Source organism: Benincasa hispida, chromosome 5 (genome assembly GCF_027475165.1).
Source record: "Benincasa hispida cultivar pf3 chromosome 5, pf3_genome.v1.1, whole genome shotgun sequence".
Taxonomy (NCBI): Eukaryota; Viridiplantae; Streptophyta; class Magnoliopsida; order Cucurbitales; family Cucurbitaceae; genus Benincasa; species Benincasa hispida.
Window position 1 is genome coordinate 18,381,276 of NC_143482.1, and position 72,089 is coordinate 18,453,364.

General features: G+C 38.4%; 1 long non-coding RNA gene across 1 annotated transcript; it reads left to right on the forward strand.

The window, feature by feature from the left end:
- Nucleotides 1–28,525: 28,525 nt before the first annotated feature.
- Nucleotides 28,526–31,015, forward strand: LOC120078651 (uncharacterized). Its single transcript, XR_005482064.2, has 2 exons — nt 28,526–28,612; nt 28,718–31,015. It is a non-coding gene; the product is annotated as an uncharacterized LOC120078651 (long non-coding RNA).
- Nucleotides 31,016–72,089: the final 41,074 nt, after the last annotated feature.

Consider the following 72,089-nt stretch of genomic DNA (forward strand, 5'->3'; position numbering starts at 1 on the left):
TGAGGCCTAACTTAGATAGAAGTAGATTTGAAATGAAACTGGTGATGCTGCAGATGATCCAGGCTGCAGGTCAATTTGGAGGAAGGCGTGGCGAGGATCCGTGCCAACATAGAATTTATCTTATGTCACAAACGCATGGATGATTATAACGCAAGTTTATGATCCCTGGGAACAGCGCCATAAACTTGTAAACATAAAATGCGATGAATCTAAATAAGCATGTGGACAAATATGGATGATGATGAATGTGAATCATGCAAGCTCATGCTGCCATAAACTTGTTGACTTGGAATGGAAATGGACTGTGGATGATGTGTTATGCTTATTCATACTTTATGCGATACTAATTCTTGATGTATGCATTATTAATTAAATGCTTCTAGTATGCTATGCGTTGTCACAAGTTTCAGTGCACTGAAACCAAGTATAATTCCAATGCCAGTTTCTCGGAGTGATCCGAGGTCGAACACAGGGATTGCTTAGTTAATGCGTTACGTTAGTGATATATGCGACTAAGGGTTTTTCAATTAATAAAAGTTGTGTTTATACAGGTATTTAAAGTTGTGGTAAGGTAAAATTATGCGGTAAAGTAAAGTTGCGGTAATAAAATAAAGTGCGATAAAAGTAAACCTAAGCTATTATGATACAAGATATAGGATACATGATACATGATACTGAGTTTGAGACTTACTGTGAAGATTATACAAAGGGTCGTGTTATGTGGTGGCAAGTCTTTATATATGAAACAAAAATAGAAAAGATAACTAGTATAAACATCACAAGTTATTAATTGCATTAAAGACATAACTACGGTTCCGCTTTCCCTTGGCGTACACCTCTCGGTGATCGACCGTATTCCCACATCTCTATTGTGAAACAGGGATGAATGTAATGAACGCAAGGTGTAATGAACGCAAGGTTGCTTCCATCTCTGGAAGTACTTCTTGCTTTAGTTAACATATTCTTCCAACCTTCTCTTGACAGGAGGAATGGTATCTTCACTTCTGCTTTCACAGATGAAGATGCCGTCTAGCATGCTTTAGCTAAACATATTTATTTCTTTCACACAGATTAATTTACTTGTTAGATTCATGCTAATTACCAAGGGATTAAGAAAACATCGTGGAGAAACCGAATTACGAATGAACAAAAATAGACAGAAAGATGGAGATGGAAATGATCATGACATTCAATATTAATATTTAGCGTCTGATACATGGTTTGAATGATAAACTAAGAAGATGAATACAATTGATGATAAAAAGATAGAATCAAATACAGAAGAGTGCCAACGTCTTGACACAGATCTGGACGGTGGATTTGCTTGCCGGCATATGGAATGGATGAAGAGAAGAGCTTCCCTCTCGGGTTGCTCATCCGGTAGAAGTGACCTTGGTACAGAGCTTCAACGACGGGGATTGAAAGGATTTACCCTGAGACTAACCTCTCGACCTTGTCTCTTAAATATTCCCGGATCTTCTCCGATCAGGTTCTTCAGACCAGTCTCTCTCTCTCAATATACAAATATCAAAATATTCCCGTATCAAGTATATTTTCTCAGTGGAATTTCAGAGGCTATTTATAAGCTTAGCTTTGACTCTCTGACTTGTGGACCCCACTTTATTGTTATGGCAATTCCAGAAATGGTGGAGTGAATATTCCTTCTATTACGTAATCAATCCCGTCAGAAATGCACATCGGTCAGCTGTACACGTGTCTGGATCCTCCACAATTGTGTTGCTCTTTTGCATCTTCGATCGTTTGCCCGCATGCAGTGTTATTTTTTATTACCGCATTTGGTTGAGATTGCGGTAATCGCTTAGCTCTCGACCGATTGTCACATGCGCCATCATTGCGTTGATCGTCTATTCATTTCTGAATGATTGCCGCAATGCGACGTACATGCGTTGTTCTTTTATCTTGAGCCATGAACGCATACGGTGACTTGATTTCCTGCAAAACAGACTTGAAATATTCTTTTCTACGATTGCAATGGTGTTAGTGGGTGTATTGACGAAAATTTATAATTCTCACATTTCTTAGCTAATTTCTCTACAATTGACGCAACTTTCCTTTCTTTTGCCTGCAATATCTAAATAAAGCAGTATAAATAACTTGTATTTCTACAAGTTATCACACCCCCAAATTTAGATATATGCTTTTCCTCAAGCATATCTTCTACTAAGGTAATATTGCTCAATTCCTATCCTAAATTTTGCGTCAATTGGTTGCTCCAAATGCTCCACCTAGGCACATTACTTAACATCGCAATTTTCTTTCTATCCTTGAAAATTCCTAACGAAGCCCTACTTTATTCTTCTATACTACAAATTTCTGCTAAAAAATGCTTTTCAAGTTTTAAAAGGAATGTTTACCTCTTCTTGTCAAAACAACTTGATGCTTCTAGACGCGATGGTAAAATTTTGCATCATTTATTAGAGACTATTGATCATGGTTACACTATTCGTTTTGGCTTGTTCCCACATGTGTAATGCGAACATCCAACTACGGTTGTGTGCCAATCTCAGCTTTAACTCACGATTTTCAGAGGAGTTATCTCTTGCTTCTTTTATTTTTCTTTCTCATTTTTTTTTCTCTTTTCATATTGCGTTGTTCTTGGAAACCTACCTTCGTTTTGGCTTGCTCCCACGAGTGTCATGCGAAGATCCAACTACGAGCAGACTCCTTTCACAACTTAACTCTTATCAGTTTAGGATTGTTTTTTAGATTTCCCTTGCACTGACATTGGAGTTTATATGAAAAATTTTAATTTTAATTTTTTTTTTTTAAATGATGACCACATTTTTCTTAATGACTGCATCATTTGATCTCATCTGCTCAGACCTTCCCCACCCCCAAATTTAGAGATGTGCAAGTTTCTCATTGCGTTGTTTGGGCAGAATAGATAAATACTTAGACAAAATTTCAAAAAGAAGGTTTGAGCAGAATTTTGAAGGATAAAAGGTAAAGCATTGCTAAACTACGAATTAACTAAGTGTTAGTTAGAAAATACAATTTGTGAGAAATGTTACTGAGTGTATGCATATTATACATCATGGCGGCGCAATGAATAACGCAAAGTAAAGATCGAGAATATCGCAAAGTTGACAAAGGATGATAAAGAAGAGGCATAGGCATATAGAGAGAATTGCTACTCAGTTGCATTGAAAATTAACTAAGTATACAAGTAATTATAGATATCGCAATACAGAAAGTTTTGCCTGTACAAAGAATAAAAGAATTTAATTAAACAATAAATGAAATAAAGATAACAGAATGGCCGCAATAAAAATTAAATTGTAAAAACTATTGAGGAGCAGGAGGTTCTGGAGGAGGGAGAAAGGTTGGGTATGCAAAGACGATTTTAGGGTTTCTTTTTTTTTTTCTTTTTTTTTTTCAAATGAGATCGAATAAATGATCTGAGACGAAGAGACCCACTTTTATAGGTTTGGCCTTGATGGGCCCAACGCGGATTCTGCGGTGCAGGCCTCGAACTATTCAAAAAGCCTATTGTTTGCTCTCCTCACATTTATGAAGTTGCAGAGTCGTACATCCTTTCAATTGCAAATTCATCATGTCCTTAGAAGCTGAAGCGATTAGACTTCTCAGTTTGCTAAAAGAATTTTCTTTGGAGTTTTATTCGAATGGGTGCAAGGTAAGAATTAATGCAATAAATTTATCAATACAAATGCATCTTTGCAGAGGACGGGCAACAACGCATGTATCCCCGCAACACACCCCTTAACTCAACGCATTTCTGGAGGACTGACGCACGGTATTTCTACCAGTGCATCACTACCCCAGCATAGTACATTTTTGCTAAGGACGGGAAAAGAACACATACGAGTGCAACATACCCCTCGACGCAATGTATTTGAGTTGGATGAATGCAAAGTGTATCATGTTGGCATAAGATGCACCGATTATTGTAATGCATACCGGGTGTTGATTGTTTTATTATTATTTTTTTTTTAATTTTCTTTTTCATCAACACAAGTCACAAGGAAATTGCAGTAATAATTTTCTTCTTAATCAATCATTCACCAAGTTTAAGAATAAAAAATTTATGAAAGAAAAGTTAAAGAAATTAAAGAGAGTACATAAATAAATGAAAGGAAATTCAATGAATCATAAATTCATAAAGCATTGAAAGACAAATTGAATGAAGCAATAAATGAAAAAGTTCATAAAACAATAAAGACGGGAATGTAAAAGAAAACATGTAAACATAGAATTTAGATATGGACCGGAAGATAGTTTTCTTTGATAGACGCAATCCACACCACCGCAAGCAGTCCAACTTGCCTGCCCAATGTCTTCAAAGACATTGTTCTCCTCCTGGTCTCATCCCGCAATGTATACGGGGAGAGATATGATCTACTTCCTTTGGGAACTACACCAAGTATGGAAAATGCGTTACACATTTCTCAACCCTCGCATTCTCTGCAACCGTAGGTTTTGAAATTCTTGCGCTGAATCTGGTCTTGACATGCTCCTGCGCGAAAAATATACCTGATCTCTGGGTCAACTTAGAATTTATGGATCACTCCAGTACTCATAAGCCGTCAGATTGCTCTCCACGATAAACAACTGGTACAAAGAAATCTGTCCTGAACATACTACAAAAGTACTCAACACTAACCGTTACCAATCCCCGACAACGGCACCATAAACTTGACAGGCATAGACTTTATCTTATTTCACACAATGAATGGATGATTATAACGCATGTTTATGATCCTCGGCAATGGCGCCATAAACTTGTAAACATAAAATGCGATGATTCTAAATAAGCATGTGGACAAATATGGATGATGATGAATGTGAATCATGCAAGCTCATACTGCCATAAACTTGTTGACTTGGAATGGAAATGAATGTGGATGATGTGTTATGCTTATTCATACTTTATACGATACTACTTCTAGATGTATGCATTATTAACTAAAGTCTTGTAGTATGCTATGCGTTGTCACAAGTTTCCTTGCACTGAAACCAAGTATAATTCCAATGCCAGTTTCTCGGAGTGATCTGAGTTCGAACACAGGGATTGCTTAGTTAATGCATTACGTTAGTGATATATGCGACCAAGGGTTTTTCAATTAATAAAAGTTGTGTTTATACAGGTATTTAAAGTTGTGGTAAGGTAAAGATATATGGTAAAGTAAAGTTGCGGTAATAAAATAAAGTGTGATAAAAATAAATCTAAGCTATTATGATACAAGATATAGGATACATGATACATGATACTGAGTTTGAGACTGACTGTGAAGATTATACAAAGGGTCGTGTTATGTGGTGGCAAATCTTTATGTATGAAACAGAAATAGAAAAGATAACTAGTATAAACATCGCAAGTTATTAATTGTGTTAAAGACATAACTATGGTTCCACTTTCCCTTGGCGTACACCTCTTGGTGATCGGCCATATTCCCACATCTCTGTGGTGAAACAGGGATGAATGTAATGAACGCAAGGTTGCTTCCATCTCTGGAAGTACTTCTCGCTTTAGTTAACATATTTTTCCAACCTTCTCTCAATAGGAGGAGTGGTATCTTCACTTCTGCTCTCACAGGTGAAGATGCCGTCTAGCATGCTTTAACTAAACATATTTATTTCTTTAACACAGATTAATTTACTTGTTAGATTCATGCTAATTACCAAGGGATTAAGAAAACATCATGGAGAAAGAAAATTACAAATGAACAAAAATAGACAGAAAGATGGAGATGGAAATGATCATGACATTCAATATTAATATTTAGTGTCTGATACATGGTGTGAATGATAGACTAAGAAGATGATTACAATTGATGATAAAGAGATAGAAACAAATACAAAAGAGTGCCAATGTCTTGACACAGATCTGGACGGTGGATTTGCTTACTGACGTATGGAATGGATGAAGAGAAGAGCTTCCCTCTCGGGCTTGCTTGTCCGGTAGAAGTGACCTTGGTACAGAGCTTAAACGGTGGGGATTGAAAGGATTTTCCCTAAGACTCACCTTTCGTCCTTGTCTCTTAAATATTCCCGGATCTTCTCCGATTAGGCTCTTCAAACAAGTCTCTCTCTCAATATACAAATATCAAAATATGCCCGTATCAAGTATATTTTCTCATTTGAAGTTCAAAGGCTATTTATAAGCTCAGCTTTGACTCTCTGACTTGTGGACCCCACTTTATTGTTATGGCAATTCTGATAACGGTGGAGTGAATATTCCTTCTGTTACGTAATCAATCCCATCAGAAATGTACAACAGTTAGCTGTACACGTGTCTGGATCCTCCGCAGTTGCGTTGCTCTTTTGTATCTTCGATCGTTTGCCCGCATGCGGTGTTGTTTTTTTATTACCGATTGCAATTGAGATTGTGGTAATCGTTTAGCTCTCGATCGATTGTCGCACGCGCTGTCATTGCATTGATCGTCTATTCATTTCTGAATGATTGGCGCAATGCGATGTAGATGCGTTGTTCTTTTATTTTGAGCCATGAACGCATACGGTGACTTGATTTCCTGCAAAACAGACTTGAAATATTCTTTTCTACCATCGCAATGGTGTTAGTGGGTGTATTGACGACAATTTATAATTCTCGCATTTCTTAGCTAATTTCTCTACAATTGATGCAACTTTCCTTTCTTTTGCGCATAATATCTAAATAAAGCAGTATAAATAACTTGTATTTCTACAAGTTATCACACCCCCAAATTTAGATATATGCTTTTCCTCAAGCATATCTTCTACTAAGGAAATATTGCTCAATTCCTATCATAAATTTTGCGTCGATTGGTTGCTCCGAATGCTCCACCTAGGCACATTAACATCACAGTTTTCTTTCTATCCTTGAAAATTCCTAACAAAGCCCTACTTTATTCTTCTATACTACAAATTTCTGCTAAAAAATGCTTTTCTAGTTTTTAAAAGAATGTTTACCTCTTCTTGTCAAAACAACTTGATGTTTCTGGATGCGGTGGTCAAATTTTGCGTCATTTATTAGAGACTGTTGATCATGGTTACACTCTTCGTTTTGACTTTATTTTTGCGTTGGTGACAGAGGGTATAGTGTTGATCATGATAGATGGTATATTTTGCGTCATTTATTAGAGACTGTTGATCATGACTTCATGGTGACAGAGGGTATAGTGTTGGGACACAAGGTCTCTCGAGAAGGATAAGGTCTCTCGAGAAGGATTGGAGGTGGACAAAGCAAAGTTTGACGCAATTGAAAAGCTTCCACCTCCAACCAACGTGAAAGCAGTACGAAGCTTCCTGGGCATGCTGGATTCTATAGACGATTTGTTAAAGACTTATCTAAGATAGCAAGACCATTGAGTGCGTTACTAGAGGCAGACAAAAAGTTTGAATTTGACAACAATTGCCTCTACGCATTTCAAATTTTAAAGGATGCGTTGATTATCGCACCCATCTTAATTGGGTCAGATTGGACACTGCCGTTCGAAATCATATGCGACGCAAGCGGGTATGCGATGGGAGCCGCACTAGTTCAAAAGAAGAAAACAATTTTTGCACCCCATCGCATATGCGAGTAAAACTCTGAACCCTGCTCAAATTAATTATACCACCACTGAAAAAGAGCTCTTGGTTGTGATTTTTGTGTTGGAAAAATTCCAGGCATACTTGTTGGGAACCAAGGTACTCATTCATACTGATCACTCGACAATCAAATATTTGATGACAAAGAGGGACACAAAGTTGAGATTGATCAGATGGGTTCTCCTCCTTCAAGAATTTGATGTCGAGATAATTGATCGAAAGGGGACAGAAAATCAAGTTGTGGATCACTTGTCCAGACTGAAAAATCCTGAGGTTGACCGCAATGAATAAGAAGTGTTCTCGGACATGCAGCTGTTTCGCATAGAAGAACTACCCTGGTATGTAGACATCACTATTATTTGGTCTGTGAACAATTTCCTGAAGATTACACCAATCATCAACAGAAGAAGCTCAATAATGAATGTAGACACTATTATTGGGATGAGTTGAATCTGTATAAAAGAGGTGCAGACCAAATCATTCGATTATGCGTCCCAGATGCTGCTTAAGAATGCATATTGTCACAGTGCCACGATTCGCCATATGGAGGGCACTTTGGAGGACAACGTACTGCAGCCAAAGTTTTGCAAAGTGGATTCTTTTGGACTTCATTATTCCTATGCAATGAAATGTGATCGGTGTCAACACACTGGCAACGTTTCATGGAAGAACGCAATGCCGATGAATACTATCCTGGAGCTGGAACTATTCGACATATGGGGGGTTGATTTCTTGGGACCATTCCCTCCTTCAAATGGTAAGCACTATATTCAATTAGCCGTTGACTATGTCTCCAAGTGGGTAGAGGCAATTGCATGTGCCGCAAGTGATACGGCAGTAGTCTCCCAGTTCCTAAAGAAAAATATTTTCATGCGTTTTGGCACTCCCCGTGCCATCATAAGTGATGAAGGATCACACTTTGTCAACCACAATATAAAGAAGCTACTGCACAAGTACAATATCCTCCACAAAGTGGGCCCGCATACCATCCGCAAACAAATGACCAAGTTGAAGTGTCCAATCGAGAAATTAAATTGATACTTGAGAAGGTAGTCAAACCTTCCCGAAAGGATTGGGCAATGAAGCTTGATGAATTGTTATCCGCAAACAAATGACCAAGTTGAAGTGTCCTATCGGTATGTCCCCTTATGCGTTGGTATTCGACAAAGCGTGTCACTTGTCGTTGGAGATGGAATATAAAGCATTGTGGGTGGTCAAGAAACTAAATTTCGATCTAAAGAAAGTAGAAGAAGCACGGAAACTACAGCTGGTCGAGCTTGAAGAATGGAGGATCAACGCATATGAGAATGCGGAGATTTATAAACAGCGCATCAAGTGTTGGCATGATAAATGCATATGCGCTAGAAACCTCCGAATCGGGCAGAAGGTCTTACTCTTCAACTCAAGATTGCGACTCTTCCTAGGAAAATTAAAATCACGCTGGTCCAGTCCCTTCATCATCAAAGAGGTATTTCCACATGATGCGGTGGAAATAATCACTGAGGATGGCAATCGAACATTAAAAGTTAATGGACAACGGATCAAAGCATATTGCGGAGGAGAATTTTAGTCAGAAACAACCTGTGCAAAGTTGAAAAACCCAGACTATCCCTTACTCAACTCTTGAACATTTAAATCTTCGTCACGTGACTACTATCTGTATTTTACTTATCTTTCTCTAAAAAAAAAAATGTTGTTTTGTTTTGAAATCATTTGACCCTCTCTTTGTCTGTTTACAAGGATTAAGGCATAGGATTGCAAAGATACAACAAGAAGAAGCAAATATTCTAATTCCATCACCGCAATTGACAGAAGCAAAGATCGCCGCAGGGATGGATGCATCAATACTCAATGCGGGCGAAAACATAGAATATGGGGGTGTACTCTTCCTTATCTTTATTTCAAATTTTGCGCTATCACATTGCATTTTAATTTTTAGAGTTTTATCACCGCATCCTCCATGATTGCCGCAATCATTTGCCGAGTAGATAAATTTAGTAGTTTACCGCATGTTGTTTCTTCACCAAGTATGATTTCAATGATGAAAACTATGCTTCTATCTCTTTCGTCTATACTAAAGTCAACTTAAATTTTAAGATAGTCACCTCCTGAAATATTTCTAGAAGTTAGGAGTTTGCTAGCTTTCTTTCAAACTCTATTTACAATGCATTCTCTGACCATTGCATGACTTATTTTAACTTTTGGCAATGAGGACATTGTCGTATTTTAAATTTGGGGGTGAGGCATTTACGGTATTTATTTTCAACCTTGCTCTAAAAATAAAAAATTATAACAACTCCACTGTCAACGCAATGGGAAACACATGTTGATACGAGTTAAGTTGTGAAAGGCACTTACCCGTGGTTGGATGTTCGCATGACACACATGAGGGCAAGCCAAAACGAAAGTAAGTCGCCAAGATCAACGCATAAATAAATGATCGCAAGTCCACTACTAAGTTGGTATGAGTTTAGTATGAGAAAAAATGCATTGGTCGTAGTTGGATGTCCGCATGACACCCGTGGGGGCAAGCCAAAACGAAGGCAAGGCACTCGGACCGGCGCAAGGTCAGAAAAAAATAGCAATGAATAAAATTTTTGTGCAAGGATAAATCATTCGACACCCAGGTGAAAATTTTTCTTTTTGAAATAAATCATGCGATGTTTCGGAATTCAGTAAAGTCTTTTGAAAGATAAACTTGCAATTCCTAAATCTTAGAAGTATTTTAGGAAGAGATTTGAATAAGACTTAAGGAAATTCTAGCATATAGGATTTGAACGAAGTATCCTTGAGAAATCTAGAGAAAGAACTTTGCGGCTAACTTGCTAAAGGAATCCTTAGTCTATGCTTGAGGACAAGCATTGTTTAAATTTGGGGGTGTGATAACGGGCAGAAATGCATGTTATCATAGTGCTAAATCCTTAAACAATGTTGGATTGCGTTGCTGAAATATGTTAAATTGCATCCAATAAGCATAAATTCTATAATATTGCGGTCGCATTTGTCCAATGCATTAGAGTAGTTGATCTTTATATTTTTGTGTAGAATTATGCGTTAACGCAATGCAAAGAATGCGATCATAAGAATACATTGGTCGAACGCAACTTCACTGTAAGACTTTACGTTGATCGTGCTCGCAAACATTCACCCAAGAAGAATCACCGCAACAAGGTGGACGCATCCAGACGAAAGGAAAATTAAGATCGATGGGACAGAAAGCTGACGACAATTGGATCCAAATTAAGTTCAGCCGATCATGGTCACAAAGTACATCCAGCTTTATCGGTGACAATTATCCGGTGCATCAGTCAGGAATTAAAGCTGTCCCATCTGTACAACCAGGAGAGAGAAACCACCTTTCACATTTGATGCCCTATAAATACTAAGTCATTCTTCAGAGGAGGGGTTAGGCAATCGATTATTTTCATTATTTACAAGTTCGCGTCTCTATCAGTAAGACCCTAACACCAAAATTAAAGTTAAATAGAGAAAGAAAAATACCAAGTAGGAAGAAACCACTCCAATTTCCCAAGGAAGAATAACCAAGGGACCAAACACTTAAGAAAGGCTTAAGGTATGGTGAACGCAAGAAGGAATAAGGGATGGAAGCAAGAATGCTTGGGAAAATTTGTCTAAGGGTTACATATCACCAAGCAAATGCATGTAAGAGCCATAAGGGCAAAATAAGCTAGCATGCGCCGAGGCCAAGCGCGCAAGTCGTGTGCCAAGCGCACAGGCCATGCGTCAAGGCCCAACGCACAGGCCATGCGGCAAGGACGCGTGCAGGCCGTGGGTCAAGCGTGCCTATCCGCCTATGCGATCGGGAGTGCACGCCTATGCGTCGACAGGGGACGCACAACCTACGTGTTGATGAGCGTCAGTCCATGCGTCAAGCGAGTGAGCCACCCTAAGTGCTGCCAAGTGACCATGCGTCCATGTACTAGTCCAAACGCACGCCCACAAAGCGGAGAGGGCCTATGCAGCCAAACCTACCATGGGATCAACCGTGCAAACGCACCATGCATTAATGGTCTAGCACATGCGTTCACTAGGTCAGGCAAGCCTATACGTTGAAAAGCCACCTTATGTGTTGGTGGAGATCACTTCATGCGTTGGCCAAGGAGGAATTGATGGGGAATTTTAAGAGAGAAAGCCAAGAATTTTGAATAAAATACTTAAACATTTGGGTAGAAAAATAAGTGAAGTATTTAAAGAAGTGATGTGGCAAAAGGAAAATCACATAAAAACTAAGTAGGAGGCGGCTAAGGGAGATTTCATGCAACTTAAGCAAGCATGAGGTGGGTGAAGGAGATTTCATGCAGCTAAGGGGCTTTTGGCTGGCAAGCTAAGAGGAAAACAACACAAGGCTAGCCTAGGGGTAGACTTAGTAGACTTCATGTTGGCAGCCTTAGAGTTAGACAAATAGTAGATGTGTTGTCAACTTGGGGTGAATTTGAGATGGCTATAAATAGGGAACTTGGGCAAGGGAATTCATTTATACCAGCCTCAAAGTCGTAAATTGAGAGCATTTTATGGAGCGAAATTAAGTTATTAGGTGAAATTGAGAGAAAAAGGGGTTGCATTGGTGAGTGAGGGCAGTAGGACGCCCAGCCTTGTACGCACGCAGCACTGCATCCATCGCCCATTCTGTGCGTCAGCCTACAGCACCGCGTGCATCACCCAGCCCCAACGCACAGCGTCCGCACGCATCGCCCAGCCCTAGCATACACCCAGCACGCACGACCAACGCGCAAGCGCACGTCTGTGCGACGCCCTATGCCCATTGTGCCACTGCCCAACGCCAGCTGCCTATTCTTAGGCCAAAATAACCTCTAAAGGACAAACCTTGATATTTTGGCAGTTTCTAAGTGGGGTAAGCTGGTATTTTCGATAAATGGTGATATTCTAGCTAAAGTTCAACCTTTTGACTTACATAGCAAGTATTAACTAAGGAATTTCCATGTATATTGACAAATTCACATAGGCCTAGTCAAAAGGGTGATTTTAGTGGAACAGTGCAAACCGTGAGTGTTTACGTACCTTTATGCTTTGATATGTGAATAAATTCATACGTAAATGCAAAATACATGTTTATGATGATATGATGATTGCCATGATATTGTTTGTAGAATTGCTATGGAAACTGAGATTATACCCTGATTACATAGTTAGCATGTTTAACAAAAGGTGCTTAGCGGGAAAATATAGTCGGCCTCGGTCGACAGGAAATAATAGTCGGTGATGACCGGTGGGAAATATAGTCAAGTACCTAAGCATGAGTAGGGGGATAAAGAATTTTCGGTGTGCACATTGGCAGGAAGTGGGTCATAAGAGGTTTCCATAGGTGATTGTGATGACTGATAATGGTATATGCATGCCACGTATAGCATGGGACTAAAGGTTATTGATTGCATGAATATATCCATGATCATGCATAAGTTATACTGACATTATTATCATATGATTGATTTCCCATAAATGTTGATTTGCAAAGTGATTTCTGTCTTAAAAGAACCACTCACTGGGTTTAGTAGCTCACACTTTTCAAAATGTTTTCTTATCTCCCCCCCCCCCCCCCCCCGGTAGCAAAGTGGAGCATTCAAAGAGGAGTCCACTACCCACCACCACCTCAGGATTTGGGGGAATACTGTAAACCTATTAAAGTCTGTAAGAAATATGGAGGAATATTGAATATGAGTGTTGTCTTGAGATACTACTGGTTACCCTCATGCTCCCTTTCCGGTCTTGGGGATTAAGGCATGGGAAGGGGTGTGACACTGTCCATAATCTACTTTCATTTCAAGGCAGACGCGAGGAAGAAGGTGTGCCGGTAGATCGTTCCGGTGAGATTGGAAAAGCACCAGAAGCTCCAAGACAGAGAGAGGGTCGACTCTTGCGGAAGCGGGAATATCTTTAGTTTAGAATAGAGATCTCTGTGTAAAAAGCCTTAGTCAGCAAGGAATTGCTACCAGGCTCTCTACCTTAACTTCCATTAACATTTTGTATTTAACTTATTTATAAGAATGGAATTTCTTTCTCTATATCTGTTCACTCTCTGTGATTCACGCATGAGTAGCTAAATTAGTTGAATGGGTTGAGAAGCATTTAGCTAGCACAACGGGAGAATCTTCATTCTTTGTGATTATCTTGTTTATGTATGCTTCATTCGTCTATTAGAGATACTCGGAGGGGTAGTCTAAGGACAAGATCTAGACTTGGGAAGGTCAAGTTAGAATATAGGTTTGGGAAAACCAGATTAGAACGCATAAACGAGGGATAGGCGCTTAGGGATGAGCACTATTTGTTATCAACGTTTTGCATCCATCTTAGCAATAAGATATGATTGTATGCGGTCACCTTGCTTTCATGCATTTTGCATCAATGCATAGGACAAGAGTAGAGACTTAGGAATAAGCTCTATGGACATTTTGCATGCAACACTTGCGTCTTAGATTTAGGAGCATTGCATTTACATTGGAAAATGACTTGCTGTTCATGGTAGTAACATGATCGCATAGTCTGACGCATTTCCAAGTAACGCTAGCAAAAGATCTTCTCAACCTGTTCATCACATACTCATTGCATCTATCAACGCAACTTTCGTTTCTCAAATCCGCCGCATTTATTTCATTTATTTCAATCAACGCAACAAACAAACCAACCACCTTATTTATTTTACCGGTTACTGCAAAGTTTTCATAAGAAAGTTATCAACGCAAACTATTTTCACAAGTCCCTGTGATCAATTGTGGACTTACCAGAAAACTCAGAGAAATTTACACTTGAATTCCGCTGGGGAAACTTGAGTGCACAATGTAATTCCATCAACGTATATGATCCATATTCCACACTTAATAAAACAACGCATCACTCAACAACGCATATTATCGCAATGCCATGACTCACAATATGGTGGGCACTTTGGAGGACAGCGCACCATAGCTAAGGGTTTACGTAGTGGATTCTTTTGGCCAACATTGATTAAAGATGATGCAAACTACGACATGATTGGTGCCAGCATACAGGCAACATTTCATGGAAACATGCAATGCCGATGAACATCATCTTGGAGCTTGAGTTGTTTGACGTATGGGGTATCGACTTCATGGGACCATTCCCTCCTTCGAATGGTAAACATTATATCTTATTAGCCATCGATTATGTATCCAAGTGGGTAGAGGCAGTGGCATGTGACGCAAGTGATGCGGCGGTAGTCTCTCAATTCTTGAAGAAAAACATTTTCACTCGTTTTGGCACTCCACGTGCCATAATCAGAGATGAAGGATCCCATTTTATCAATCATACTGTCAAGGAGCTGCTGCCCAAATAGAATATTCTCCACAAAGTGGCCACCGCATACAATCCACAGACGAATGGTCAAGCCAAGGTGTCCAATCGAGAAATCAAGCTAATACTTGAAAAGGTGGTAAGGCCTTAGCGAAAATATTGTGCAACAAAGCTCAATGATGGCTGCATTTAAAACACCCATAGGTATGTCCCCGTATGCGTTGGTATTTGGTAAGGCGTGTCATTTGCCTCTAGAGCTGGAATACAAGGCACTATGGGCACTAAAGAAGCTAAACTTTGATTTGAAGAAAGCAGAAGAAGCGCGAAAAATGCAACTAGTCGAGCTAGAAGAATGGAGGATTAACGCATATGAGAACGCAAAGATTTACAAGGAGTGCACCAAGCGCTGGCACGACAAACACATATGCGGTATGAACCTCCAAGTCGGGCAGAGGGTCTTACTATTCAACTCACGACTACGGCTCTTCTCGAGAAATTTAAAGTCACGTTGGTCCAGACCATTCATAGTTAGACAGATATTCCCGCATGGCATGGTTGAATTATCAAATAATGACGGAACCAACATATTCAAAGTTAATGGGCAGCGAATAAAGGCGTATCATGGAGGAGGCTGGCATCGCCAAGTCGACTCCGTGGAACTAAGGAACTTTTAATAAAGAAGGAAGTAGGTGGTCCCTGCGTTATCAGACGATCGAAATCCATCAGGGACGCAAGTTTTGGGGATCATGGAATCTTCAATTCTTCTCTACTACTCAGAATTTTCAATTCACTATATCTTTTCAGTCTTTATCTATTCTTACTCTAATTATTATAATAAAAAAAAAATTGCAGTAAAAGAATGTTGTTTTGTTTAAACTTATTTGACCCTCTCTCTATTTTTCTTGCAACGATTGAGACGCTGGATTGCGGAGGTGTTACACGAAGAAGCAACTTATCTCATTCCATCACCGCAATCCAAAGAAGATAGATCGCCACAAAGAAGGATGCATCAATACACAATACGGGCGACAACGCAAATTTGGGGGTTGTATTCCTCCTTCACTTTTTTTCAAATTTCACACTATTGCATTGCATTTTAGTTTTAAAAGTTTTATCACCGCATCCTTTTTTATTACCACAATAATTTAATATTGATAAATTAGTGAGTCGTCGGATGCTGTCCCTTTGCCAGTTATGATTTCAATGATGAAAAATATGCTTTTATTCCTTTCATATATACTGGAGTCAACTTAATTTTAAGATAGTCACCTCATGAAATATTTCTAGAAGTTCAAGGTCTGCTAGCTTTCTTTCAAACTCTCTTTACGAAGCCTTCTAAGAACATCTCATGACTTCTTTCAATCTTTTAGCAATGAGGACATTGTCACATTTTAAATTTGGGGGTGAGGTATTTATTTTCGACCTTGCTATTTTGAAAAAAAAAAAGAGACAAGAAGAAAAGAGGAAAATTTTGAATAACAACTCCACTGTCAACGTAATGGGGAAACCCATGTTGACAAGAGTTAAGTGTGAAGGGCACTTACCCGTAGTTAGATGTCCGCATGACACACGTGGTGGCATGCCAAAATGAAGGCAAGACACTTGGATCAACGCAAGGTCAGAGAAAAAAAAAATAATGTTAAGAAATATGCAAGGATAAAAATCAATTGACACCCTGGTGGGAAAATTTTCTTTTTGAAATAAATCATGCGATGTTCCGAAATTTAGTAAATTCCTTTTGAAGGTTAAGCAGGCGATCCCTAAGTCTTAGAAATATTTTAAGAAGAAACTTGAATAATACTTAAGGAAATTTTGGTGTATAGGAGTTGAATGAAGTATCCTTGAGAAATCTAGGGAAAGAACATTGCGGTTGACTAGCTAAAGGAAATCTTTAGCTTATGCTTGAGGACAAGCATTGTTTAAATCTGGGGGTGTGATGATGGGCAGAAATGCACATTATCATAGAGCTAAGTTCTTAAACAATGATGGCTTGTGTTTATAAAATGTATTAGATTGCGTCCAAAAAGCATTAAGTTTATTACATTGCGGTCGCACGCGTTCATCACATAGGAACAATTGAATTTTGTATTATGCAGAATATGCGTTGATGCAAGGCGGAAATTACGATCATAGGAAATCATTGGTCGAGCACAGCATTACCGCAAGGGTTTGCGGTGTTTGTGTTCGCAAACATTTTCTCAAGAAGGATTACCGCAACTTGGTGGGCGCATCTGGGTGAAAGACATAATTAATCGCGATGGAACAGAAAGCTGATTACGGTCCAATCCAAATTAAGTTGACAGCCGCTAACGATAACAAGTACATTTAGCTTTTCGGTGACAAATATTAAGCGCATCAGTCAGGGAATTAAAGCCATCCCATCTGTGCAATCATAAGAGAGAAGCCGTCTTGCATCTCAGAAGCTCTATAAATACTGAATCAACCTTCAGAAATGGGGTTCAAAAATTCATAAGTTTGGATCAGTTAGCTCAACACGTCTTTGTCCATAGTTTTCCTTTTTATTTTAAGGCAGTGCAAGAGAAGAGTAGAGAAGCCGGAGATTGCTCAGGGCAACTTGAGAGAGAACCCTGAGGCGTAGAAGCAGAGAGCGGGCCGACTCTCACGAGAGCGAGATTATCTTTTGAACACGAGTAGAAAGACAGTGTAAAAGCCTGGGAAATAAGAGATTGCTAACCGACTCTTCATTCTATTCTTGCATTGGTGTTTTGTACTTCATCTCTATATTTATACAATGGAAGTTTTTATTCTACATCTGTTCACTCTCTTAGTACGCATGAGTAGCTAAACTAGTCAAATGGGTTGAGAAGAACTAGGCTAACATGACCTAGGAAGTTCATTGCTTGCGATTATCTTGTGTTATGTTGTGCCAAATATGCCTTTAGAGCTACTTGAAAGAGAGTCTAAAGAAAGAACCTAAGACTCAAGAAAGCTAGGTTAGAATCTATACTCGAGTGAGCAAGATTAGAACTGCATAAACAAAAGATAGGGACTTAGAGATAAGCTCTGTTTGCCAACCTGCATCGTATGCACTCTAGAGATAGGTATGATATTATGTGGTCGCATTATTTGTGTGTATGTCATTTTGTCATCGCATAAATAAGAATAGAGGCTTATGTGTAGGTCCTATAGACTTATCGCATATATCGCATGTGTTCTAGCCTTAGAAGACGTGGCATTCGCACCAAGAGGTGGTTTATTGTTGTATGCATGTTGCATGATCGCATAGCATGAACACATCCTAGGAAGTGTTAGCCGAAACTTTTCTTAACCCGTTCACCGTATACTCATCGCATCTTTCATTTATTCAACTATTTTCAAACTCTGCCACATTTGTTTATTTTTCATTACCGCAAACAACAACCTCAACAACTATTGATTTATTTGGTTACCGCAAAGTTTTCCTAAAAATTACCACCGAAATCTGTTTTCCCAAGTCCATGAGTTCGACCCTGGACTTACCAGGAAACTCAGTGGGGTTTATACTTGGATTCCGCTGAGAAAACTTGAGTGCTCAACGCATTTTTATCATCGCATTTCATCCACAATTCCACATCATAAAACCATGCATCAATTTGCAGCTGCTTTCGTGGATGAGATGTGTTTCGCTCCTTGTGGGTGCATTAATAATTCTGCTTGGTGTGACGGTTTGAAAGAAGAATCTTCTCCATCATTTAACGCATGGCTATTTCTCTGCACGAGTTCTAAATATTGAAGAAACTGATATTCTGCTCATAGGTCTTTTCTTGTTATCTTTTATGCGTTATCCTTCTGAAATTCTCCTTTGTCTGCTTTCTTTCTTATGCGTTGATAAACCAGCATCCATGATACTTATAAGTCACCACATCCACTAACTAATAGTTGCACATTTCACCCCACTTTAGTAGCTTCGTCAAAGTTTGACAGTCTAAGTTTTATTATGTGTAAACCTCTACTCAAACATCTTTTACCACATTCTTGAATGAGTTTGTTTTTAGCTTTTCGGCAAAGATTCCTGCTACTCTGTAAGTTTGGGGGAGGCAGTGGTTCGGGAAAATGCATCCAGTCTAAGCATTACCATGTTTATTTCAATTCAAAAAAGAAAAAAAAAACTCCACTATCAGCGCAAAGGGGAGACCTAAGTTGATAAGAGTTAAAGTTGAGAAAGACAGTTACCCGTAGTTCGATACTTCGCATGACACCCGTGCAGGTAAGCCAAAACGAAAGTAGGTGACCAGAATCAATGTATAATAACAACTTCTCTATTTGGTACAACCCAAATAAGCTAAGGCAAGAGTTGAGTTGAATATGGTACGCAACCGAAGTTTGATGTTCGCATGACACCCGTGGGGGCAAGCCAAAACGAAGAGCGTAACCAGGTTCAACGCCTCAATCTAATAATGTATCGCAAAGCTTTGAATTGTTTTAAATGAACGCATTGTAAAAAGTTAAACGCAAAGTTGTCAGAAATGGGTAGAAAGGTTAGTGGCAAGACCTGGTCGTCTCCACAGAGAGTCTCAGTATTTTTGCTAATCGATTTTTTTTTTATGTTTTTTATTTAATTTGAATGAATTTGAATAGTCACATGAGGGGTTTTATGATTTTTACGATTTTTAGTTGCAAGGAATTTAAATGGCATAGATATAAAAGTGTAATTTTAAAGGAATTAAGTTCAATTAAAGGAACCTAGATGAGGGAACACAGATTTCGCTCATGCTCTTGGTTGTTCATTTAACTCTAAAGTTTAATTGCATGCATGATTTTATTCTTGGTTCGTCAGCATGGAAGACCATAATTATCACCTCAATGCACTAATAAATTAGCTAATTAGTCTAGGTGTTCAATTAACCAGTTTCGATAGCGGCCTAATCAATTAAACACACGTTAAGTCTAGGAAAATAAATCAATTCATTAGCAATTTGGATAGCGTACATTATCTTGATTAGACTCTTGATTGATGACTTTGAATGCCACAAAAAAAATTTCCTAAGAAAATTTGGAACTTAATTACAAGCAAGCCACAAATTGAAGCCCTAATTGAAAGTAGCATGCATAGATATATATCTCTCTCTAACAAAGCAAAGAAAATATCATAGTTGGTCAAGCCAAATATTATTTTAAGCATAGAAAATTAAATTATCTCAAGAATCAATAAAATCCAATATGAATTTAGAATTAATAAAGTCTCTCAACCAAGATATATAAGTTTAATCTAAGCTTTAAGTTATAACTCACTTACCTTAGCCACTCATGTGCCAAGATGAAGTCCGAGTTTTTTTTTTTAAAAAATGAATAACTAAAAGAGATTAAGGCTGGGAAGGGAAAAATATAGAGACAATGAATTTGGAATCACCAAAATCGAGCCTATAATGACCTAAATTGGGCAAAAAATCATTTTATAAAAGTGTTAAGTGTCGCTATGTCGAGGGGCAGTGTGGCTACGCTAGCTTTTGATCGTCGCAACGTTAGGGAGAATGTTGCGATGCTTTAACCTTACGCTCTTGTGCGAGTAGCATCCCTGTCCATCAAACTTCGAAGCATTGCAACGCTCCAAGACAGCGTCGCAACGCTCCCTGAGCTGGTGCTCTCATCCTTCAAGTGTAAAGCATAACGTAAGGGGGAGAGTTCCTAAGTTTTATAGGGGCAATTTCGTCATTTTTCTTCCTTTCGTCACTATTGATGCTACGGAGCTCCCTTTTGGTTTATTTTCGTCTTGTTTTGACTCTGATGGCCTGTTCTGCCTCATAGTTACTCAATATCTACTAGATAGCTTAATAAACACGTAAAATACACGAACAAACTGAAATTAAGCTAGGAAAAATAACACTTTTATGGTTGTATCAATTAGATAATTGAAAACGTAATTCTTTTACCTCTTGTGAGTTGGATGGGATGATTCCATTGGCTCTGATCCCAAATTGATCTGCCATCCTAGAGATCGGCTACTTGGCTTTAGAAGGGGTTTAATCAGCAAGGGCTCCACCAGCTACTGAATCTATCAAACTCTGCTCATTTTAGAGAAACCCTGAACAAAAATATTGGATCAAAAGCTGATCCGATATCTGATAATGTGGGAAGCGTGTACAGAGCTACTTGTATCTCTCCCAGTACTTAAATAATGTCTCCTTAACACCTTGAGTTATGTCAGAGATCTCTTTATGATGTTTCTTTCCTTCAATATAGGGAAATAATTCTCCAAACATAGCTTCTTTAGTCATTCCATGTAGTGATCGAACCAAAGGCTGGTAGTATAACCAATATTTGGCATCCTCTTTTAGAGAAAAACATAATACTCTAAGATTCAGCTACTCTTCGATGACTAGTGAGGTTCTCATTCCTTCACAAACAACATGAAAGTCCTTCGAGTGTTTGTGAGGGTTTCCAAAATAGTGCCATGAAACTGAGGCAACAAATTGATCAGGCCAGTCTTAAGCTCAAATGGAATTGTGGTGGCATGGTAAATTATGCAAAGAGGTTGTTGTGTCATGCCAGCCTCAAACAACTACCTAACATGTGCTCAGGGACCTCCCCTAGGACTATTATCGGTTGTAAGTTCTCCAACTCTTCCTCTTTTTCAGATTATTCACCTTGATGAAATTGATCAGTCTCTTGCTCACTTTTTCTTTGTCTCTTCCTTTCTTGTCAAAGTTGCCACTCTTTCCTATCAATATCTACAAAATTTGAAGTCCAAGACCCCAGAAGAATGGGTTGTACACAACAAGAAACATGCAACGGTGCCAATTTGATAGCGAGAATATTTATTGTCGCCCACAAATCCTCACTAATCAAATTAATTTATAACTCCTATCTATACTACCTACACTACAACGAGTATATGTGGTTACTATCTCCATAAGGAATGTTGAGATGTTTAAGCTAATTGGTAAATTCGAGTGGTAATGGAGGAGTTGGGGTTTGTTGTTTTTTTTTCCTAATTGCAATTGAATTCAAAGACATTAATAAAAAATCATAAATGAAACGATATTAATTTGATTAAAAAGCCTAGACTAAGGATTCGGAGTCTGCCCATTCACTTTGTTGATCATAGAACTTCAAATTTATGCAATGGTTACTTGTTTTGATCTTAGCTCACTGTTGGAGCATAGTTTTAGTCTTTAACAATGCGATGAATAAGATGTACAATGACTAATCTTACGCCATACAATGCGTGAATGAATGATGACTTTGTATGCGATTCTACAAGTTATAAACTTGTAACGGCATAAGGTATACAATACGATGATGCCATACAACGCATGGATGAATCATGGCGCATGGATGAATCATGGTTTATGTGATACTACTTCTAGACATGCATTAATAATGAATGTTCTTGTAGTATGCTATGCGTTTTCACAAGTTTCCTTGCGTTGGAACCAAGTTTCTCGGTATGATCCAAGGTCGAACACAGGGACTGTTTGAGGTTATTGTGTTATCTTTGTGATATATGTGACCAGGGGTATTTTTCAATTTATTAAAGAGTTGTGTTTACAAGTATTTAAGCATGCGATAAAGTAAAGTAAAGTGATAAAAATGGGATAAGAAAGTAAATTACGGTAGAGTGAATCTAAGTTATGATGATACAAAATACAGGTTTCATGATACAAGATACTGAGGTTGAGACTGACTGCGAAGAACATACAAAGATCGTGTTATGCGGTGGCAAGTCTTATGTATGAAGCAGAAAGAGAAAGGTCAATTAATACAAACATCACAAGTTCCTTAATTGCGTTGAAGATATAAATACGGTTCCGCTTTTCCCTTGGCGTATACTTCTTGGTGATCGTCCGCGTTCCCATATCTCTGTGGTGAAACAGGGATAACATGGTGAACGCAAGGTTGCTTTCATCTCTGGAAGTACTACTCGCTTTATTTAACGCATTCTTCTAACCTTCTCTCGACAGATCAGAATGACATTTTCACTTCTGCTCTCACATGTGAAGATGCCGTCTAGAATGCCTTAGTTAAACATATTCATCCCTTTAGTACAAATTAAGTTACTCGTTTAATTCATATTAATCACCAAGGGATTAAGAAAACTTCATGGAGAATACGGCCAATGGAAGAACGAAAATAGACAGAAAAGTGGAAATGAAAATGATCAAGACATTCAATAATACAATTTAGCTTCCGATACATGATTGTGAATGAAGAGATTAAGACAATGAAATGCAATTAATGAAATAGAGTTAGAAACAAATACAAATAAGTGTCAACGTCTTGGCACAGATCTGGAATGGAAAATTGCTTGCCAGTGTTGATGGAATGAATGGATGGATGAGCTTCCCTCTCAGGCTTGCTCAACCGGTAGATGGGATCTAAGCACAGAGCTTCTCGACGGGGATTTGGTAGAATTGCACTAAGACTCACCTCTCGGTCTTGTCTCTTCTCTTCTCGGATCTACTCCGATCAGTACTCAGATCAACTCTCTCTCAATAGCCTCGTATCAATTACCCCGTATCAAGTATATCAATTTTGGTAATAAAACAATAATAAACATTCAATTTAAAAAGATATAATTAAAATGTTAAATTCTCATGAGTTTTATAAATTAAAATTCAACAATTACAATATCACATCTTATATATTACAACATCTAAGGAATTGAGGTAATAAAGTCTTAAACTTAAATAATTAAAACCTCCATAATTATCCTAATAAAGTCTACAATATTAATATTAATATATCTATATTATAAATTTATAATTTATATACAAAAGTCAGGGCGGGGCGGGGAATATATTCCCCGTCCCCAACCCCGAATTGCAAACGGGGAAAAAATTCCCCACTCTCTCCCCCATTGCTCGTGTATTTGAGGATTCCCCGCCCTGTTCAGGGTGGGAACCCACGAGGCCCCACCTCATGAGTTTTTTGGGTATCTCTACTCTAAACAACCTAATTCACACCCAACCATGCTTTAACCCTTGTCCTTTGAGACGAAAAACACATTAGAGCATTCCTAATCTCTAACAATCAAAGAATAAATGAGAGTTTGCCAAAAGTCCAAAAATTAAATGCATAGAACTTACAATATCATTAAAAAAAAAAAAAAAAACAGAGAATTAAGCAAGCATACATCATAGAAATTAAAATACAAATCTCCCAACAAAGATATAATGGATTTCAATTCTACGCTAAGCTAGAAATACTAATTTAGCCACACATAATATGCCAAGATGAAGTCCAAAATATAAATGAATTAAGATCAACAAGAAGTTAAAGTTGGGAAGAAGAAAATACAAAGTATTTAAGACTGGAATCACCAAAATTGGGCAAAAACCCTTTTATAAAAGGGGCCAAGCCTCGTTGCGCTAACCTCAGATACCGTAGCATAGCCCATCATCGACGCTTCCCTCCACACCGTGCTCTAGTGCACGCACATGCTTTCCGTGTCCGTCAGAGTTCACAGCACCGTGGTGCTCTCCATTTTCATGGTCTCGGCCTTCAAGCATTACGCACAACGTAAGCAAAAGCATAGCTATGCTCCATAGGGGCAATTTGGCCATTTTCCTTCCTTTCTTCGTGTTAATGTTACAAAGCTACGTTTTGGTTCGTTTTTGTCCTGTTTCGACTTCGATGGTTCATTCTACATCTTAAGTGTTCAATATCTACAAAATAGCATAATAAGCATGTAAAATCCACAAATGAGCCCGAATTAAGCTAGGAAAAATAGTATTTTTATTGTGCTATCAGCTGAGAAAGTTTTGTTTGGACTTTTGACTCAAACTATTCTCTTATCAAGTCTAAAAACACTAAATTCACTAAACGAAAAGGGTCGACTGCAATCTCATCCTTGGACAGGGTCGAGACCAACCGAGCTACTTTCGCTCAAAGCCAAATTAGCCCTGTTCCTTAAGCTCATCTCATCTTCTCGGCTCGATTACTTGTATATTTACTATCATTTTCTTATCTCATTAGCTTCCTCTTTTTCCATGTCACTTCTTCAGATTAGCTCAAAAATCACTCATAACACGACATATTCAAAATGCATCTAATTATTTTTCTTTAACGACAAACTAAATAAATGACCATTGTTTAATTAATCATTTTGAAATGTGGCCATTTTTCTTTTTCGAAAATAGATAAATTCTAATTTTAAACCTAATCTAGAATCATAATACCGTGCATCCTAACCTTTTCCTTTTTGTCATTTAAACTTCATTTTCTTCTCTAACGGATGTTCAAGGTTCTTTAGTTCTTTTCTTCCTTTTGAACTTCACTTCCAATCTATCTTTTATGATTTTGTACTTTGTCTATGTTATCCACCAAATACAATTTACTTTGTGTGGCCAATGTTGAGAATGATCTAGCAAACCAACATCACGATTGTTTGGTTTTTTTCTATTGTTTGAACATTATTACACGTTTATGTTCTTTTTATGATTTGTACTTTGTTTATGTTTATTAAACAAATCCAATGTATTTCTGTGGCTAATGTTGAGAATTCCAACAAACCAACAATATTACAGTACAAATTCAAAATCTTTGCATCTATGCATTTTCATTTACACATCACAAAAGAAAAAAAGACATATAAAACAAACAAACAGATACATAGTTTTTTTTTTTTTTTCCCAAAGGTATTGTAACTAATGTGTAGAGTGAGGGAATCAAACATCTGATCTCAAAGTCAATAGTACAAACACGAACTACACTCATGTTGACGATACATACATAATATATTTAGAGTACAAACTTCTGATCACTCATTTATATGAAAGAGATTTTCTAACTAATCAATCGCTAACTTAAATCAAAAGCAAGATATAACTAGAAATTAGTAAAAAATCATATGTTCGTATATGTTCAAAACATAGATATACAATATTTGTTACTCGTCATCTAAATGAATAATAAATACGTAATGTTTTTCCCTATAATTCTAAATATACTCCCCTTTTTTGTTCTAGCTAATGTAAAATGGTGTTGACGATGACTTCTTGTTAGATAATTTTATTAAGGTCTAGTTGTATAAATAGAATTCAAGCCCAAAATAATAGAATATGTAGTACAATGATAAAATAATTGCATATTTAGATCAAAAAATGATAAAAGACTAAAAAACCCATGCCTAGCCACTATTTTGTTCCCTTCTTCCCGGTTTTCTCAAATTAAAAGCTATCACTAATAGCAGCTATCAGTGATAATCACTAATAGTTGCTATCAGCTACTATCGCTGATAGCTTCTATCAATTGCTATCCATGATAGTTGCTATCAGTGATAACTTTCAATTTCAGAAAAATTAATACAATCTTGAAATATTAGCTTTTAATTTGCTATCAATTATTAGTAGTTATCATTGATTCACTTTCATCAATTGGAATCAACGTTAAATATTACTACTTAAGGCTATCAGTGGTTATCAATTATAGATTTATAAATAGTGATCAACTTTGAAAGAAGACCAACAACTTTGATTCCCATAGTAGTTATCACTAATAATCTTTTATCATGGCTATCACTGATAGTGGCTATCAGTCGTTATCACTGATAGACTGTCATCAATTAGAATCAACCTTGAAATATTAACACTTAAGACTATCAATGATAGACTTCTATAATTGGTTATCACCTTTGAAAGAAACTCGATATATAGATATCATCTAAGTTTTTTCACCAATATCACTAACATCACTCATATTGTGGTTATTAGTGATAGCTTCTTTCACTGATAACATCACTAATAAGATGCTATCAATGATCTCATTGATATCATGTTATCAGTGATGTTTCTTTATCACCGATAAGTGCTATCAGTGGTAGCTTCTATCACTGATAACGTGCTATCGGGTAGCTTCTATCATCGATAACATGCTATTAATATTAGCTTCTATCACTGGTAACATGCTATTAGTAGTAGCTTCTATCAAACATAGCCAATAAATACTTTTTTGCCCCTTTCTTATCCTTCCAAAACATTTATAAGTCCATTTTCTTTTCGATGATAGCTTCTACCACTAATAAAACATGCTATTAATGATAACTTCTAGGCATTCTACTTACATTTTAGTTCGAGATTCAACTTTATTAATTAAATTCACTAAGTTAGCTATCAATGATACATTTCTATAAGTGACTATTAACTACAAAAAAATCAAAGATTTAGCTGTCAATGATAGAAAATAATAGTGGCTATCACTGATAGACTTTCATTTGCTATTTATAATTATTATTTGTTATAATAATCAAACTTGATGATTGGCTTGTTAGTGTTATGTCACTTATGAATTGAGTACTTTGAAGTCCTGCGTACGGAACTCAACCTCATAGTTCTTGTGAAAAAAAAAAGGGAAGAAGAAAAAATTCAAATAAAAGAAAGAAAAATTTTAAAAATAAGAGAAAGAGAAAAAACAGAAACTGAAAAATGAAAGAAAATTAAATAGAAAAAAATGAAGTAAAAAATGGGACAAATGAAAGAAAAACTAAAAAAAGAAAAAGAAAGGGAAGAAGCAAAAAATCGAAAAAAAAAAGAAAAGAAAAGAAAAGAAAATAATAAAAAAGGATTAGGGAAGAAACAAAAATCAGAGAAAGTGAAGAAAATAAAAATAAAAAAGGAATAAGTAAGAACTGAAGAAAGAAAATAAAAATAAAAAAATGAATAAGCAAAAACCAAAGAAAGAAAAAAAATTAAAAGAAAAAAAAAGAAAGGAAAAATGAAAGAAAATAAGCAAAAATCGGATAAAGAAAATAATAAAATAAAAAAAATGGAAGAAACAAAAACTGAGAAAGAAAATAAAATTAAAAAAATTAAAAAATGGAGGGAAGAAGCAAAAATCAAAGAAGAGAAAGAAAATAAAAAGACTAAAAAAAAGTGTACAACAAGATAAGACAAGGGAAGGCGAAGATGGAAATTAAAAAAAATTCAAAGATTGACTAGTCAACTCATCCATATTTACAAATATTTTAAAGATGTAATATATTTTTAGATTTTTTCTCTTATTCTACTATGCATTACAAATATCTTTTATTTAACTTTGGTCAAACTGAGAAACATTAAAATCTATCATTAAAAAAAGGGAAATCCAAATGTTTTTCTAAAATCTAGAATAATCTTTTAAGATTTGGAGATAAACATAACAATATTTCATTTTAAAAAGGAAAAATGTAAATATGCTTTTAAAAATAAAATACATATTCATCCTTAAAATTTGGAAAGATAAACATAAAAATTTGAAAATTTTTTAAGGGCGGTTACAAATATAAGAATCAAACTAAAAGTATTTTCAGATATAGCACAATAAATCTATTAGTGATATGACAAAATCTTTTAAATTATGTCAGTGATAGACCATATCACTAATAAAAGTCTATTAGTGATAAACCATACTATTAGTAGAAGTCTATTAGCGATAGACCATATCAATGGCAAAAGTCTGACAATAGAGTATATGACTGATAGATTGTGCTATATTTACAATTCTTTTAAAATATTGATATACACTAAACGATTATTCCTAAAATTACTCTCCAATGCAATTACCTTTTTTTACTTTAAAAAAAAAAAAAAAAATCTTCCTTTAATACAGATTATACTTTACAAATTTGACACATAGAAACTAATCCTTTTAGAAAATAAGGCATATATATGGTTATTCCTTTCTATTTACATATATTTACTAATTTTGGGAATCAAACCTAACACAATTTATTTATTTTACTTGATAGAGAACACACGACCAATTTAGCTATAAATATTGCTACCCAATTAACAATAAACCACATCTCACTCAACTTGTAACAAATAGACAGATAACAGGTCGAAGATGACATATCAGTGTAAGTATACCTTTTGGTAATATTTTGTTGAGTTCATCTTCCTTTTTAAATATACTTTTAATCTTAATTACTAAATAAATTATTTTTTAATATTTTTAAAAATAGTCAAATCATGGCCCGCACTGAACCTCATAGATGCAAATACTGCAGCAAATATCATCAAGAAAGAACATCCTGACTTCAGACCAGTTATACTGTTGGCAGGAACTCCAGTAACACGAGATCTTCAACAAAGTCGAGTTCGATTAATTGTTAATACAGAGGAAAGAGTAGTTCAAATTCCTCATGAGGGCTAAATTGGAAACATATATGTTTCATATTAGGAAGTTTTAAATAAAGTAGAATCTATTTCTACTACTTAATACATCAATAATTTTGGCCTTTTCTTTTTTCTTTATTCTTTCTCTTTTTTTTTTTTAAGTTTTATTTAGTATGTCATAAAGATTTGAGCCTCTTATCTCGAATAATGGTAAATATCAATTATTTTTTAACTATCTAATTTTTTTTTTTTTAAAAAAAATGTAGTAAATTTTAAAAAAGAAAACAGATATCAAGTACCTCTTAACCTCTAACCTAAAAGGAAATTACATATTCATTACCATTGAGCTATCCAACTTCGAAATTTGTTGCTTGAGCTTTGTTCACATCTAGATAGTTCATGTCATTATTTCACACGTTACAAGTTCTATTTATTAACCTCTAATATTTATCTTCATTCAGAGAAAATAAAACACATTAACATAAATAAATAAATTTACAATGTTCGTATTCATATCAAGATTTCAACTTTACTGTATTGATAGATATATTAATATCAATAGATATTTTTGTATGTATAGAAATTTAAAAATTTTGTGTCTAACAAGTATTGTCTCTAAATTTTCAAAGTATTTGTGTCTAATAAGTCTCTAAATTTTTAATTTTGTATCTAACAAGTCTTGCCACTTAATTTTTTTCTAAATTTTTGTTCAATAAGTCTCTAAATTTTTAATTTTGTGTCTAATAAGTCTTGTCTCTAAATTTTTTCTAAATTTTGTATCTAATAAGTCTCAACTTTAAATTTTGTGACTAACAAGTACTATCTCTAAATTTCTCAAAGTGTTTGTGTCTAATAAGTCTCTAGATTTTTAATTTTGTATGTAACAAGACATATCTCTATATTTTCGAAATTATGTGTCGAATAAGTCTTTAAGCTTGTGAATGTATCAATATATTTAGTTGTGTAGTTAGAGATAGTTTAGATTTATTGAGGTGGTTTTTTTTTTTTTTTTTTTTTTTTTTTTTTTTTATCTATTTTTGATCTCTTAGTAGTGTATTCATGCCTTGTATTCTTCTCTAAAAGACATCTTCATGTAAATATATTTGGAACATGGTATTAGAGCCAAAGAATCACTACCCTTTGTTTTCCATCCACAAGCGTCGGTGACATGTACCTCTGATCAGCATGTCGTTGCAATTGCCTTTGATCTGTCTCCAATTTCACATGGAAGCTCCATTGTTGCCGTGCCTATGTCGCCTGTGGACCCAAATCAATCGTTGTGCCTCTACGTTCCATCTACAACCAACCACACGCACGCCTCGCCCAGATTGGCTCACCATTGTGACTTGCCCAAATCTGCCACATCTGAGATCAAAACCCTCATCATCGAGCCTTGCCCATCAGTCGCGTGATCTTCACCAGTCGAGGTCCTCATCGTCGTGCCTCTGTCGACGAAAAACACCATTCAATTGATTCAGACGTCCATGCTGCGCTACCGAATGGAGATCCAAGAACATCAAATCTCTGCATTCAGGTGGACCATGACAATCTATGAACACGAACACCAAGATCTGAGCTAGTCCAGGTCGCGCCGCCATGTTCACTCCACCAAGCCATGATCTGTAAGCTGCGTCGTGCCAACCTCACTAAGTTGAGCCGAGATTTCTGAGCTGAGTCAATCCTCCTGATTCGAGCGAGCTGACATCACTAGGTCGAGCCGGGCCAACATAACTGAGCCAAGCTTAGCCAATCCTGCTGAGTCGAGTAGATTTCTCCAAGGCTAATCGAGCTTTCTGAGCCATTTTCTTTACCCTATTTTGAGTCGATCTGTGAAAGCCCTTGAGCTGAGCAAATTTCTCCAAACCAACCATGCCACATGGAGAAAGATCATGTCTTTCACTTTATTACTACGATTCTTGATGGGACGAATTATCTTACATGGACTCATCAAATGAAGAGTTTTCTAATTGGACAACCAGTCAGGTTATCCACCAAGGACGATAATAAATTTGTTAAATGATTAGAGGATTGGGACAATAAAAATCATCAGATCATTACTTTGCTCGGGAATAAATCTATACCTGCCATCCATGTTCCGTTTGATGCGTTTAATGACGCCAAAAGTTTGTGGGATTTTCTGTCTACATGTTTGTAGTCTATTTTTTTAACCCATTATTATCAACTGCACAACACTCTTGTTAGTGTTACTCAAGAGAGTGATCAATCCGTTAAAGACTATTTGGCCATACTTTAGCCCATTTGGACACAACTAGATCAAGTTAAAATCAGTCTTGATCATCTCCATCTTATTAAGATTCTTATGAGGCTTTATTCAAAATACAAGTCTGTTCGTGCTGCTTTGCTACACCACAATCCTCTTTCATCACTGGACTCGACGATTCAAGAAATCTTGTTTCAAGAAAAATGCCTTGACATTGCTTCTTCCAAGAAAACTCAGGTTTTCCTCGCAAACACTCATATACCTGGTACTTCTGGAGCTCCCTTCTATAAAAACAGTAAGCTCATTGGGTACAAATTTGATGACTATCCAAAAGTCGAGTGTAGATACTATCACAAACGTAGCCATATTTTGCACAATTGTCCCACATGACCACCTCAACCTCTGGGATAGCCTTCGAAGTCTAGACACATTAAATCTGTTCTGCCTCTGTTGTGGCTACTGTTGGGGTTGATACCCTAAATCTCGTAGGGTTCTATAGTTTGTAAACATACATCCTATAGTTTATAAACATTGTATGAACAAACTCTTTATGTGATTAATAAAATATATGATATTTTATTCACTTTTTCTGTAACATATGTGATATTTTAGTTGCATTAACCAAAAACAAATAAACTAACTCTAAGGTTATCTTTGTAACTTAAACATGTATGTGGAGACATACGAGTGGATCATGTTTAACTGATAACCTAAATGGTCTGTAGTATATGGATAAGATTGAGTACATTATCATGGTGACACTACGAATATGGCCCACTTTGTAGGTGTTACAAATGTTGTCAAGTGCTACAAGTGAATTGATCCTGATCATTCATGTATTAAACATGTGAGTGGGGATATTCTATACAAAGGACTTTGTATAAGACCAGACCACAAACTATTTAGTCTCATTATATAACACCGTTCATAATAGAGACTTGCATTTCACCAGGATGACCATAAGTAACATAACCCGAATTCTGAGTGAGTTGTGAACTCTAACCTATGAGGGAGGTCCTTTGTATAAGACCGGACCACGAAATATTTAGTCTCGTTATATAATGTCGTTCATGATAGAGACTTTAATTTCACTAGGATGACCATAATCCTGAGTGAGTTGGGAACTTCTGTCTATGAGGGCGGTCCTTTGATTTGCATGGGTGCGTGTGGCCAAATCATCGACTCAAACCTACAACTTTTGGGAGTCGTCTAATTGGGCAATTGGGAACTGAGCTACATAAGATGGAATTCAAACCCTCCCCAAAGCAGGGGTAAGTAGATAAATTTCTCCCTTAAGGGCTGATTCCGGGACTTGAAAAATGTGGCGCCACACCTTTTCTTGGCCCGAGAAGTGATTACTCATAGTGGCACTATGATGTATTGTTCCTCAGTGGAATTAGTGGTACTTAAGGAGTTAGATATAACTACAGGGGTGTTAGGAAAATGATTCTTAAAGTTCTTTAGTAACGTAACAGATGAATATAATCTCCAAGAAAGCGGATAAATTATGAACATCTTCTTTATTAAACGAATGGAGTCAACACGACCGACGATCGCTTAAAAATGATCACTCGTTCGCTAATCAAACACTAAACAATCGTTTACAATCTATTACCCAATCGCTCAGTAAAACTAAACGATCGCTTACTAAATCCTCCGCGATTGCTCACAAACTCCTACACAATCACTGACCTATTAATATTACACGATCGCCTTCTCAGTTACTATACGATCATCTACCAATTACTATACGATTGTTTACCCAATGCTACATGATCGCTGAGTTTTACTACATGAACGCCTAATGGACATAGAAAATGGGAATTACACTGCGATGGCTTCTCCACGATAGCATCTTCCGAACTCCACTCTCGAGAGCTCCTCTTCCTCACTCCTCAATACACCGAATCCCCCTCTTCTATTTGCTTCCTTCTCTTTTTAACATCTCTCTCCTAACAACCTTAACAACAACTCTCAACCGATTCAACCACCAATTTCCCCTTTTCTCTTTTATTCTTTTTTTTTTCTCTTTTGATATTGCCATATAATTGGAGTCCTGTCATTACCCCCACCCTCCACTTTTACTTGTCCTCAAGGTAAAGCTCTGTTTGTTCAGCTACCTCTTTGTCAATCTTCTTCATTTTCTCTTGAGTCATCCTTCAACACTTTTGAAGTACTCGCAGAGCCCCATTCCATATCCTCATCGTACATTTTGGACTAACTTCGGCCTCCGTTCGACTTAGATTCTCCTGTAGAGTAATCTTTCGCCCCTCACGAACAAATGATATTCTCAGATTCTGCCAATTGACCTCTGTTTTCCCCAAAGAGTGTAACCTTTGCATCTGTTAGGCATAAAATTTATCTTCTTATGTCATACAACGCATGGATGATTATAATGCAAGATACAAGTCCAAGTCCCCAATACCAGATTCCCAGCAACGACGCCATAAACTTGTAACGCATAATACGATGATGTGATGATATGCGATACTACTTCTAGATGTATGTGTTATTAACGAAATGCTTATAGTATGCTATGCGTTGTCACAAGTTTCCTTGCGTTGAAACCAAGTATAATTCCACCACAAGTTTCTCGGAGTGATCCGAGGTCGAACACAAGGATTGTTTTAGGTTAATTCTGTTACATTTGTGATAAATGCGACCGGGGTTTTTCAATTTAATAAAAGTGAGGTTTGTACATGCGATAAAGTAAAATCATGCGGTAAACTAAAAATTGCGATAAAATAAAGTTGTGCAGTAAAATAAAGTGCAATAAAAGTAAACTTAAGCTATGATGATATAAGATATAGGTTACACGATACATAATACCAAGTTTGAGACTGACTGTGAAGATTATACAAACAATCGTGTTATGCAGTGGCAAGGCTTTATGTATGAAGCAGAAAGAGAAAAGATAATTAGTACAAACATCGCAAGTTCATTAATTGCGTTAAAGATATAACTACGATTCCGCTTTCCCTTGGCGTACACCTCTCGGTGATCGACCATGTTCCCACATCTCTGTGGTGAAACAGGAATGAACGTAAAGAACGCAAGGTTGCTTCCATCTCTGGAAGTACTTCACGCTTTAGTTAACACACTCTTCTAACCTTCTCTCGACAGATCAGAATGGCATCTTCACTTCTGCTCTCACAGATGAAGATGTTGTCTAGCATGCTTTAGCTGAATATATTTATTTCTTTAACATAAATTAATTTAATTGTTTAATTCATTCTAATTACCAAGGGATTAAGAAAACATCATGGAGAAAGCGATTAATGGAGGAATGGAAATAGACAGAAATATGGAGATCAAAATGATCATGACATTTAATTATAAAATCAAGGGTCTGATACATGGTGTGAATGATTTAGACTAAGAAGATGAGATACAATTGATGATAGAGATAGAAACAAATACAGAAGAGTGCCAACATCTTGACACAAATCTGGATGGAGAAATCGCTTGTCGATGTATAGAGTTAATGGAAGGATGAGCGTCCCTCTCAAGCTTGCTCAACTGGTAGAGTTGATCTAGGTACAGAGCTTCATGGCGAGGATTTGGAATGATTTTCCCTGAGACTCACCTCTCGGCCTTGCCTCTTTTCTTCTCGGATCTTTTCCGATCAGCATTCAGATCAGCCTCTCTCTCAATATACAAATATCAAAATAGCCTCGTATCAAGTATATTTTTTCAGTGAATTCTCTGAGGATATTTATAGATGAATGCTCTGACTCTCTTCCATGTAGACCCCACTTTATTGTTATGGAAATTCCGAAAATGGTGGAATAAATATTCCTTCTGTTATGCAATCAATCCGTAAAAAATGCACAACGGTTAGTTGTACACGTGTCAAAATCCTCCGTGATTGAATTGCTCATTTGCATCTTTCGATCGTGTGCTCACCTGCAGTGTTGTTTTTATTACCGCATGCGGTTGAAGTTCAGCTCTGGATCGACTGTCGCATGCGCCGTCATTGCGTTGATCGTCTATTCATCACTGAATGATGGGCGCAATGCGACGTAGATGCGTTAATCTTTTTATCTTGAGCCATGAACGCATATGATGACTTGATTTCCTGCAAACAGATTTGAAATATTCTTTTCTACCATCGCAATGGTGTCAGTGGATGTATTGACGAAAATTTATAATTTTTGTATTCCTTAGCCCATTTCCATACAATTAACGCAACTTTCCTCTCTTTTAACCGCAATATCTAAATAAAGCAACTTGTATTTCTACAAGTTATCATACCTCCAAATTTAGATATATGCTTGTCCTCAAGCATATCTTCTACTAAGGCAATAATGCTCAATTTCTATCCTAAATTTTGCGTCGATTGGTTGCTCCGAATGATCCATTTAGGCAACATTACTTGACAACGCAATTTCCTTCTATCATTGCTAATTCATATCAAAGCACTACTTTATTCTTCTATACTATAAATTTCTGCTAAAAAATGCTTTTCTAGTTTTAAAAAGAATGTTTACCTCTTCTTTATCAAAACAACTTGATGCGTCTGGATGCGGTGGTCAAACTTTGCGTCATTTATTAGAGACTGTTGGTCATGGTTACACTCTTTTTTTTGGCTTATTCCCACGGGTGTCATGCGAACATCTAACTTCGGTTGTGTGCCAATCTTAACTTTAACTCATGAATTTCAGAGGAGTTGTCTCTTGCATTCTTTTTTCTTCTTATGTATTTTTCTCTTTTCATAATGCGTTGTTCTTGGAAACCCACCTTCGTTTTGGCTTGCTCCCACGGGTGTCATGCGAACATCCAACTACGAGCAGACTTCTTTCATAACTTAACTCTTATCAGGTTGGGAATGTTTTGAAGTTTTCCCTTGCGCTAACATTGGAGTTGATATGAAAACTTTTTTTTTTTTGGATAAAAAATGAATGCATTTTTCTTAATAACTGCATAATCTTGATCTCATCTGCTCATATCTTCCCCACCCCCAAATTTAGAGATGTGCAAGGTTCTCATTGCGTTGTTTAGACAGATTAGACAAACACTTAGACAAAATTTCAAAAAGAAGTTTTGAGCATAACTTTGAAGGGTAAAAGGTAAAGCATTGCTAAGCTACGAATTAACTAAGTGTTAGTTAGAAATTACAAAGTGTGGGAAATGTTTCTAAGTGAATGCATATTATACATCATGGCAGCGCAATGAATAATGCAAAAAGAAAGATTAAGAATATCGCATAGTTGACAAAGGATGATAAAGAAGAGGCATAGGCACATAAAGAGAATTGCTACTTAGTTGTATTGAAAATTAACTAAGTATACAAATAATTACAATTAACGCAATACAAAAATTTCTGCCTGTACAAAGAATCAAATAATTTAATTAAACAATGAATGAAATAAAGATAAAAGAATGGCCGCATAAAACAAATAAGTTCCAAGAATTCTTGTTGAGGAGCAGGAGGTTCCGGTAGAGGGTTTTAAGGTGGTATGGGAGGAGCTTCTTCAAAGATCAGAGGCTACTGCAGATGCGGAGGCACCATGGGACCATGAAGGTACACTGTCAGATAATTAAAGTACTCATGGTTGCGCCCCGATTTTTGCTTTTGGTGTAGGTGGATCTTATAAGTGTTGTGTTGGGTGTTGATCAACGCCTGCCTTGCCATAGCAGCACTGCACTATAAATCGTCGATTTGCTCCATTACCTCCTCAATTATTTGGCCGAAGAAGGCTTGTCGTTTGGAGAAGAGTTCCTGTTGTTGGGCGAAGAGTTGCTGTTGTTGGGCAAAAAGAGTCTGCATATCTGCTAACTCAGCAGCTAGGGAGACGACAGTGGGTTGTGCCTGCGATGTCTCGCCAGCAACGTTTTGGGGTTGGGCAGAGGTGCCTTCACCCAAATCGTGTGGGTCATCAACATGTGGCGGTGGAAGAGGAAGTTGCGGTGATGATGCTGAAGGTGGTGATGGGGCTATTAGATATGCGGTTCGAGAATCAGGAGGAGGGAAAAGGTTGGTGAAGTGCTCTTGAAGTGGAGAAAAAGGTTGTGTGGGTGAGCTTGGAGGGCGGATTATTAAAGGTAAAGGGTCCAAAGGTTCTGGATCATACGTTGGTGAGTCTTGGACCTTTTCCTTTCCCTTATCATCTCTGTGCTATCTCTTCGGCTTGGGCTCTTGCTGCACATTCAAATCAATATTGGGCCTTTTCAAAGGGAGCTCTGGGCAATTTCAAAATCTTTATGTTTATTAGACCGTGAACTTCTGCCATTGGCTCTTCATCAATGCATACACCCAGTGATAGGCCTAAACTTGAAACCGTCCATGGGAAAAAGTACTACCCTCTGATGTTCCCCACCAAGGCTCTAAGCTGCCTTGCGATCAACTGTCCTACATTGATTTGAATGCTGCGTGCAATACAATATGCGGCCATGACGCGATCCCTCAAAACTGTCTTGTCATGCATTGTTGGGATCAACCATCGTTTGACCAAATAAACCCAAAGTCGTGCCTAAGGAAGAAGAGGCTTAGACGTCAGGGTCCTAATGCCTTTTAATGAAACCGTTCACTTAGTACCCGGTTGCGTTAATACTCGCAGTGTATCTTCCATCATCTCTTCAATGGGATCATCAATGATTTTGTTGCCCGGTTCATCCGGGTTATCCTTCATCTAGTATAGTTCATTGATGTCCCTTGCACTGAAAAACACCATTTGCCCTTTTATGGTCACCACATCCTTGGTGCCATGTAGCCGTCCGTGGTAGAAGTCGCGCACTACCTTTGGAATAACAATGGCTGGGCACTGGCAAAATGTGTCTTATCCATGTTCTACAATCACGCTTGTGATCAGATCTGGTAGTAGCATTGGCGCAAGGAAAAAGCCCATCTCCATCAACAAGTCATCATTCTCCTTCTTTCTTGATGGACGCACCTTTGCCAACGCGAGCTTGCTGCTCTCTACGACCGCTTCGCCCTTTCCCGTGGCCAACGCAAGGCAGGATTGTTGCCTTTGTTTTCTTTCCCATTCCTTGCATTGTTCCTCTTTCTCTCATTCGGCAAGTTCCTTGCCCTTATTCTTACTTAAGCGCTGCCTATTGGCTTCACACTTCCTCTCCTTCTCATCTCTCATTCTTCTTTCTTCTTCTACCTTCTTTTTCTTTTCTTCTTCTTCCTCTTCTCTCTCTTCACTTTCAAACTCTTCTACAAACTGCTCAGAGGCCAACAAAAGGCGTTGTTCCTCTTCGAGCCGCCTTATTTCTTCGAGTCTCGAGATCTCATTATTGCGGCACATCTTCGCATCTTGCAGTCTTCTTTTTCGATTACCTTTTGTGATGATGAGTTTCGCCCGCTCCATTTTCTCCTGCCTCTCTTCCTCTTCCTTTCTCTTCTTTTCCTCTTCTTCTAATGCATTGATCAAAATAGAAGGGTCAACAGTAGACCCTTGCAGCACATTCTCCTTATTACCTACATCAGGGGGGTATCATCTCCTTCTTCGCCTTCGTCGATCACAACCAATTGCATTGTTTCAGGTTGCGCCGGCTCCCTAAGTTTTGTTGGTTCCCCCCTGTCCTCTGTCACGGAGGGAGATTCACCATCCATCTCTGGGTTTGCAACCCTCTTCTTCTTTTCTTCTTCCTTCTTCAGGCACCTTTCCTCACGCCTGCGCTCGTTTCTTTCTTCATTCTCTTTCCTCTTCCTTAGCTTGGCCTCCTCATCTTCTTCATCCTCCTTCTTTTTGATTGTCTTCTCTGCTTTGCGATGATGGGATGGCTTACCTTCTCCAACCTTCTTTCCTTTGCTATTCTTTTTCTTCTTTTTCTTCTCTTCCACCTCTGGTTGCTTCTCTGTCGTGACTACCTCTAACGCGACTCTGATGGGTCCTTCATAGGATTCTACTTACGTAGTTTCCGCAGGATCCTTTATGGCCAGAGTGCTTCTCCTTGTCTCCTCTTCTAGCACTTTCTCTGTCTCTTGCACTGTCACCTCCTCCGTAAGCAGTGGCTGGTTCACAACCCCAACCTCAAGCAGTCCTCCTCCTTTCTCCAGGTTACTCATAATGCTCCAAAATACCTCTTTGTCATCTCGTCTCTTCTTTTCGCTTTCGGTGGAGACTGCTGTTGTTGGGAGTGGGGTGCTTTCAGTACTTTGCCCCTCTTGAATTGAAGTTGTCTGATGGCTAATGGGTTTCGCCGGGGTCTTCCGGCGATTCTAGGAACAGTGTGAGGTTGAGCAGCAAGACGGCGACTAGCAGTAAGGAATGTTGCATCTCGCATGGAGAGTTGGTCTGTCGAAGGTGTTGAGGGTGAAGCAGAAGTTTGGGAAGTTTGGTCGGCCATGGATGTTGAGGTGAAAGAAAGCTGGAAAACGTTTGGGTTTCAGGGAAGAAGAAAGCTCAGTATGCAGGGGCACTAGGGTTTCATATTGCAAATGGAGCAAGTGTGCTCATAGACGGGGGAAGTGCCCATTTATAGGTTGGGCCTTAGTGGGCCCAACGCTATTTTTGTGGTGGTAGGGCTCGAGACACTCAAAAGGCCCGCCGTTTAAACTTCCCTCATTTATGAGGTTTCAGAGTAAATATCCTTTCGTCTGCAGACTCATCATTTCTTTGGAATACGGAACGATTGGACTTCTCAATTTTGCAAAAAGAATTATATTTAATTTTTTATTCGAATGGACGCAAGTTAAATATTTAACGCACCGAGTTCACCAACGTAAATGCATCTTTGCAGAGGACGGGCAACAACGCATGCATCCCACAACACACCCCTTAATTAAATGCATTTCTGGAGGATCGGGCGCACGGTATTGCTACCAGCGCAACACTACCTCAACATAGTGCATTTTCACTAAGGACGGGCAAAGGACACACACGCGTGCAACACACCCTTCAGCACAATGCATTAGGGTTGGGTGAACGCAAAGTGTATCTTGTTGGTTCAAGATGCGTCCATTATCGCCATGCATACTGAATGTGTTTTATTTTATTATATAAATTTTTTTTCCATCAACGCAAGTTGCTATGACTTGCGGTAATCATTTTCTTCTCATTACTCAATCATTCACCAAATTAACGAATAACGCATTAAATACAGAAAAGTTAAAGGAACTAAAGAAAACATAGAAATAAATGCAAGAGAGTTAATTGAAGAATAAATGCATAAAGTCATGAAACAAATTAAATGAAGTAGTAAAAGACAAAGTTAAGAAATCCATAAAGACAGAAATTAAAGAAAGCATTTAAACATAGATGTGAGATATGGACCGAAAGATGACTTTCTTTGAATGAGCATAATCCACAACTCTGCAGGCGATCCAGCTTACCTGCCTAATGTCCTTAGGGACATTGCTTCTTTCCATGAGATCCTGGGGCTTCGGAGTTGCTGGGCAACGTTCAAGATGCTCGATTTCTAAGCTCAGAAGCCAGCTAGCCCACTTGAATCTCCAAATTTCAAATTGAAGACACCTACGCCTGTATCACTGCGTCATTTTTATCCATGTACTGTTTGAGTAGGGCCTCCAATGAGCTTCCAGAGTTGTTTGAAGATAAGGGTTGCTAATTGTGCGATTGCCTTTGTTTCCCTTGATTAGAATTATGGTGAAAGTGAGGAGGGTTTCTTCGATTCCATGAATTACCACCTTGATGGTTGCTTGGCCCTCCTTGGTTAGGATTACCTCCGCAATCGAAGTTAGGATGATTCCTCCAACCAGGATTATACATGTTGCTGAAGGGGTTGTTCTGGATGGCGCATATTTGTTGCATGTTCGATGGGCACACTTCTGCTACATGAGCCCCTCCATAATTAACGCAATTGATTGCGGCCACTTGAGCTGGCGCAGCGGATTCCGCTGATTGTTGGGGATGGCTCTTTGATTGATTTCCATCTATTGGAGGATTGAGGTTACTGCGGCCATCTGAGCAGCCAGAGTCGTCATTGTCTCCGCAAGGACAATGGCAGTTTCATTTCTTCTTCTTTCAGAGCCTCTGCCTCCATAACCATCATCAATCCAGTCATCCATGTTCCGCGAGATGCAGTCAAGGATGACCTTGGCCTCGGTATACGTCTTATCCATAAAACCTTCTATCGCGGAGGTGTCAGCAACAGCCTGCGTTGATCTGTTCAGGCCATTATAGAATGTCTCCATCAAAACGCAATCTGTATCTCGATATGTGGGCAGTTCTTCACCAATCTCCTAAATCGCACCCAAGCGGTACTCAGAGTCTCATTGTTCATTCGTTCAAAGTTCAGCACATCTTTCCATCGCCTTGCATTGACAGCCGGTGGGAAGAACTTCTTCATGAACCGCTCAACCAACGGATCCCATGAAGTAATCTCATTTGGCTCCAGTGAGTAAGCCCACCTCTTGGCTTCATCCCTCAAGGTGTAAGGGAATAAATATAATCTAATACCCTCAGGGGTAACACCAGGTATTGAGAAATTGCCGCACATCTTGACAAAGCTGGTCAGGTGGGCATGTGGGTCTTCATCTTGCAGACCCCAAATTGCCCTGCATTCTGGATCATTTGGAGCATGACCGGCTAGATCTCGAATCTTGCACAGATTGGGCGCCGCGTAGTTCTTCATAGGAATGTTGCGGTCAGCAGCAAGGAACAGTGGGTCCTGCGCTGGCCATACCGCCCCTTGATTTCCTGCGGGAGCCACATTGTCATTATTATCTGCCATATTAGCCGCTTTCTTTCACCTTGCTCGATTCTGGCGTGCCCGTGCGCGAAATGTACGCTTGATCTCTAGGTCAGATTCGAATTCTTGTTGAGTCCCAGTACTCATAAACTGTCAGACTACTCTCCGCGTTGAACAACTAGTACAAAGATATCTGTCCTGCAAAATACCACAAACATTCTCAAACAATAACCGTTATCCAATCCCTGGCAACGACGCCAGAAACTTGTAAGGCATAAAATTTATCTTCTTATGTCATACAACGCATGGATGATTATAATGCAAGATACAAGTCCAAGTCCCCGTTACTAGATCCCCGGCAACGGCGCCATAAATTTGTAACACATAATACGATGATGCGATGATATGCGATACTACTTCTAGATGCATGCGTTATTAACAAAATGCTTGTAGTATGCTATGCGTTCACATAAGTTTCCCTACGTTGAAACCAAGTATAATTCCACCACTTCGAGGTCAAACATAGGGATTGTTTTAGGTTAATTGTGTTACATTCGTGATATATGCGACTGGGGTTTTTCAATTTAATAAAAGTGAGGTTTGTACATGCGATAAAGTAAAATCATGCGGTAAACTAAAAATTGCGATAAAATAAAGTTGTGCAGTAAAATAAAGTGCAATAAAAGTAAACTTAAGCTATGATGATATAAGATATAGGTTACACGATACATAATACCAAGTTTGAGACTGACTGTGAAGATTATACAAACAATCGTGTTATGCAGTGGCAAGGCTTTATGTATGAAGCAGAAAGAGAAAAGATAATTAGTACAAACATCGCAAGTTCATTAATTGCGTTAAAGATATAACTACGATTCCGCTTTCCCTTGGCGTACACCTCTCGGTGATCGACCATGTTCCCACATCTCTGTGGTGAAACAGGAATGAACGTAAAGAACGCAAGGTTGCTTCCATCTCTGGAAGTACTTCACGCTTTAGTTAACACACTCTTCTAACCTTCTCTCGACAGATCAGAATGGCATCTTCACTTCTGCTCTCACAGATGAAGATGTTGTCTAGCATGCTTTAGCTGAATATATTTATTTCTTTAACATAAATTAATTTAATTGTTTAATTCATTCTAATTACCAAGGGATTAAGAAAACATCATGGAGAAAGCGATTAATGGAGGAATGGAAATAGACAGAAATATGGAGATCAAAATGATCATGACATTTAATTATAAAATCAAGGGTCTGATACATGGTGTGAATGATTTAGACTAAGAAGATGAGATACAATTGATGATAGAGATAGAAACAAATACAGAAGAGTGCCAACATCTTGACATAGATCTGGATAAAGAGATCACTTGCCGGCGTATGGAGTGAATGGAAGGATGAACGTCCCTCTCAAGCTTGATCAACCGGTAGAGTTGATTTAGGTACAGAGCTTCACGACGGAGATTTGGAATGATCCGCCCTGAGACTCACCTCTCGGCCTTGCCTCTTTTCTTCTTGAAACTTTTCCGATCAGCACTTAGATTAGCCTCTCTCTCAATATACAAATATCAAAATAGCCTCATATCAAGTATATTTTTTCAGTGAATTCTCTAAGGGTATTTATAGATGAATGTTCTGACTCTCTACCGTGTGGACCCCACATTATTGTTATGGAAATTCTAAAAATTGTGGAATAAATATTCCTTCTGTTATGCAATCAATCCATCGAAAATGCACAACAGTTAGTTGTACACATGTCAAAATCCTCTGCAATTGCGTTGCTCATTTGAATCTTTCGATCGTGTGATTGCATGCGTGTTGTTTTTATCACCGCATGCGGTTGAAGTTCAGCTCTGGATCGACTGTCGCATGTGCTGTCATTGCGTTGATCGTTTATTCATTACTGAATGATGGGCGCAATGCGAGCCATGAACGCATACGGTGACTTGATTTCCTGCAAAACAGACTTGAAATATTTTTTTTCTACCATCACAATGGTGTCAGTGGGTGTATTGACAACAATTTATAATTCTTGCATTTCTCAGCCCATTTCCATACAATTGACGCAAATTTCCTCTCTTTTAACCGCAATATCTAAATAAAGCAGTATAAATAACTTGTATTTCTACAAGTTATCAGCATCCCTAAAATCACGTCAACATCTTCCAATTCCAGCAGGACGAAACTTTCACATATTCTCCAATCCCCAAGCCTAATTTCCACATTTTTTCATACTCCCTTGCCTCGCAACGTAGGTCTCGATCCTAAAACTATTCCGTAGCTGGGTGGTTGTGACGTTCAAGTGCAATCGATTCGCCAAACTCTCTGATATGAAATTATATGTTGATCCATAGTCTATCAATACCACTACCGATTCTCCTTTAATATCCCCCCGCAATCTTCATTGTTCGTCGGTTCATCAACCTCACAACTGAGTTCACTACAAGTTCACTAACATATGAAATTTCCTTACTTAGCGTCAGCATACGCAATTCTGACGTCGTTTCTCTCGCTTCATCTTCCTCATACAGCTCCCACTCCTCCCCTAATTCCTGTACCACCATCAATCTCAATTCTCTCAACTCTCGCCCTTTGCACTGATGTCCAACAGTGTATTTTTAATTGCACTGGAAACAGAGCCCTTTTTCTCTCTTCGATTGGAATTCAGCATCTGTTAATCTTCTCGCCGAAATTTCTCTCAGATTATCATTACTTGATGTTGCTCGCAATGTAATGGTCCTCATTCGAAACAACTCTCCGGTTTTCTCCCCTTCTTTCAAATCATTCCCTCTTACTGATTTATTTACATTGTCAATATTAGATCTGGAAGTATTCGAATTGTGGAACATACCCCCATATATTCGCGCTCGTCCAGCTTCAGCTCGTGCATTTTCTTTATCTTCGACTCATTGTGCCAGCGACATCATTTGTGCTAATCCGATGGGTTCCCATCATTTAACTTCCGTCTTTATCCATGGTGCCAAACCATTCATGAATGTATCCTCAAGGACCTCGTTCGATAGATGCGGCAACGGTGCCACTAACTTATCGAATAAATTTTGATATGCTTCCATCATTGTTTCTTGTTTAATAGCCAGAAATCTTCCACAGATGAACCCCTCTCTTAAAGATCCAAATCGCACCTACATTCTTTTCTTCAAGTCCTTCCAATCCTTGAACGGTTCTTTGCCCTCTTTCGACTGGTACCAATCTATTATGGCACCGTCGAAACTCACAACTGCCACTATCATCTTAGTTTTCGTCAACTTATGAATTTGAAAATAGTGGTCTGCTATGAATAACAACGCATCTGGATCGCTTCCGCTAAATACTGGCATTTCGACTTTTTTGAATTTGCTTCGGTCGCCAATCATATCTTCTCTGGATGCTTTCCCCGAACTATTTACTTCACACACATTACGGGTATTCAATCTTTCTCCCTCTCCCGTCACTTTTTCCTTTCCCTTGGCCAATTCTGTAACATGAGAGGAGAGTATCTGTTGAGGCTTCTCTGCTTGTAACCCCTGATTCTCTACGTTCTTCACCAAGAATGCCAAGTTCTCCTCTATGGTCGGCAGTTTCTAGTATTTCAACTTCAAAGCATTTCTAAACCATGCTTGCCCAGGTATTTTACTCTGATACCAATTTGTTAGGAAACTAATTCTTAAAGTTCTTTATGTCACACCCCCTCCCAAGCCTTAAACCCCAAGACCGGGAAGGAAACGTGAGGGTAACTAATAGCATCCTAAGACAATACTTATATTCAATATTTTCCCCATATTTATTACAGACTTTAATAAGTTTACAGTATTCCCCCTATTCATTTATACATATAATTAAATTTTCTCTACACTTTGTTACATGGCCTGAGCTGTGCCCTGAGAGTTTACCAAATTCTGAGATGGTGATGGTGGGTGGTGGACCCCTCTTCGAACGCTCCGCTTTGCTACCTAGAGGGGGGGGGGGGGGGGGAGGGGGGGGGGGGGGGGGGGGAGGATATAAGAAAACATTTGGAAAACATGAGCTAATAAGCCCAGTGAGTGGTATATATATTTTTTATAAACGAAACCTTGGCTTATCAAAAATAAACTTTTGGGCAAAACAGCATGCAATCAACAACACATTAATACCATTTCAAATTCATTTCCTCAGCCAAGCCACTGTTTCATTTCCTGTTGATAGTCAACTACTGTCAACCCAACAACACAACAATAATTTTATGGAAACTTTCCCTATACTCCATTTTCCCGCAAATGTGCACATCGACCATTTCTTTCCCGCTTGTTATGCTTAGGTAACTTGGCCATATTTTCCCGCCGGTCGTCATCGACTATCATTTCCCGTCGACCGAAGCCGACCATATTTCCCTGCCAAGCACTCTTTTCAAGCATTTTAACCATATCCCGGGTATAATTCTAGTTTCCACCGTACATACACATGCAACATCACGGTATTCACAACAATATTAAAAACCATGCACCCCTTTTCATACATATTTGACATTATCTCAACATATACGCATCATACATATATGTATACATGCATAAATCAAAACATATAGTAACCACCGTCAGTAAATCCTCCTAATGCAATTTACTTGCAAACATCCCTACTCAAACAGAATATGAATCTGTGCAGCACCTCCTTCGAATTCCTTGCCTCCACCACCAACGACAGCTTTCCCACTAAATGTTCACCTTCTACTTAGGATGTTCACTTCTGAAATTGTTTAGAATGAGTTTAATCTTCATGCTGAGGCCTCCTATTTAAAGTCGTTCCCATCCTCTTTCCTCACGAAAACTCACCATACAAATGGCTCTTCCTTAGGCTACCCACGCTAACTCTGGCTAACCGAGCTTTGAGTTGTCTAATTCTGGGTTTGCCAATCAAAATTATCTTAGTTTGCATGTAATCTCAACCGTACACCCCCTACTTAAGTTGATAAAAATCTTCCTGCATGTAATCTCCTTTTGCCACTTCATCTGCTTAATTTCTGATTTATTTATCTTTATTACTAATGAACACACCCAATTCTCGTCCAATGTGTCCATCAGTCCCAATCTCGCTGGATTCGCTCTCGTGATTCTCTCTCTCTCCAACTTTCTCGCTGGTTTTGCTCTCGTGGCTCCTACTCTCTCCCACTTTCTCGCTCAAACTCTCGCTCTCTCCCATTCTCTCGCTTTCTCCACTCTCTCTCTCTCTCATTCTCTCGCTCTCTCCACTCTTGCTCTCTCCCATTCTCTCGCTCTCTCCACTCTCGCTCTCTCCCATTCTCTCGCTCTCTCCACTCTCGTTGATTCTGCTCTCAATGCTCTCGTTCTTCAGTGCTCTCGCTGATTTTGCTCTCAGATACCCTCACATTTGTATGCCCTTTTGCACCCACCAACATATAGATAACACTTGAATCATTTTTATCTAAATTTTCTCGAATTTTATTTGTTCTATCCTATTTCCTTATTTAACCTCATTCCCTTCAGATTAAGAGTTAGGGTATTACACTTTAGTAACATAACAGATGAATATAACCTCCAAGAAAGTAGTTAAACTATGAACAACTTCTTTATTAAACGAATGGAGTCCACAAGACCAACGGTCGCTTACAAATGATCACTCGTTCGCTTCCTGATGCGCGTATTTTATTAAGTGGAAATATGGATGATATACATTGATTGAATTGCGTTGTGCACTCAAATTTCCCCAGTGGAATTCAAATGTAAATTCCTCTAAGTTTCCTAGTAAGTCCAGGGTCAAACACAGGGACTTGTGAAAATAGATTGTGTTGGTAATTTTGATGAAAACTTTGTGGTAACCGGGTAAATAAATAAAGTGTTTGGTTTTTGTTTGCGTTGATGAAAAAGAAATAAATAAAAGCGGCAGATTTGAGAAAAGACAGTTGCATTGATAGATGCAATGAGTATGCGATGAACGGGTTGAGAAGATCTTTAGCTAGCGTTAGTCGAGAATGCGTCAAACTATGAGATCATGTTACTACCATGCATAGCAAGTCATTTTCCAATGTAAATGCGATGCTCAGAAATCGAGGACGCATGTGTTGAATGCAAAGTGTCCATAGAGCTTATTCCTAAGTCTCTACTCTTGTCCTATGCGATGACGCAAAATGCATGAAAGCAAGGTGATCCCATACAATCGTATTCTATCTCTAAGATGCATGCGATGCGTTGATAACAAACAGTGCTCATTCCTAAGCGCCTATCTCTTGTAATATGTGTTCTAATCTGACTCTCCCGAGCTTAGATTCTGACCTGACCTTCCCAAGTCTAGATCCTATCCTTAGACTATCCTCCCGAGTATCCCTAATGGACGAATGAAGCATACATAAATAAGATAATTGCAAAGAATGAAGATTCCCTAGTTTTGGTAGCTAAATGCTTCTCAACCCATTCAACTGATTTAGCTACTCATGCGTGAATCACAGAGAGTGAACAGATATAGAGATAGAAATTCCATTCTTATAAATGAGTTGAGTAAGAAATGCCAATGGAAGTTAAAGGTTGAGAGCTTGGTAGCAATTCCTTGCTGACCAAGGCTTTTTACACTGAAATCTCTATTCTGGTCTAAAGATATTCCCGCTTCTACAGGCGTCGGCCCTCTCTCTGTCTTTGTAGCTTTCAGCGCTCTCCCAAGCATACTGGAACAATCTACTGGCATAACTTTCTCCCTCGCGTCCGCCTTAAAATGAAAGAATACTAAGAACAAAGACGTGCGAACTGAACAACTGGTTGTAAAAAAATGGTGAACCCCTTTTCTGAAGAATGCACTTGGTATTTATAGAGCATCAATGGTGAAAGGCAGCTTCTCTCTCTCGGTTGTACAGATGGGACAACTTTAATTGTTGATCGACACGCCGATTAATTATCACGGATAAAGCTGAATGTACTTTGTGACCATTATCGGCTATCATCTTAATTTGGATTGGAATGTGATCAGCTTTCTGTCCCATCGCTCTTAATTGGCCTTTCACCCAAATGCGCCCACCATGTTGCGCTGAACAAGTTGCGACGATCCTTCTTGGGTGAATGTTTGCAAGCATGATCAACGCAAAGCCTTGCGGTGAAGTTGCACTCGACCATTGAATTCTTATGATCGCAATCTTTGCATTGCGTTAACGCATATTCTGCACAAAAATACAAAAATCAATAGTTTTAATGCGCTGAACGCATGCGACTGCAATATTATAGAATTTATGCTTAATGGACGCAAAATAACATATTTCATCCACGCAATTCAACATTGTTTGAGAACTTAGCACTATGATAACGTGCATTTCTGCATGTTATCACTTACCAGATGCTAAACGATCATTTAAAACTAAACGATCGCTTACTAAATCATTTACAATCTCTTATCAACATGGGTTTCCCATTGCGTTGACAGTAGAGTTGTTATTCTTGATTTTTTTTAAGAAATAAAATAGCAAGGTCGAAAATAAATACCTCACCCCCAAATTTAAAATGCGGCAATGTCCTCATTGCCAAAAGATTAAAATAAGTCATGCAATGTTCTAGAATGCGTTGTAAAGAGATAAGGTTTATCGATGACTCTTAGAAATATTTCATGAGGTGACTATCTTAAGATGAAGTTTACTCTAGTGTATACGAAATCATTGAAATCATATTTGGCAAAGAACAAAATGCGGTAACTCACTAAATTTATCGATGTCAAATGATTGTGGTGATTAGAGAGGATGCGGTGATAAAAATTGCAAAACTAACATGCGATGTGATAGCGCAAAATTTGAAATAAAGATAAGGAAGAGTGCACCCCCAAATTTTACTCTGTCACCCGTATTGTAGCGACGCATCCATCTTTGCGGTGATCTCTCTTCTTTGGGTTGCAATGATGGAATAAGATAAGTGCTTCTTCACGTGACATGTCCGCAATCCAGCGCCTCGATCGTTGCAAGAAAAACAAAGACAGGGTCAAATCATTTTAAAACAAAATAAAACTCGTTATCAAATTTTTTATATATATATTTTTTTATTTTTTTATTTTATTTATTTATTTATTTATTTTGGTTAAAATAAAGATAGTGACAGTAAAATAAGGATAGATTAGAATTGAAAAGATAATAAAAATTCCGAGTAATGGAGAAGAGTTGAAGAATCTATGTTTCCCAAAATGAGCGTTCCAGATATGTTGTGATCATTTGATAATGCAGGGACCACTTATTTCTGGCTGGTTTGTTCATGTCCATTATGGTTTTTCTCTCTTTTCTTTGTCTTCTAGGGTCTTTACTTCCTTAATCTGGAGTTTTTCTCCATGAATGCACATTACGATTTCCCCATTGCTCACATCAATTTGAGCGCGACCGGTTGAAAGGAATGGTCGTCCCAATATGATGGGTGCATCTTTGTCCGCTTTATAATCTAAAATGAGGAAGTCTGCCGGCAGGATGAACTTATCGATTGAAATTGAGGCATTTTTCAACTCTCCTTCACGATGTATTCGAGATCGGTCTGCAAGCAGGAGAGTTTTCTTTGTGGGCGTAAGTATACTGACACTCAATTGTTTGAGGATTGACAACCGCATATGTTTATACTTGCCCTAAGGTTGCATAGTGCTTGGCCACTGAAGGTCCCTCCAATAGAGCATGGGATCGTGAAGATTCTTGGGTCGCCCATTTTAGGTGGGATCATAGCATTTTGCGCTGCAGCCACTATTGCGATATTTTTTTTCCTCAATTTGTTCCTCTTTCAATCTTTGCGGAGTTACTGGTGGTTGGACTTCTTCTGTCTCAAGATCTAGAGGCTTAAAGGTGGACACAACTTCAAGGTCTATTTTCTCGGGCTTCTCCAAACTATGGGTTAGCGGGTCTTCAGTTATCACCACATTCAAGTTGGTCACAATGCGCTTCTCCCCTACTTCCACAGTCATGTCATCACTTAGCAAGGAGACTGCTAAGCATTGTTCCTTCCCGTTACCCTCATCATTGCGAGGGAGCTTAGTTGAGCTCGACAACACTTCTTGCTGTCTATTTTTCAGCTCACTCGCAATCTGGCCCATCTGTAATTCAAGATTGCAGATGGATGTGGCCTAACTTTGAAGCACCGTCTTGTTTTTTTCTATATATTGCTTCAATAGGCTCTCCAAAGAAGAGGATTGCGATGGTTGTTGTGAGCTACTTGCTTGATTGCTCGATTTACCGTTGTTGCGTTGAAAGAATCCTGATGGCCCTTCTTTTTGCGCCACAGGTTGAAAATTTTGTTGTTGATTCTTCCAAGCAAAATTGGGGTGGTTTCTCCACCCGGGGTTGTAGGTATTCGAATAGGGGTTATCTCTCATGAAGCATACTGACTACGGGTTTGTTGGGCATTCTTCCATTGGGTGAGCATCACCACAAATGGCATAACTTGCTTTTGTTTGAGTAATTGCACTGACCTACCCTTTCTTCGCTCCCGTGTTATTAATTGCGATGCCTTGTATTAAACTCATCATCACAGTCATTTGATTTTGCAGGGATGCGATGGCCCCATTGTTTACGTCATTTTCTTTAATTCTTTATCTCTGATCGCTTTCCCTCTGGTCCTCATGAATTTTGGAAATGCGATCAAGTATACTCTTAGCCTTCTCATATGTTTTGTCAAGCAGACCACCAACGGCTGCCGCATTGGTAGTGGTCTGCGAAGAGGGGTTCAATCCTTGGTAGAAAATCTCCATTTGCATGCAGTCTGGTAAGCCATTGTATGGACAGTCTCTTACCAGCCGCTTGAACCTCGCCCAAGCATCTCTGAGCGATTCGTCATCTTCTTATTCAAAATTTGTTATTAATTTCCTTCTCCTCGCGTTCTCAATTGGTGGGAAATACTTCTTCATAAACTAACACCAAAAATATGGAGGACAAGCCAAACTTTACTCTGTTTTGCAGGAGACCAAGTCACCGCTTGCGCTCAAGGCTTATGAGAAACTAATCAACGCATCTCTATAACATTGTGCCTGTAGATCATTCATGAAGAGACGATTATCAAAGTAACGGTGCAATGCGACAGTCGGTCACGAGCTATGCTTCAACCACATGCGGTAATAAAAACAAACACCGCATGCGAACCTATGATTGAAAGATGCATCTGAGAAATGCAAGAGCGGGAGATTGAGACACAACTAACGATTGTGTAGAATTGATGGTCTGATTGCATAACAGAAGGAATAAAATTCCTCCATCTCCCGAATTACCATAACAATCAAGTGGGGACCACAAGGTCGGATTAAAGAGCTGCTCCTATAAATACCCCAGTGATTTCAGAGAAAAATATGCTATTTGATACTGGGCTAGGTGCTGTAAGATTTTAGAGTGGAAAGGCTGAGCTGAGTGCTGAAGAGAAGAAATCTGGGAAGAGAACGAGATAAGGCCGAGAGGTAAATCTAAGAATCGATCTGTCATATACCTGATCGAAGCTCTGTGCACAGACCCCTACTTCCGATGGAGCAAGCCTCAGAGGGGAACTCTTCCTGCCATCGAAACTATCCTATCCAACAAGTAGATCCCCATTGAATCTGTGCCAAGACATTGGCACCAGATTGTATCTGTTCTATCTCTCTTTCATTGTATTCCATATTTTCTTTATCTCTTCATGCACACATCATGTATCAAACACTTAGTAGAAATATTAAATGTTTCGATAGATTTCGTTTACCATTTTCTGTCTATCTATGTTCACCCATTAGTCACTTTCTTCATGATGTTCTCTTAATCCCTTGTGAACCATATGAATCACCAAGAACTTGATATGTATTCACGTTATAAATTATGTTTAGCTAAAGCATGCTCGACGGCATCTTCACCTGTGAGAGCAGAAGTGAAGATGTCATTCTCATCTATCGAGAGAAGGTCAAAATAGTGCATTAACTAAAGTGAGTAGTACTTCCAGACATGGAAGCAACCTTGCATTCATTACGTTAGACTTTGTTTCACCATAAACGTGGGAAATGCGGTCAATCACTGAGAGGTGTACGTGAAGAGAAGAGTGGAACAGTATTTGTACCTTTAATTCAATTAAGAACTTGCGTTATTTGTAATACTTGTCCTTCTCTTTCTAATCCGTTCACAAGACTTGTCGTCGCATCCCACATCTTTGCACAATCTTAACAGCCAGCCTTAATCCTAGTATCTTGTACATAAAGCCTGTATCTTGTAATATCTAGCTTAGATTTATTGTATTTTATGTTTTATCGTATTTTTACCGTTTTCCTTTATTTTACTGCAATTTAAATACTGTACACACCTTTTATAAATAATTAAAAACCCGGTCGCATATACCCTGAACATACCATAATAACCGGCTCCACTTCCCAGTGTTCGACCTCGGATCATATCGAGAAACTTGCGGTGGAATTACACTTGGTTCCATCGTAAGGAAACTTGTGACAACGCAGGGCATACTACCTGAGCAATCTCTAATTAACGCATAAATAGTAGTGGTATCGCATCATTACTAGCATTTAATAACATTCATTCATACCGAAGCGTTATAAGTGTCAACACTAGCACAACTAGGGAATCTTCATTCTTTACGATTATTGTGTTTATGTATGCTTTATTCGTCTATTAGAGATACTCGGGTGGGTAGTCTAAGGACAGGATCTAGACTTGGGAAGAAGGTCAGGTCAGAATCTAGGTTTGAAAGAACTAGATTATAACGCATAAACGAGAGGTAGGCGCTTAGGAATGAGCACTATTTGTTATTAACACATCGCATGCATCTTAGCGATAAGATAGATTGTATGTGGTCACCTTGCTTCCATGCATTTTGCATCAATGCATAGGGCAAGAGTAGAGTCTTAGGAATAAGCTCTATGGACATTTTGCATTCAACACATGCATGGATGTAACATGATCGCAAATTTTGACGCATTCCTGAGTAACGCTAGCAAAAGATTTTCTTAACACGTTCATCACATACTCATTGCATCTATCAACATAACTATCTTTCTCAAATCTGCTGCCTTTATTTACTTCTTTTTCATCAGGGCAACAACACACCCAACACTTATTTATTTACTTGGTTACCCCAAAGTTTTCATAAACATTACCAACGCAACTATTTTCACAAGTCCCTGTGTTCGACCCTGGACTTACCAGGAAACTCAGAGGAATTTACACTTGAATTCTGCTGGGGAAATATGAGTGCACAACGCAATCCATCAATGCATATCATCAATATTTCCATTTAACAAAATTAACGCATCAGGCACTTGATCACCCTAATAATGACTTTTGTCCTACCTCGCTGGGGCATCATTGCAAAATAGATGTCTTTCCACTTAGGATATAATAGAACTATTTTGCTAAAACCTAAAATTGGTGTTAAAAGTGGTAATGCACATAGACTTATTAAGTTTTCTCTTGTTTTCAGTAACTTTTAAAATGGAAACCACTACTTTAGCTCTTTTAGTTGTTGATAAGTTAACTGGCGATAACTACACTAGTTGGAAAAACACGATAAACACAATACTAATCATTGATGACCTCCGATTCATCCTTAAGGAGGAGTGTCCTCCTATTCCAACTCAAATCTTCACTTGAAATGTTTGAGAGGCATATGAGAAATGGACATGGGTGAACGAGAAGGCACGAGCTTACATCTTGGCTAGCATTAATGATGTCTTGGCCAAGAAGCATGAACCCATGGTCCCTGCTTGTGAGATCATGGAGTCACTGAAGGGAATGTTTGGACAACCGTTCGGGAAGCTCAAGCATGAAGCTGTAAAGTGCATCTTCAACTCCAAGGTGGAGGAGGGTACATTTGTTCGAGAAAATGTTCTGAACATGATGGTCCAATTTAATGTGGCAGAGATGAACGGGGCTCACATCGATGAGGACAGCCAAGTTAGCTTTAGTCTGCACACGTTTCCAGAAAGCTTCCTGCATGTGTAAGCAACATTGTTCTTGACAAGGTTGATTACATTCTTACAACTCTCCTCAAAGAGTTCCAGACATTCCAATCCTTGCTGAAAAGCAAGGAGAAGAAGGTTGGTGAGGCAAATGTTACTTCATCATCTAAAAAGTTCTATCAGGGTAGACCTTAGGAACTAAGTCTGCACCTTCTACTTCCAAGAATAATAAGTTCAAGAAGAAGAAGGGTAGTAAGGGGAAGAGGAAGGCACTAGCTAACCCATAACCTGCCGTTTAGCGGGGTAGGCGACCACCTCCAATTGAAAAAGGAAAAAGTTTCCACCACAACCAGGATGGCCACTAGAAGCGGAACTGCCCACGTTGGTCTAAGGAAAAGAAGAAGGCTAAGGCCAAGGCCAAACAATGTAAATGTGATTTACTTGTTTTGGAAACTTGATTAGTGGAGAATGATGATTCTACCTGGATTATCGACTCTGGGCCACTAACCATATTTGTTCTTCTTTTCAGGAGATTATATCCTAGTGGAAGTTTGAGGCTAGAGAGATGACGATGCGAGTAGGCACCGAGCACGTTGTCTCAATTGTGGCAGTGGGTAGCCTCCGATTGAATTTACATAATAGGTTTATCATTTTGAATGATGTATATGTTGTTCCCGAGTTAAAGAGGAACTTGATTTCTGTAAGTCATTGCTTGAATGTAAATACACTCTTAACTTTTCAGTGAATAAAATGTTTATTTTGAAAGATGGTGTTGAAATATGTTCAGCTAAATTGGAAAATAATTTGTATGTGCTAAGGCCGTTAGCAACAAATTCCCTCCATAATATAGAGATGTTTAAAACTGTCGTAACTCAAAATAAATGACTTAAAATTTCTCCTAGAGAAAATGCCCAACTTTGGCACCTTGGATTAGGGCAGATTAGGGCACATCAATCTCAATAGGATTGAGAGGTTGGTAAAGAATGGACTTCTAAACGAGTTAGAGGAAAATTCTTTACCTGCGTGTGATTCACGCCTTTAAGGTAAGATGACTAAAAGACCTTTTACTGGAAAAGGTTATCAAGCCAAAGAGCCTCTAGAGTTAGTGCATTCAGACCTTTGTTTTTCGATGAATGTGTGAGCCAGAGGAGGCTACGAGTATTTCATCACTTTTATTGATGATTATTTGAGGTATGGGTATGTTTATTTAATGCAACATAAGTTAGAATACTTTGAAAAGTTCAAAGAATTCAAGGCTGAAGTTGAAAACGCATTAGATAAACGGATTAAAACACTTCGATCTAATCAGGGTGGAGAGTTTTTAGATTATGAGTTCCAAAACTATATGATAGAACATGGAATCATTTCCCAACTCTCATCACCTGGTACATCTCATTAGAGTGGTGTAACAGAGAGAAGAAACATAACCCTGTTGGACATGGTTCGGTCGATGATGAGTTACACTTCCTTACCGGACTCGTTTTGGGGTTTTGCAGTTGAGACTGCAGCTTATAACCTCAACTGTGTTCCCTCTAAGAGTGTTGTCAATGTAAGAGTTAAAAAATATGCAGCGGAAGTATCAAGGATCCATAAGTATTCTAATTCACTAATTTTGGCAAAAACTAAATCATGGTCTTCATAAAAATGGGTTTTCAGAGCATACCTTTGATGAACTCTCCAAGAAAACGTCTGTTCGGCTACTATCTTCACTTGATATCAACGTGAACTACCTCAAAGCCTTCCCTACTATACTCTTGGAGCTTTAGGTAGAGTTGTGGGACTCAAGAACAACTTGAAGATGTGAAGAAACAAGAAAAGCTCATAGCAACTAGTTGAAGAAGACAATTTCTTCTTTATCGAAATTTTGCTCTCAAAATTTTGAATCTTTTTTTTTTTCTTCTTCTTCTCCAACAACTCCAATATTCTTTATATATTTAGATGAACATGAAAATTGATGGAGTGCATGGCTTGCAGCTCATGCTTGGAGAATCAAAGTAGAGAAGATAATGGTATGTGTGTGAGCATAAAGATGATCGTAATGGAGAAAATCCATTTTCCATTTTGTGCAACCATGCAAAACATTTTTCCATTTTCTTTTTAAAATACAAAATGACTTTTAAATCATTTTAATTCAAAAATTGATTTTCATAAATTAATTTTAAAAAATTAATTAATTAAATATCAAATATTGACTTAATTTTTGCACAATAATCATCTTCATATATTTAAATCATATTTAAATATTTATTTTCTTGTTCCGTTTAATTTTAATATTTCAAACTAATTTCTCAAGCTACCCTAAAGCTTACCCATTTATGAGCTAGTAGGAGGACCTCGCGAACCTATAGATCATGAGCTCCAACGATCTGAGATTAATCGGCTAAACTCATTAGACCGATCAAACCCCCATTCGTTAACTAATGGGTGATTCCACTAAAGCCCATAGCTGAACTCCCTTCACTATAAATATATTATGTCCACTCGATATAACCATGATTAGTAAGTTAACCCTTCACTGGTTGCTCGTAATAACGACGAGGTCGAATTTCTGTTTTACCCTCGAAATTACCTCTTGTTCATTAAGTTCCACTGATCCCCTAATGAACAATTGATTTGTAATCCAATCAACATATCAAATCCCTCTCAAGCCAATGAGAAGGCGAGGCCTCTTATTCAAGACCCAGAATCAGCACTTGAAGGGAACAATCTCTCTACTAACCCTAATCGGGTAGGATTGAATTCCCTCTTGCACCCTATGTTCCCAACTATTCATCCGGTCTTATCCCCAAAATGGTAAGCTTATTGAGCGGGTTATAGAGGTTTATGCAGGCATAAGCTTCTCAGCAATATCGCATATACACCGCATACGTCCTAGAGTTAGGCTCAAGTGTGTGTAGCATGACAACATGCCTTGCGTTGACTAAGATTGCCCTTGCGGTCACTCTTAAGGGTTGCAATGAAAACATCTCCACATTTTATCTATTTTCACATCCATTTGTTTCATGTCAAGTGTTTTTGTGTTTCTGCCTCTTATTCTCATTCTCATTGCATTGTCTGTTAGCTAGGAGTTGAAGTAGGATTATCTTAGCAACCCCTCCAACATTCTTTTATTCAACAGCCGTATGCACATCACCACATTCATCCAGCTACAAGTCCTTGTGTTCGACCTCGGATCACCCGAGAAACTTGCATTCGCGTTATACTTGGTGTGAGCGCAAGAAAACTTGTGACAGGACGCATGGTCATCGCATACATTAGTTAATGCATATTCACTCCAATGCATGACAATCAACGCATACCTTAAGAACATGCATCGCATATTGCATCCAAGGGATTTTAGTTGTCGAGTAAATTGACATCTAATTTTCCGTCACCAATATACTAGTTTAAAGAAGAAATTCCAGGGGTAAAAAGGTTTAGATTCAAGGAAAGACTTGTTGCAAAGGGGTTCACACAAAAGGAAGGGATTGATTATACAGAGCTATTTTCTCCTATGGTGAAACACACATCCATTAGGCTATTCCTCTCCCTAGTGGTACAAAAAGACTTGGAGTTAGACCAATTGGATGTGAAGACGGCATTCTTACATGGATTGTTGAATGGAACTATCTATATGAAACAACCTCAAAAGTATGTGAAGAAAGGAGAAGAAGACTTGGTGTGTCTACTAAACAAATCAATCTATAGGCTCAAGCAGTCACTAAGGTGTTGGTATGACAGGTTTGATGAGGTGATATCTAAAATGGGATTCAAGAGAAGCTCATATGATTGGTGTGTGTATACCAACTCTAAAAGCTTCAAAGAACCAGTGTATCTACTCCTTTATGTAGATGACAAGTTGTTGGCTAGATGTTCTAAAGAAGAGTTGGGGCAAGTCAAGATGCTTCTAAAGAAAGAGTTTGACATGAAAGTCCTAGGGACATTTAGAAGGATTCTTGGCATTGAAATTAGTAGAGAAAGAAAGCAAGATAGATTGTATGTAAGTCAAGCTGATTAATGTGAGAAAATAGTTCAGAGGTTCAAAATTGATGGTGTTAAGCCTGTTGGCACTCCCCTTGCACCTCATTTTAAACTCTCAGCTGCAAAGAATCCTAAGAGCACAGATAAGGATCACATTAACCATATAAAGGTTGTTCCCTATTCCCAGGCATTGAGATCTTTGATGTATCTAATGACTTCAACCAAACTAGACATGTCCTATGCTACAAGTTTAGTCAGTAGATACATGGAAAATCCTGGTAAACGACATTGGGAAGTATTTAAATGGATACTAAGGTATCTCTTTTAATCTAAGGAAGCTTTTATCTTATACAGACAAAATGGCCCCTCCAATGATGAAACGTATGGTTATAGGGTTGCTGATTATGCAGGGGATCTAGATAGGAGGCGCTCACTATCCGGATATGTTTTCCTAATGAGAAATAATCTAATAAGTTGGAAGGCTAGTATGCAATCTGTCGTGGCCCTATCCACAACAGAAGTTGAATTTATAGCTCTGTCTGAGGCCATCAAAGAAGGTTTGTGGCTGAAAGGATTACTACATGATTTCAGCATTACAAAAAAAAAAGTGAGAATATATTGTGACAATCATAGCACAATCCGAAAGAGTTAAATAACATGCACCGGAAGTATCGAGGATCATAAGAATTCTAATTCACTAATTTTGGCAAAAACTAAAACATGCTCTCCTAAAAAGTGGGTTTTCAGAACATACCTTTGATGAACTATCCAAGAAAACATTTGTACAGCTGATGTCTTTAGTTGATAGCACCGTGAACCACCTCAAAGCCTTCCTTACTATGCTCTTGGAGCTTTAGGTAGAGTTGTAGGATTCAAGAACAGCTTGAAGATGTGAAGAAGCAAGAAGAGCTCACAGAAGCCGATTGAAGAAGACAGTTTCTTCTTCATAGAAAATTTTCTCTCAAAATTTTGCATTAACCTTTCTCCAATGACTCCAATCTTCTTTATATATAGTAGATGAACATGCAGAGAGATGGAGTGCATGACTTGCAGCTCATGCTTGGAGAATCAAAGTAGAGAGGATAATGGCCTTTGTGTGACCATGAAGATGAACGTAATGGAGAAAATTGAATCCCCATTTTATGCAACCATGCAAAATCGTTTTTCCATTTTCTTTTTTAAAAAAATGTTTTAAAACCATTTCAATACAAAAATTATTTTCTTTAATTAATTTCATAAATTAATTTAATATCTAATATTAAATTAATTTTTGCACAATAATCATATTTATATATTTAAATCATATTACATATAATTTCTCTTGTTCCGTTTAATTTGAACGTTTCAAATTAATTTCTCAAGTTACCCTAAAGCTTATCCATTTACGAGCTAGGAGGGTGACCTCGTGGACATATAGATCATGGGCTCCAACGATTCGAGATTAATCGGCTTAACTCATTAGTCCGATCTAACCCCCATTCGTTAACTAATGGGACACTTTACTATAGCCCATAGTTGAACTCCCCTCACTGTAAATATATTATGTCCACTTAATAACCATAATCTGTAAGATCCTTCACAGGTTATTCATAATCACAGCAAGGTCAAAAATACTGTTTTACCCCTATAACTACATCTTATTCCTTAAGTTCCTACTGATCCTCTAATGAATAATTCTAATTCATAATCTGTATGAATCAAAGCCTTTCTCTATCATGAGAAGGCAGGTCCCCGTTTGTTCAAGACCTGGAGTCAGTACTTAAGAGAACAACCTATCTGCTAACCTAAATAGGGTAGGAGTGTATTCCATCTTGCAAGGCTATGTCCCCAGCTATTCATCCAGTCTTATCCCCAAAATGGTAAGCTTATTGAGTAGTGCTGTTGGACTACTCTCGCCGTTTGCAGATCAAAGTATAATCCTGAAAAAATAAGAGTTCATAGCTAGCTCAGGATTGAGATCTAGTTAACCTAGGTTATAAAATAAATGAAATAGTCAGTTTTAACAGTAAACGGTCATTATAACGAAAAGTGACTATTTTTGTTGTCTAATCTATATGCAAACTCATTGCATAAGATGTCCCCACTCTCATGTCTAAACATGATCGATTTGTGGACCACATCATTCGTACTACCTTACAACTTCTTGTAACAACTACAGAGTAGGATGCATCCAATAGTGTTACCAGGATGAGATACCCAATTTCATCCATATACTTTTTAGACCATTTAGGCTATATACTGTCAACTTGATCCTGTTTATGTCACTACATAAAGTTACAGCATTCAGACTATAGCCAAGGATGCGTTTATTTGATTTTCATAATAAGATGCAAAATCAACAAGTCATTGTTATTGATAAAATAGAATGTTTAACACGAATTGCGAGTTCTAGGACATTCCCAACAATCACCCACTTGGACTAAAACATCAGTGAGAACAAATATATACAATATAATGTTGAGATACATAATGGAAAAAATACAATAAACTAGGGCATCTATAATACCATAGGCATTCTCCCACTTGCCCTAGATTACACTACTCGGAGTCCTAGTCCAACTAGGTGGCCCTCGAAAACTTTAGCCGAGAGGGCCTTGGTGAATGGATCAGCAAGGTGGTCTTCAGAGGCTATCTTTGTGACGAGCACATCTCCTTTGTGTATGATCTCCCGGATGAGATGGTACTTTCATTCAATGTGTTTTCCATGCTTGTGACTCCTAGGTTCCTTTGAGTTATCAACAGCACCACTGTTGTCACAATATAGTGTGATAGGCAGGTGCATATTTGGAATGACTTCCAAATCAGCTAAGAATTTGCGTAGCCATATTGCTTCCTTAGGAGCTTCGCATGTAGCCACGTATTCTGCTTCCATGGTGGAGTTAGCGATACAACTTTTTTTGATGCTTCTCCATACTATAGCTCCTCTGTTAAGAGTGAAAACTGATCCTGAAGTAGATTTCTTGGAATCTACATCAGTTTGAAAATAATAATCAGCATATAGTCCCTCGTTCTCCTAAGATACTTAAGGATATTTTTTACAGCGGTCCAATGATCGTGTCCAAGATGGGATTGGAACCTGCTGACGATTCCAACTGTAAAACATATGTCGGGATGTGTACACAACATAGCATACATCCAACTCCCAACTGCAGAAGCATATGGAATTCTGTTCATCTCCTTAACCTCTTGAGGTGTCTTATAGCATTGTTCCTTCGACAAATGAATTCCATGCCTGAAAGGTAATAAACCTTTCTTGGAATTTTGCATATTATACCTACAACATTTTGTCAATATAAGATACTTGAGATAGTGCTAATGTTCTATTCTTTCAGTCTCGAAAGATCTGTATTCCTAGAACATATTGAGAATCACCCAAATCTTTCATTTGGAACTGTGATGCTAACCATCTCTTTACATCAGCAAGAAAGCTTGTATCATTCCCAATGAGCAAGATATCTTCAACGTACAGAACTAGGAATGCTACAGTTTTGTTGACTATCTTCTTATATACATAATGTTCATCAACGTTCTATTCAAAGCCATAAGATTTGATCACAGTGTCAAATATTATATTCCAGGATCTGGACGCTTGTTTCAATCCATGAATGGATCGATTAAGCTTACAGACTTTCTGTTCCTATCTTGTTTCGACGAACCTCTCTGGTTGAGACATAAAAATACTTTCATCAAGATAGCCATTAAGAGAAGCTGTCTTGACATCCAATTGCCATATTTCATAGTCATAATATGTGGCAATGGCAAGAAGTATTCTTATTGATTTAATCATGGCAACAGGAGAAAAAGTTTCTTCATAATCAACCCCTTTTCTTTTGATAAAACCTTTCGCCACGAGCCTAGCTTTATAGGTCTGTACCTTGCTAGTTGGTCTTGTTTTCTCTTGTAGATCCACTTACAACCTATAGATGTAACACCTTGTGGTTGATCTACAAGTTCCCAGACTAAGTTAAAGTACATAGATTCCATTTCATCATCCATGGCTTTTATCCATTGTTCCTAGTCAACATCTTCCATTTCCTTCTTAAAGGTTAATGGATCCTCTAAACTATCATCTTGTATGATGTTTTGAGTTACGGTTAAACCCATGTAGTGTTCAGGTTGTTGAATAACCATCCTACTAGGACGAGGCATTCCCAACTCTTGGGATGGACGTGACGGGACAACAACCGTTGTTGATGGACCAGCTTAATCAACAACTCTTGTTGATTTTTCTGTAGTATCTTTAGACAGTTCTTGCAATATTAGTTTATTGTGAGGTAGATGATTTTTGATATGATCCTCTTCCAAGAAAGTTGCATTTGTCGATACAAACACTTTATCTTCTTGAGGATCATAAAAGTATCCTTCTTTTGTTTTCATGGGATATCCTACAAATAGGCATAATTTTGAACTTGTTTCCAATTTTTTAGGATTCTGTACCAACACGTGTGCTGGACAACCCTAGATGCGGAAATGACGTAAACTTGCTTTGCATCCTTTTCACAATTGATATGGTGTTTCTGAAACACTTTTGGATGGAACAACGTTCAGAATATAAACTATAGTCGGTACTGCATATCCCCAAAAATATTGAGGTAATTGAGCATAACTTATCATAGACTGAACCATGTCCAAAAAGGTTCGATTTCTCCTTTCTGCAACACCATTTTGTTGTGGTGTTCAGGTGCTGTGAGTTGGGATTGAATTCCATGATCTACCAGATAGTTCTGGAATTACAAATCCATATACTCACCACTTCAATCAGATCAAGGTGTTTTAATTCTTTTACTTAACTGATTTTCAGTCTTAGCCTTAAATTCTTTGAACTTTTCAAGAGTTTCAGACTTGTGACTGATTAAGTAAATATAGCCATATTGAGAGTAATCGTCAATAAAACTGATGAAGTACTGATATCCTCCTCGAGCTTTAATATTCATCGGACCACAAATGTAAAACCCTAACCTAAATCTAAAGTGGGAGGTTAAATAGAGAAGAAAAATCCTAAGTAAGGATATTGGAGCAAAGAGTGGAAAACATTAATACTAAATTATCCAAAAAGGTGACCAAAGGACCAAATGCATATGGAAGGCTTAAATATGTTGAACGCAAGAGTGCTTGGAGGATGGAAGCAAGAAGACTTGAAAAATGGCCAAGGGCTTGCATACAACAAATGCAAGGGCATGCGGACACAAGCAGGGCATGAATTGGAGGCATGCGTTGAGTGAGCTAGGCGTGCAGGCCATGCGTCGAGTGAGCTAGGTGTGCAGGCCATGCATCAAGGCCAAGCGCACAGGACATGCGTCGAGGCCAAGCGCACAGGCCATGCGCCGAGGCCAAGCGCATAACCCATGCGTCAAGCATGTATGCCGAGCGCCCTACCTATGCATCGAGCGGGCAAGTTAGATGCCCATCCTATGCATCAAGCGCTACTGAGTCTATCGAGCAGCCATACATCGATGCCTTATGCCAAGCGTACGCCCATGCGACGAGACGCGCCTATGCGGCCAAGCGTCCAAGCGTCTAAGTAGCACACCCATGCATCGATGGTCAATGTCGTGTATCCATGCTTAGTAGGCCGAGCAAGCACACCTAGCAAGCCATGCGTCAAGGGTGAGCGGCCACCCTATGCCTTGGTGATGGCCGACTCATGCGATGGCTAAATGGGACTTTGATGAAGGAAGTGTGAGTTGCTATGCGTTAAGAACAAAGGGTAAGGCTAATTGATGGGAAAACTCCAAGGGAAGATGTCAATCGTTATACGATCATAAGTCTTAAACAATTTAAGTAGAGAAATATGTTTAAGTATTTAAGTGATTTAGGTGGCAAAAGGAGGTTCACACAAAATTCTAGTAGGAGGTGGACAAAAGAGATTTCGTGCAATGAAGGTCTTATCACCGTAAGCAGGAGGTGGGTGAAGGAGATTTAATGCAAAAAAACGGAAATTTTGGCTGGCAAATTGAGGTGAGAACAACTCAAGGCTAGGCTGGGTAGGCTAAGTGTTGGCAGCTCCAAAGTGAGATAAATGGGAGTTAAGTTGTCACAAGGGGGTGAGTTTGGAATTGCTATAAATAGAGAGGTTGGGCAAAAGGGATTTATTCATACCATCACCAAAATCTTGTGTTGAGAGCATATTTAGAGTATTACGTTCGAGATATTAGGCTGCCAAGTTAAGTGAAGTTCAAAAGAAACAAAGGTTGCGTTGGTGAAGCATTGAGCCAACCCAGACGCACAGCTAGCCAATGCATTCGGCACCCTGTGCGCACACCTTGCAGCGCTGCGTCTACCCGTCAGCGCGCCTCGCTCGATGCATCCCGCGCGCTAGCCCAACGCAACAGCCCCACCATGCGATGCATCACGCCCAGTGCAACAGGCCACCGTGCAATGCGCGCCTAACGCGTCAGCCCCCCAATAGGCCACCATGCAATGCGCGCCCAACACGTCAGCCCCCTGTGCGGCATAGCACGCCCACTCTGCCATTGCCAAACACCCAGCTGCCTACCACACTCCAAATAACTTCTAAAGAGGCTAATTTTAGGATCTTGGCTAAATTGGAGTAGGTTAAGCTGGTACTTTGATTATAAATGGTATTTTGACTATTTTAACATTATTTATTGATATAACAAGTATTAATTGAGGAATTTTTCATTAATATGGAGGAGTCCTCAGGAAGGTATTCTCAAGGTGATTTTAGTAGAAAAACTTGCTTATGGTGAGTGTTTACTTAGTTTTATGCGTTAATATGTGGATAAATGCATATGTAAGTGCAAGATGCATGCTTATGATGTATGTTGTCTGCCATGATATTGTTTGTGAAATTTCTATGGAAACTGACATTATACCTGGACTACATAAGTTAGCATCCTTAAAAAGGGCACTTGGCGGAAACTATAGTCGGCCTCGGTCGGTGGGAAATAATAGTCGGTGGCGACCGACAGGAAATATAGTCAAGTTACCTAAGCATGACTAGCGGGAAAAGAATTGTCGATGTGCACATTGGTGGGAAAACTGGGTTATAGGAAAGTTTCCATAAAAAGTTGTTATGATTGATAGTATGTACATGATATGAACATGCCAAGTATAGCATGGAGCTGGAGGATGATTATTGACTGAATTTACACATGATCATGCATAAATTATACTGAAATTGTGATTATGTGATTGACTTTCCAAAAATATGTTTTGTAAAGTGATTATTATTTTAAAAGCACCACTCACTAGGCTTAGTAGCTCACACTCTTCCAAATGTTTTCTTATATCCCTTCCCCAGATAGAAAATCGGAGCGTTCAGGAAGGAGTCTACAAACTATAACACCGAGACTTGGTAAATTCTCAGGGCACGACTCGTATCATGTGATAAAAGAATATAGGAAATTGAACTATATGTATGAAAGTTAGATAGATTATTGTAAACATGTTAAAGTCTTTAATAGATAAGGGGGGAAATGTTAAATTAAAATGTTGTCTTGGAATACTACTGGTGTATCCTCATGCTCCCTTCCAAGTCTTGGGGGGGCTAAGGCTAGGGAGGGGGTGTGACAACAAAGGTCTGAATGTATAAGTTCGAGAGGTTCTTTGGCACGAAGACCTTTGTCAGAAAAAGATCTTTTCATCATTTTTCCCTCAAGACATGATTCACATGAAGGTAGGGAACTGTCTTCTAACTGATTTAGATGACCGTTTTTTACCAATCTCTCAAGCCTATTTAGATTAATGTGACCAAGCCTGAGGTGCCAAAGATAGGCATTAGGAGAGATTTTCCACTTTTTATTATGAGTTTCGGTTGTTTTAAACATCTATATATTTAAAATAGCTTTTGCTTCCATTGGTTGTAATATGTATAAGTTATTTGCAAGTCTAGCAGAACAAATATGAACACCTCTTGAATAAACAAACACTTCATTATATTCAAAAGATACACTTTCATATTCTCTAAAAGACAAGAAATGGAGATCGAATTTCTTTTCATCTTAGGTACAAAGAACACATTCTTGAGTAAGATAAAAGAATCTCCAAAAAACAACTTCACATCTCCCACTGCTTCAGCTGAAATGACTTCACTTGAAAGTCATCTCATCTTCAGAAAGTCTTCTCCAAGAACAAGTTTCCTGTAGAAAAGTACAAGCATGATTAGCGGCACCTAAATCTAATATCCAAGTAAGGTGAGAATTTTCCACTATACATGTTTCAACAACTAGTAAATCATATTTACCTTATTTATTCTTTCCTGCTTTCTTTTCAGCCAGATATTTTGGACAATTATGCTTCTAATACTCAACCTCTTCACAATGGAAACATTTTCCCTTGGGAGTTTTGTTTTTGTTTTTCTTTGCAGCCGTTTTCTTTCTCCCTTTTCCTTTATTTTTCATCTGTATGGTTTTATCCTTAGAAGAAAAAGAAGGACTAGATTTCTTATCATCAACGAGTTTTGTACCAGATGTAGACCATTTGTAAAACTTTTTCGGTTTAGAAATAACATTTATTTCTTTTTCCTTGAGTTTCATCATCGATTTGTAAGTTTGCAATTCATTCAACAATGTCGTTATGTTGTAAGTGATTTTGTTCATGACAGCATTTGTCCTGAACGGAAGATAGCTCTTAGGAAGAGATTCCAGTTGTCACACCCCACCCCAGACCACCCTCTGAGCCTAGAAAATGGCGTGATTGCAGCAGTTATAAACCCTTTTCTTGACACTTACTACCTAATAACTCTTGCGAAAATAACTCTGATACCGATGAACAAATTCAACAATCAACTGATTAAGTAGGCCCATTTTATTACAATAACGTAACATTTATACAACTCTAAATTTAATAACAAAGTTTACAAGAACAACTATAAAACCCTCTAGAAGTGTAACTGTAGCACGTGGCAGACCTTGGCCTTAGCAGCACCCTAGAACTCCTCACCTTTCCACTACCTGGGAAGAAAAAGAAAAATATTTGGAAAGCATGAGCTATAAAGCCCACTGAGGGACCAGAAAACTGATTTTTATCAAAAGAACTACCCCACACTTGGGTACTTTTGCTCAGATACGTTCTCAACTGTGTCCTTCAGTATCGAGCTACTAAATACCTTCTCAAATGTCCTTCGGTATCGAGTTTCAAGTAAAACTAGTCATTCAATGACTTTCTTTAATAAAACTTAGAAAACATGTCATTATCTGAAAGATCTTTCTTTAGCACATTCTTAAAACATTTTAAATATTTTAATCACTCACCTTGATCTTTTAGGAACCTTTCTCTCTAGAAGTTCCTTTGTCACCTCGGGCTCCCTTTTGAACCCTAAAATCTAGATTCAAATTAAAACTCAGCGTACTCATAGTTATAGGCTTTATCTAGAGATACTTCCTTCTACACATATGCTAACGTTTCTCAGGAATCTTACCCTAAAATCTTAACTCAGAACTCCTCGTGATTTGGCCGGAATCATCAAAACATCAAGACTTGCCCAGCTGACCCGACAACTCGACCCTTTTGTCTTTTCCTCATTCTCCAGCTCGATTCCTTGGAGCTTCTTCTTTGGCAGCCCACCATGAAAACTAGACTCTCATAGCTTTCGAATGGCTTTAGAATCACTCCAAACGCACGAGTAATTTGGGAGAACTCCTCGTCCTAAGTTGATGCTGCTTTCAAGGCTTCACTGTCCCACTCTTTTTAATGTATTTTTGAATTGTGATCTGAAAATTAAGTCTTTTGGCCCTATTTATAGGCATTCAAACCTTCTCCAAAGTCGACACCTCCTACTTGGCTGTATGTCCAAGTGTTTCCTCCTCACACCAACAACGCAATTCTTTGATCAACATAATCTAATTGTCCTTCTTCTATGTAGCCAACACATGAGCTTCCAATCTAATGCAACCACCTCAAATTCTTAAGGCTTAAAGCTTCCTCCGAAGAAGACACATGGTTTGATGACGTTTTCTAGGTGATCTCATCCTTTATATGCGTCCAACACTTGGATGTTCAACGCATAGTCCATACTCAATGCATAGCCTATAATCAATGCATAGCAAGCTAGTTCACTATCATCGCAATCCAACTTAGCCATCGCAAGAGCCAGCCATCACCAACGCATAGGATGGTCGCTCATCCTCGATGCATGGCTTACTAGGTATCACTGTACGACTTGCTCTGCATGGGTGCATGGCGCTTGGCATAGTCACTGGCCATCGACACATGGGCATGCTGCATAGGTGCTGGCCATCGCTCGACGCATGGGCGTACTGCATAAGCATTGGCCATTGCTTGATGCATGGGCATGCTGCATAGGCGCTGGCCAACGCTCACTTGCTCGACCGCATGGGCTGCCTTCCAATGCATCACTTCACTTCCTTCAGCCGCATTGGTACCTTCCATTGCATCATTTCATTTCCTTTAGCCGCATGGATGCATACCATCCTTCCAACGCATCCTTCGTATCCAACGCATCCAACATCCAACGCATTCAATGCATCCAACACATCCATCATATAGGTTTATACTTAGCCAATTTTCCAAGTTTTTCCCCAAAAGTTAAGCTTCCAAATTCACACTTTTTCTTCTCCCTTTGCCCAAGTAATCTCTCCAAGATCTTATGGCCAACGCATGGCACCACATCAACACATAGTTCAACAATTAGTCATTTTTCTCCTTGGCTTCCAACGCATGACAACTCTTGGCAATGCCTCTTGCCACTACTTCGGCCAATCATGCGTCCAACCTGACAAACGCATGGTTGCCTTTTCAACTTATGCGTTAATGTCTCCTAATACTTCACGCATGGGTCTTACACTTAGCCAAATTTCATCAATTAACGCTTAACTCAAAATTACTCAAGGAAAATCTATTCAACACCTAGAAATTTCCTTCACTTCAACATAGGATTTAACTTTTACTTAGTTAATTTCCTTAACCACTGGCTTAAGTGGGAATAATGGAAATCCGGGTTTCACAATTATCTCCCCCTTAAGAACATTTTGTCCTCGAAATTTACTCGAACTAACTCTGGTTTAAGGTTTCACAACTACCACTGTTGTAACCTTTTATAACCTTGTCTCTTACCACACTTTCATTGCTCTAGACTGATCTCAATTTCTTAGTTTGTCCAATAATACCTCACCTAACCATCTCTAAGCTAGATGTTGAACCAACTATCTACAACATAAACATTCCTATCTCAAATACTAAATGAGAATAACTTAAATTCACACTTACCTTCCCCGGTAGATCTTCACGTAGCGTTATGAGTTCCAGCTCTGATTGCCTACTAGGTCATGCCACTTCTGCCATTCCTCTTAGTCGCACTTTGACTAATTCTTAGGTTTCTCCTTAAACCTTTACTCTACTACACTTCCCTTTGGTTTTACTAAACTCAACCCTCAGGTTTTCAAGAACATATACTTTGATACCAAACTAGTATCAACTAACCATTCAACTTTTCCAGAACTTATACTTTGAAACTAAGTTGGTATAAACTAATCCCTCAATTGTCCCAGAAACTTATGCTCTGATACCAAGTTGTCACACCCCACCCCAGACCACCCTCTGAGCCTAGGAAAGGGCGTGACTGCAGCAGTTGTCAACCCTTTTGTTGACACTTACTGCCTAAAAACTCTTGTGAAAATAACTCTGATACCAATGAACAAATTCAACAATCAACTGATTAAGTAGGCTCATTTTATTACAACAATGTAACATTTATACAACTACAACAACGTAACATTTATACAACTCCAAATTTAATAACAAAGTTTACAAGAACAACTGTAAAACCTTTCGGAAGTGTAACTGTGGCACGTGGTAGACCTTGACCTTAACAGCACCCTGGAACTCCTCACCTTTCCGCTACCTGGGAAGAAAAAGAAAAATATTTGGAAAGCATGAGCTATAAAGCCCAGTGAGTGACCAGAAAACTAATTTTTATCAAAATAACTACCCCACAATTGGGTACTTTTGCTCAGATACCTTCTCAACTGTGTCCTTCAGTATCGAACTACTCAGATACCTTCTCAAATGTCCTTCGGTATCGAGTTTCAAGTAAAACTAGTCATAAAATGACTTTCTTTAATAAATTTTGGAAAACATGTCTTTATCTGAAAGATATTTCTTTAGCACATGGTTTCTTAAAAATTTTTAAATATTTTAGTCACCCACCTTGATCGTTTAGGAACCTTTCTCTCTAGAAGTTCCTTTGTCACCTTGGGCTCTCTTTTGAACCCTAAAATCCAGATTCAACTTAAAGCTCATATTACTCATAGTTATAGGATGATACTTGCTTTATCTAGAGATACTTTCTTCTACAGATATGCTCTAAAATGTCTCAGGAATCTTACCCTAAAATTGTAACTCAAAACTTCTCGTGGTTTGGCCGGAATCATTAAAACATCAAGACTGGCCTAGCTTACCCGACAGCTCGACCCTTCTGTCTTTCCCTCATTCTCCAGCCCGATTCCTTGGAACTTCTTCTTTGGCAGCCCCACCATGAAAACTAGACTCCAATAGCTTTCAAATGGCTTTGAAATCACTCAAAACAAATGAGTAAATTGGGAGAACTTCTCGTCCCAAATTGATGTTGTTTTCCAGACTTCACTGTCCAATGCGTCCTCTTTGACATTCTATGATCAACGCATGGATTTTGGCGTCAACGCAAGGTTTGCTCAACTCTCCCACTCTTTTTAATGTATTTTTTAATTTTGATCTGAAAGTTAAGTCTTTTGGCCATATTTATAGGCGTCCAAACCTTCTCCAAAGTCAACAACTTGTACTCGGCTGCATGTCCAAGTGTTTCCTCCTCACACCAACAACACAATTCTTTGATCAATGCAATCTAACCGTCCTTCTCCTATATAGCCAACGCATAAACTTCCAATCTGATGCAACCACCTTAAATTCTTAAGGCTTAAGGCTTCCTCCCAAGAAGACACATGGTTTGATGATGTTTTCTAAGTGATCTCATCCTTTATATGCGTCCAACTCTTGGATGTTCAATGCATAGTGCATACTCAATGCATAGCCTATAATCAATGCATAGCAAGCCTGTTCACTATCATTGCAATCCAACTTAGCCATCACCAATGCATAGGATGGTTGCTCATCCTCAATGCATGGCTTACTAGGTATCACCGCACGGCTAGTTCGGCATGGGTGCATGGCGCTTGGCATAGGCGTTAGCCACCGACGCATGGGCATGTTGCATAGCGCTGGTCATCGCTCGACGCATGGGTGTACTTCATAGGCACTGGCCATCGCTCGATGCATGGGCATGCTGCATAGGCGCTGGCCATCGTTCACTTGCTCGGCTGCATGGGTTGCCTTCCAACGCATCACTTCATTTCCTTCAGCCGCATTGGTCCCTTCCAATGCATCATTTCATTTCCTTTAACCGTATGGATGCATGCCATTCTTCCAACGCATCCTTCGCATCCAATGTATCCTTCGCATCCATCATCCAATGCATCCAATGCATCCAATGCATCCAACGCATCCATCATATAGGTTTATACTTAGCCAATTTTCCAAGTTTTTCCCCAAAAGTCAAGCTTCCAAATTCACACTTTTTCTTCTCCCTTTGCCCAAGTAATCTCTCCAAGATCTTATGGCCAACACATG